This window comes from Pistacia vera, unplaced genomic scaffold, assembly GCF_008641045.1.
Source record: "Pistacia vera cultivar Batoury unplaced genomic scaffold, PisVer_v2 Contig503, whole genome shotgun sequence".
Taxonomy (NCBI): Eukaryota; Viridiplantae; Streptophyta; class Magnoliopsida; order Sapindales; family Anacardiaceae; genus Pistacia; species Pistacia vera.
The window spans coordinates 2443150-2515238 of record NW_022196339.1 but is presented as its reverse complement, the minus strand read 5'-3'; the positions used below and the strand labels follow the sequence as shown (position 1 = coordinate 2515238).

General features: G+C 34.8%; 4 protein-coding genes and 1 long non-coding RNA gene across 6 annotated transcripts; 3 read left to right on the top strand and 2 right to left on the bottom strand.

Moving 5' to 3' along the window:
* The first annotated feature begins 20995 nt into the window (after window positions 1-20995).
* LOC116105665 (eukaryotic translation initiation factor 3 subunit D-like) lies at window positions 20996-25584 on the top strand. 2 transcript variants are annotated; one of them, XM_031392076.1, is made up of 2 exons: window positions 20996-22780; window positions 25063-25584. In XM_031392076.1, the coding sequence occupies exon 1, from the start codon at window positions 21063-21065 to the stop codon at window positions 22776-22778; it is 1716 nt and encodes a 571-aa protein (XP_031247936.1). In that variant the 5' UTR covers window positions 20996-21062; the 3' UTR covers window positions 22779-22780; window positions 25063-25584. The 2 variants fall into 2 exon arrangements, with proteins under 2 accessions (XP_031247936.1, XP_031247935.1); XM_031392075.1 differs by having other exon boundaries at window positions 25034-25584.
* Window positions 25585-45257: 19673 nt separating this feature from the next.
* LOC116105741 (non-classical arabinogalactan protein 31) lies at window positions 45258-46706 on the top strand. Its single transcript, XM_031392154.1, has 2 exons — window positions 45258-45743; window positions 46233-46706. The coding sequence occupies exons 1-2, from the start codon at window positions 45302-45304 to the stop codon at window positions 46526-46528; spliced, it is 738 nt and encodes a 245-aa protein (XP_031248014.1). The 5' UTR covers window positions 45258-45301; the 3' UTR covers window positions 46529-46706.
* A 6104-nt stretch (window positions 46707-52810) lies between these two features.
* LOC116105658 lies at window positions 52811-54713 on the bottom strand. Its single transcript, XR_004124105.1, has 4 exons — window positions 54588-54713; window positions 54130-54221; window positions 53213-53277; window positions 52811-53113 (listed from the first exon to the last, which is right to left on the bottom strand). It is a non-coding gene; the product is annotated as an uncharacterized LOC116105658 (long non-coding RNA).
* Window positions 54714-65425: 10712 nt separating this feature from the next.
* On the top strand, window positions 65426-66515 carry LOC116105761 (VQ motif-containing protein 4). Its single transcript, XM_031392179.1, has one exon. The coding sequence runs from the start codon at window positions 65579-65581 to the stop codon at window positions 66332-66334; it is 756 nt and encodes a 251-aa protein (XP_031248039.1). The 5' UTR covers window positions 65426-65578; the 3' UTR covers window positions 66335-66515.
* A 4809-nt stretch (window positions 66516-71324) lies between these two features.
* On the bottom strand, window positions 71325-71678 carry LOC116105719 (protein RALF-like 1). The gene has a single exon (XM_031392126.1). It carries the CDS (start codon window positions 71676-71678, stop codon window positions 71325-71327), a length of 354 nt encoding a protein of 117 aa, XP_031247986.1.
* Window positions 71679-72089: the final 411 nt, after the last annotated feature.

Sequence of the window (72089 nt, the reverse complement as noted above, 5' to 3'; positions counted from 1 at the left end):
GTGTCAGTAGTTCGCAAACATACCGCGAGCTCTTTCCCACGAACTAATACTAATGACTAGCCCCTGGCCATTTTCCATGTGGAAAATCGATCTCATCGGTCCCATGCCAGTCGGTAAAGGGGGAGTCAAATATGTCGTGGTCGCGGTAGATTACTTCACCAAATGGGTGGAAGCTGAATCGCTAGCCACGATCACGACCAAGAAACTCAAAGACTTCGTTTTCAAGAAAATTGTGTGCCGCTACGGAATTCCTCATACCCTCATCTCGGATAACGGAAAACAGTTCGACAACGAAGAGTTCAAGCAGTTTTGCGATGAGCTGGGCATCCATAAAAAATTCGCCTTAGTCGCAAGACCGCAAGCAAATGGTCAAGTTGAAGCTGTCAACAAAACCATTAAGCACACTTTTAAAGCCAAACTCGGCAAAGCCAAAAGAAATTGAGCCGACGACCTCCCCGAAGTCCTATGGGCGTACAAGACAACTCCGAGAACCTCTATCTTAGAAACGCCTTTTTCGCTAGCATACGGTTGTGAAGCGATGATCCATGTGGAGGTAGGAACTGGTTCACTTCAGAGGGATTTGTACTGTGAAGTCGACAATGAAGCACTTATGAGAGCAAGTCTAGACCTTGTTGAAGAACATCGTAGCAAGGCTTCACTAAGGATAGCAGCCTACCAGCAACGCGCGAAGAGGTTCTTCTATTTAAAGGTCAAACGAAGAGACTTCTAGGTCGGCGACCTTGTGTTAAAGGAAGTTCTTCTCAGTATTAGGGAACCAAGTGCGGAAGTGTTAGGACCAAACTAGGAAGGTCCATACCGCATCGACAAAGTGATAAGACCGGGGACTTATCATCTCAAAAAGCTGAACGGTTCCAAAGTACCCCGAGCTTGGAATGCTGAGCACCTTCGACCATACTATCAGTAATTCCGAACTCAGTTTTCCTTGTAAATTAATTTTTGATTTTTGTAAATCATTTCCTTGTAAAGTGTTATTCTATTCGCTTGTAACAGTCTTCGCATGTAATCTTGTTCGTGTAAATGTGTTATCATGTTCGCATAGGCTTGTTCCAATATTTTAGACAATGTAAACTCATGTATAATAAAGCGAACAGAAATTGTAAAAGCAAAAATGTATTTCATTAATGCGAAGAGTACAACGGCAAAATGGTACGACTATTAGCCCTAATATGACTCCTAGAGGACCGACCTCATTATCCTAGGGTTGGTCGACTGGGGGCTTCTCCGAGGCATGGCCCGAACCCCCTGTCTGATCAGATATTTAGGCGGCCACCACTGCATCATCCTCCTGCGCCATGGACAAGAGAGTTTCCCGCCAATCCTTTGGGAGGTCAGACATATCAAGTAGCGGATTCTTCAGTCGCAAGGCATAGACAGACTCGATCGCCCATTCGGCAGCCTTCTCCTCGACCTCCGCTGCCTGATTCTGCATCTCTTTAGTCAGGGAAGCAACTTTTCCCTGACTTGCTTGAAGTTCAGCCTCGAGAGCTTGCTTTTGCTTCTCGGAGGCATCCCTCTCTTGTTCTATTCGTAGGGCCCACAAAGAGGTTGTTTTGAGCTCCTGATCCTTCTCTTTGACCTCCTTGGAGACTCTGGCTATGGTCCTTTGAAGCTCCTTTATTTCCTCCCCATGCCGCTCGAGCTCCGCTTTTTGGAAGTCCATCGTGCGAAGAGTCACGTCTCTTTCGTTCAGGTACCGGTTCGCCGACTCAGAGGATAGGTTTCTTTCTGTTTCGGTGGCTTCTAGGCTTTGCTTAAGCGTTGCGTTCTCTTCTTTTAGAGCGACCTCCCCCTTTGCGACTCCCAGCCGAACCTTCTCCAGGGACATTCGCATGGAAAGTAGAGCCTGCGAACAAGGAAAGATAAAGTTAGCTTATCAAAAGGAGCTAAGGGAAGTCCTCGCCGAGGACAGTTCATTCACCTTGCTTAAGTGTTAGACCGATGTGGATATTAGGTCCACGTCGCTAGAACCTGCGAACTGCTCAAATGATTCCGAGAGTTTGCACTCCAGTAAAATGTAGACTATCGGCTGCAGGTACTCCGGCAGGTTCCCTAGCAAGTCCAGCACTGGAGTTTCCTTCTTCACGCCTTCAATAGGGGTCGTGTCGCCCATCGGTTCCTTACCCAACCTCCTCCGGTAGTCCGGTCGCGATCTCTCGGGTTGATCGCCCTCAGATTCGGTCTCTGACTCTTCAACCTGAATCTGCTTTCTCTTCTTCTTTGCTCGTTGAGCCGTTGTCTTTAGCCTCTAACGAACAGCCAATGGCTGATGGGCCTTCGTGGATCGGATTGGTGTGTCCTCCAAAGGTTGTTGTTGAGTTCCAGTAGGTCGTACTGAAGGGCCTGATGTGGCACCTTCAGTCGGGGGATCGGCAGGAGCCGCATCTTTCACCTTGGCGGTCTTCGACTACGGGAAATTGAATTGCCTTCATCACGTCGGCTCTGATACCTTCGGAGGCATGGTCACTGCATACGAGCATCGTTAGCAAAAGCATTTCATTTCACGACCAGAAAAGGACCAGTTAGCAAGACTTACTCAATGGGGGCTCTAAAGATGCGTTTGCGTTGAAGAAACTGTATTTTCGCAAGTTCGCGGTCGTCACGAGCTTCTTCACGTCATGATTGTCCTTGGGCAGGAAGCCAAAATTCACTATCCTATTCGGATCGAAGAGCAGCCCTAAGTCAGTCATCTTGTTAACTACCAGAAAGGAATCAGGTCGTTAGAAAGAAAACACATTTCGAATTTAATGAATTCGTCAAAGGAAAAAAGCCTACTTGGGTCCTGAAAGCGGCAATGGCCATCGTAGCGAAAGAAGAAAAACTTTGTTTTGTAGGCCCCCGCGTTGCTAGGGTAACTGTGTATCCCTTCGGTTATAGTAGGTCACCTGGACAAGTAATAAGAATCCTTGTCCTTGCTCTTTTTCAAGAAATACGAGCAACCGACCTTCGTCGCGGTTAGCTCGCCTAGCCTGTTCTCACGACATGCGATGTACATGACAACAGCAATGACATATGCGTTCAGAGTGAGTTGCATCGGCGCTATCCCGAAGTGATCCAAGACCGACCGGACAAAAGGGTGGAAGGGAATCAACCTCCCACCCTTGATGATCTCCTCGGAGATCGCGGCCATCCCGCTTGATGGGTATCGCGATAAGTGGGCCAAGTCGCGAAGAACTTCCACGTCAATACCGTACTATTTTATCACCCTCTCGAGCTCTTCCCCGGTAAGTACCGAGTAGACCTCAGGAGTGATACTCGGAGCACCTTGTGGGGACGAATCGGTTCCTTCCTCGGATCTGGTCGTTGAGGGGTCCATTCCGCTGGTCTGCAAAAGTGACAAGTAGGAACGTCATTTAGCTGCCATACGCTATTCTGTACGATGATGTGGAGGGCAAAAAACTCCCTAAATCCCAAAGAAAACCCTAACAGCATGATTCAAGCCACCATTCATGGCTCGAACTCGACATGAGCATCTCGTCTCCGATGAGTTACTGGAAGACTGACGCCATTTAACCATGGGAAATAATAAAACAAAAACAGAGAAAGGTTCTTACCTCTCAGAGTACGAAAATGGCTTCTGCTTTGAGTATCGGAAAAACACTGGTTTGGAAAGCAAAAGTTCCAAGCTTGTGATAATCTCTTGCTCTCACTGAAAAAGATAAGTGTGGTGACATTGCCTAAGATAAATCTGAGTTTTTATAGCGCTTGAAATGACGTTTGTTTTACTCGGAATCAAAAAGACGTTTGGGCAGCAAAATTTCTCACCGTTGATCACGACCACGTGTCGCAGATCAGTGAGAAAGAGTGAGCATCACAATTAAAGAAAAATCAGATCTTCATCTTTTCCGTTGAAAAACTCAAGCGACGGCATACTCTCTCCCTCAGCATTAATTGCGTCCCAATCTACATTTAATGCTCTGGTAAGGGTTGCCGTTTCAGCGTGTCACACATTTAATGTTCTGATAAAGTGGTACCGTGTCAGCACACAATGCATTCAATGCGCCTAGCTGGCACTTATCACGTGCAGGGCGCGTCTATCAGTGCAGGGACTATTTCATTAAATGCTCCCATACCTAAAGCATAACATGTAGCGCCTGATGAAGTCAAGTCGCTCATCCTTAGCAAGCAATGGCCATGCAAGGTCGTGTTTGCGCAGAGTGCTACCTCGACCTATTTTCAAGCAGGACGGAATCACCAGGATTTCCAGAAATCATCCAATCGCAGCATGACTCATAGTTTTCAAGGTTCGATCCTCAAACCTTAAAAACTAGGAGACTTCTATTATACCTAAAAAATATAAGGGCTGACGTAAAGTCCAGTCAGTATGCAAGAGTCAGATCATGGGTACACCCGCGGCCTGCTTCTGTCAGAATAGTGGGTGCGCGCCAGACCAGCCAGAAGCTGTGATGATCCCACGTGTCCAATCCCTGCTCTAAATCGCGCAAATCAGTCTGGAAGGTGGGCAATGTGACATAAAGAAGGATTTGCACGAATAATCCCACCAACTCACAGATTCAGTGATCATTACCTCAATCCATCCCACTATAAATTGAGAGCTCCTCTCTCATTCTGGGGATTCGCTCATTTTTAGTCTTGATTAGCTATTCTTTCTCAAGAATATATAGCATTCTCTCTCTTGTACTATCACTTTGTGAGTAATTTGTAAATCATTTGTAAGTTAGTCCGCTAACGCGACTTGACCTTTATCATTAATACAAACATCAGTGGACGCAGGACTTGCTACCTTAGCATCCGAACCACTTTAAAAGTTGTCTCCATTGCATTTATTCTTATTTTGTCTTGTATTCACGTGTGTCTTCTGAGCCAGCTCAACATTTCAAACGTACGTTTCGTTGGTGTAAAAATGGCGCATCAACACCATGCAAATACTATTAGTTGAAGATCCGAAACCATATGGTAAGAGTCGAGATCATAAAAGATAATAATACGGGTACAATAAAGTTTTCAATAGTATAACTCATTTTTTAGTTAATTTAAATGGTTTCATACGGTTAAGTATTATTTTTGTCTTTTTAGAATCTTGCTTTTTTTTTTTAAAAAAAAAAGAATTGTTTTCATAAACATATTTCCTCAATTAATTGATTTTGTCCCTTCTTTATAATCAATATTATTTATCTTTTATCACCTTTCCTTTGAAAACTAACGAATAAACCAAAGAATTTTCTTCTACCTTAAACAATAATTTAACAAAAGCTATAAATATAATCCAACATTTTATTTATATTTTATTACAAAAATTCTGTGCTTTAAAAAAATTACACATTGTTTCGACTAGGTTACAACTATACAGCCAAGAAGTAATTTTTTTTATAGTATTTTATTTAAATATTATTATAAGAATTCTATTTCATTATTAAAAAAATATATATATCAGTCGTTTTGAGTTTTTTTTTTCTCAGAATTTTTTTTTTAATCAAATGGTATTTTATGTGTTCTCATGTCATTAAATATTGGTCATTTGTGCAAGAGAAATTAAATATTAAATCTTAATAGTTGAAAGTTATAATTTTCACGTGGTTAAAGATAATTAAAAAGTCAAAGAGAAACAAAGAGTAAAAAGAGACAATGAAAAAAAAAAAAAAAAATTTTAAGCCCCCACAAAATTGATCACTATCCCACTCCTAAATACACCTATATTATATTTTAAAATTTTCTTTTTAAATCTCTTTAATACCGAAAATAGTCCTGCTTAATTAGGTATAATTAGGGTTTCTATTTGCACCCTTTTCCCCCTAATTTCAAACTTCAATTTTTCCCAAATTTCTCAATTAGGTTTTTTTTTTTTTTTTTTTTAATTATTGATACCCATTTTTCCCAATTTCAGTTTTGAAACTTATTTTCTTCTTCTTCATATTTAGATTCATTCTGTTGTGTGATTACTTCTCCATGACTTTAGTAATATATTTTCAACAAACAAAGAATTATTTGAAATAATAGAACTGGTTTAATGATTTAGATTATTTATATTTATGGTTGTAAGAATTAAAGGTTAAAAAGTAAAACAAATAATATAGAAAATAAATGTATTTAGAAATTATTATGTCATTAAGGTTAAACTTGTCAAAACAAAAATTTTTAAAAAGTGGGAGATGTTGATTAATTTGATGGGACTAAAAATCACTTTCAAAAAAGAAAAGGTTGAAAATTGATACAAAATTATTTTAAAAATTTTAATAGGTTCTATAGTTGAAATACTGTGCAGGATTAAGTTTAAAAATTAGAATGCAAATAGCCTGGTGTGTATTAAGAAGGCAATATGGTGGTTATTGCGTTGTAAAAATCCCCAACCCGGGCTCGACAGAGAAGCCTAGGACACGCCTCTGCACGAACCGAACATCAGGCTTGGGAGCAAAGATGTTCGACGAATGGCATGAGCAATCAGCCTACATATGCGAGCACGACGTATGACGAGATAAAAAAAGGGGGTCCATTGTATAGAAATATCTCCTCGCTCAGACAGATCATCTTACCACGTTTAAGCTATGTGCCTCGATGAGTGGCACGCGACAACACAAACTCTACATGCTCGCCATGCAGCTCATCCAATGGGAGACCTGTAAAGACACCTGCTGTTACAAGAAACACCATCATGAGCTACGATGTAGGGGCATGTGAGTTTCCGACCGTCATGTGACATCAGACAATGTGGCTGACACACTTATGATCATAACATTACTGAAGCCCCTTCTCTCTTTAAAAAGACGACAACGACCACAGAAAAAGGGATGAGATTGGGAAAAGAGAGAGAATGGAGAAAAGACAACAAACGAGAGAGAGGACATAAAAAACTCTCTCTAGTCCAAGCATCAGGCCAAAGTAGAGTAACTAAACAGAAACATCTGGGATCGACAGAGAAGCCTGGGACACGCCTCTGCACAGACCAAACATCAGGCTTAGGAGCAAAGATGTTCGACGAAAGGCATGAGCAATCAGCCTACGTATGTGAGCACGACGTATGACGAGATAAAAAAAAAAAGGGGGTCCATTGTATATAAATATCTCCTTGCTCGGACATATCATCTTACCACGTTTAAGCTATGTGCCTCGATCAGTGGCATGCGACAGCACAAACTCTACATGCTCGCCATGCAGCTCATCCAATGGGAGACCTATAAAGACACATGTTGTTAGAGGAAACACCATCATGAGCTACGATGTAGGGGCATGTGAGTTTCCGACCGTCGTGTGACATCAGACAACGTGGCTGACGCACTTATGATCATAACATTACTGAAGCCCCTTCTCTCTTTAAAAAGACGACAACGACCATAGAAAAAGGGACGAGATTAGGAAAAGAGAGAGAATGAAGAAAAGACAACAAACGGGAGAGAGGACATAAAAAACTCTCTCTGGTCCAAACATCAAGCTAAAGTAGAGTAACTAACAGAAATCTTCCCCCCCCCCACCCACCCGACCCCCCCCCCCCCCCCCCCCCCCCATCCCCCCCCCCCCCCCCCCCACCCCCCCCCCCCCCCCCCCCCCCCCCCCACCCCCCCCCCACCCCCCCCCACCCCCCCCCACCCCCCCCCCCCCCCCCCCCCCCCCCCCCCCCCCCCCCCCCCCCCCCCCCCCCCCCCCCCCCCCCCACCCCCCCCCCCCCCCCCCCCCCCCGGAGATTGGGAAAGAGAGAGAATGGAGAAAAGACAACAAACGGGAGAGATGAGACGCACAGAGGGACATAAAAAACTCTCTCTGGTCCAAGCATTAAGCTAAAGTAGAGTAACTAAATAGAAATATCCACACACAACCCCCCCACCCAATCGTCGAGGGAAACCCTTCTCTTGTATCTCGACATCACATAATCAAAACATCAGTGGATGTAGGCCTTATTCCTTTCCTAGCTGAACCATTTTAAAAACTTCTAGTTTTCACACCATTCTCCGAGAGGCATATCACCACCTTGGCTAGCTCCGCATGTGGGTTGAGTCTTCTTTGCTGGTTCCTAGGAATCAAGCACCCATCTTGCTCGGATCTTTCCAAAGTCAATCGAGTATTTCTGGTTGACGCATGTCTTCGTCTCGACATTTTAGTCGGTTTGGAAATTCACCTCAACAGTGGTGACCAAAGCACAAATCCTATCGGAGCGGAGACTAACTTGTGTATGAATTAGGGGTTTTTCAAATGACTGTATACAACACTTGCACGGTTTAAAATTTCCTCCTTTTCTCTTTTGTACCATTGTCTACTTGCAGTCTTATCGAAACTCCAAACTCTGACAACCAAAATTGTTTATGCTCCTTAATGTAGGAGTATTCAACAGCTAGCCTGAGAAATTGCTTGATACTCCTTGAATTTTCTTTCACACATTTTAATATTCACTATGAGTTGGGCATGATGAAATCTTAGCGTCATTCATTATTCTCCCATCCACCACCGTTTCAAAGACAAAGAGAAACCCAATGAACTTCACTAAAAAATCCTAGTTGTTTTCAACTGTTCCCCATAAAATCGAAATACCCAAAACAATAGTTCCATCATTTCCAAAAACTACATACTCAAAATCAACATCTAAACACCATACAAATTCTCTAAAACATACCAACATTACTTCTTACACAAACATCGTGATCTTGATCACCTTTTTAGATTTTTTGTTGTCTTTTTATACCTTTTCGAAGATCTTTTTAGAGTAATGTTACACTTACAAAGAAATCTTACAAAAATTCTCATACAAAGTAATGTGTTAAAAAATGAATGAAAAAGTGATTATAATAAATTTGACTTTTTGTTTCACTCTTCCATTTTTTGCCACCTTACTTTGTATGGAAATTTTTGTAAGATTTCTTTGTAAATATAGTATTATTGATCTTTTTATACTTCTATATTTTCAAGTCCCTTCAGTAAGGTCAATACACATCTTGTAATGCACAAAATTAAAATCAGAAAAGAAACTCCTATAAACCCTGTAGATTTCCCATAATTGCCTGACTATTAAACTTTGGCTTCAGTATCTATATTCTGATCACCTGAAATATTTCTTAAATATACTTGCCCTCGCTAACTAGTTGGATGTTTCACCCCACACCTTTTCTCCAAAAATTTTGTCTTTGGTCTTCTTTGGCTTACTTTAGAGATGACAAGGCTACAGCGGAATGCTCTTTGTAGAGGACTCTTGTAAGAAGGTCACGAGTTGACTCGTCGTTATTAAAAAATGAGTAATATTACAGTTACCGAAAGGAGTACACCGAATTCATGAACCGAATGACGTGACGCAATCCTGACCGTCGATTAATATTAAATAAAATAAAAGGTTTCAATTATTACGAAAATTTGGAGTTAGAGTTTATGTAAGAATTAAATACTAAAACAAAAATATAGGATAGAGTAGTAGTGTACATGGTTATTAGTATACTACGATATGCAATACGTATCCTACAATACGATTCGATATGGGTCGTCAATGATACGTATAAGAAAGTGTATCTTTAACCTTTTGATATGTTTGATGTGTATCCTACGAGATGATACGTATCCTTAAAAATATTGATACAAATTGATACAACTTTATTAATTTGGGCCGAAGGCCCAAAAAAATTTTCGGGTGAGGTTGAAACCGGGTCAGATCTGGGTCACCCAGTCCATTTCACTAAAACCCATCCAAATTTACCCATTTTGCATGGAAAAAGTGAAGAGGAAGATGTGTTATCTATTTTGCATGGTAATAATAACACAAATGGAGATATAAATATTGACATTGATCTTAGAATGATATGAATAGTTGAGAGAAAATGATATAGATTCTTAATTTGTGATTAATTTCTATTATGTAAAACTATAATTTAAAGTCAATAATATCACAAAATTCATTAATTAATCTTGGAGATAATATTAATTTTTAGAAAATCTTTATTTATTTATTTATTTTTTTTTTTTTGAAAAAGGTGTATCATAAGATACGATACGATACACGATACATGATTCGAAAAATTAGGTTTTTGATACACGATACGATATGTGATTTGACAACCATAGTAGTGTAGTTAGCTTATAATGTCATTTTTAGTAATTTTCATTAAAAGTAAAACTGTAAAAAAAAAAAAAAAAAACACAGATAAACTTAAAAGTGAGGATATTGATAAATTAAAGGGAAGTGAATTAAACCTCTAATATTTTTGTGTTTAGCCCCCATCTTCAAGTTTAAGTGGGGATGTAATGTAATAAAAAAAAAAAATCTTCTTCTTCTCCTTCTATATTTTTGCTTCAGAGCTTCAGTTATTAGAATAAAAAGTAAATTTAAATAAATAAGAATTAATAATAAAGTCAAAAAAACTAGGTATCACAAATTTCCTTTATGGGATTTTGTTGTACTGTGTGTTTTGTTTTAATTGGAATGAAATCATATTTTTCTTCTACCAAGATGAGATTTACAATTAATTACTTGATGGTAAAAGTTTTGAGGTCTAGGCATCACAAATTTCTTCATGAGAATTTGGTGATACTGGGTGTTTTGTTTTTAATGAGAACGAAACATGATTTTTTTTTCCTTTCAAGATAGATTTAAAAATGGTTACTTGATTTTAAGAGTTTTCAGGTTTTGATTTCGTAAATAAATTAATCCATAATTGTATGATAACAATATTGATTGATTCTGGCTCATGCTTTATTTTTAATTCTAACTGATTCAAATTTACTTTAAATTTATTAGAAAATACAATTAGTTAGGATTAGTTGTATAGTTAGAATTAGTTGTAACTAATCTTTATTAAGTTATTTTATTGGTTTTAGTTGTTGAACAACTGTACTCCATGTATATAAACACTTGTACTCTAGAGTCTTCAATAAGAAAAGATTCATTTTTCCCAATTAATTTTCATGGTATTAGAGCAGAGTTAACCTAGCCAAAATTCATCAATGGCAACTTCTACTGCAACTCAATTTGATCCTACTCAAAATTCATCCAGTCCTTATTATCTTCATCTTAATGAAAATCCAGCTCTTGTTCTGGTATCTCTAGTACTTACAGCTACCAATTACCATTCTTGGGCGAAGACGAAGATGGCCCTGCTTTCCAAGAACAAATTGAAGTTTCTTGATGGTTCTCTACAAGCACCTTCAAGCATTGGTTCTTTGTATCTTGCTTGGGAGCGATGTAATACTATGGTAATGTCTTGGTTGACTCATTCTCTTTCACCTTCCATTACTCATAGTATTCTACGGATAGACAAAGCTTATGATGTGTGAAATGATCTTCGAGAAAGGTTCTATCAAGGAGACATTTTCTGACTTTCTGATCTTCAAGAAGAAATTTATGCTTTTAAGCAAGGAGATCGAAATGTTACAGATTATTTCATTGAACTGAAGATTCTTTGGGATGAAATGCTAAATTTCAGACCTATTCCTTCATGTTCTTATGCGAATCCTTGCTCTTGCGGTGCTTTTGTTGTTGTCAAAACTTATCAGAACAATGACCATGTCATCCGATTTCTTAAAAGTCTTGGTGATCAGTTTGCTATTGCTAGATCACAGATCATCATGCTCATGGAACCCTTACCTTCCATCAATAAAGTTTTCTCTTTGGCGCTATAGCAAGAAAGACAAATGAGTTCTGGAGTCTCCATGGCACATATAATAAAATTGTTCGAAATGATTCCTTCAACAAGAAACCTACTGGTACACAATCATCTACTAAGCATGTCAATGGTGATAAACGGTTTTGCAAATTCTGCGATAAACCACGCCATACTATTGAAACATGTTATAAGAAGCATGGCTATCCACCTGGATATAAACCCAAAAATTATAATCCATTTGCTCATAATGTGGTTTCTACAGAAGGAAATGAATCCTCTGAAAATTCCTGTCTTAATCTTGATCCACCAAAAGGGAACCCTGAGCACTCTGATGTTTCTTTGACTCAGGAGCAGTATCAGCAAGTATTAGCCTTACTCCAATCCTCTAGCATTGAGAAATTTCCATTGTCACCTCATTATACCAATCAAGTCGCCACTCAACCTCAAAATTCCACCCTTGTTTCCAATTTTTCATCTTTGTCAGGTAATCGTTTTTCACTCTCTTGCTTATCTAAATCCAAACTATGGACTGTTGACACAAGTGCCACATATCACATTACTCACTCCATGTCCTCATTTACCACATACAAGCAAATCAAACCTATTTTAGTAACTCTACCAAATGGACATCGAATAACCACACATTATTCTGGCACCGTATTTTTTGCAAATAATTTAGTTCTTACTAATGTTCTTTACATACCTGAATTCTCTTTTAATTTGATTTTTGTCACAAAACTTAGTTCTTTGCTTCATTGTTGTTTTGTTTTTCAAAACACTTGTTGCTTTATTCAGGATCTGATCTCTTGGAAGACTATTAGTTCAGCTGAAATGCAAGATGGCTTATATACAATGCATAGGTCCTTCGCCAATCCTTCTTTTCCATCTCATGTTTTTTTAACCAACACAAATACTGCCTTTGACGTCTAGCATTATAGGCTTGGCCATCTTTTGGGTTTGAGAATCAAACTGTTGGCTCCATATATACCAACTCTTACGTTTCATAATAATTCAAGGTTGTACTTTTGTCATTTTGCTAAGCAAAAGAAATTTTCGTGTAAGTCACACTAGATCAAATAAGTGTGTGATATTTTACATGTCGATATTTGGGGTCCCTTTTCTTCTCCCTTTGTACATGGCCATAAGTATTTTTGACCATTTTTGATGATTGTACTCGACATACATGGATTTTCTAAATGCAAAATAAGTCTGAAACAAGGCCTTTGCTTCAATGTTTCTTTTCTTTAGTTGAAACTCAATTTCCGCCAAGATTAAAATTCTTTGCAGTGACAATGGTTGTGAATTTAATATGCCAGTTTTTTTTGCTTCTAAAGGAACAATTCATCAAACTTCATGTGTTGAAACTCCCCAGCAAAATGGCATTGTGGAGCGTAAACATCAACACATACTGAATGTGGCTTGGTCATTGTTATTTTAGTCCAATTTGCCCAAAATTTTTTGGAACTACGCTGTTCTCCATGTAGTTTATTTGATTAACAGACTTCCTTCTCCACTTTTACAACATAAATCAGCTTTTGAGCTTTTATACAATGAACCTCCAGATTTTACTGGTCCAAAAGTCTTCAGTTCACTTTGTCTTGCATCTACCTTGTCTGCAAATAGGACGAAGTTTGATTCTCGAGCTCGAAGATGTGTTTTTCTTGGCTATCAATCTGGAACTAAAGGCTTCATTCTTCTAGACATTGCTTCAAAAGAACTCTTTGTCTCTCGCAATGTTCTCTTTCATGAAACAATTTTTCCTTTCACTAATCAAGTCTGCCTCCATCAGCACCTTTACCTCGAGAATCTCCTTTACTTGATTATGTTATCCCACCAGTTCCTCAATCGTCCCAAATTCCTCAATTGTCATGTTTGCCATCTCCTGTTTCCCCATTTACCCCCTCTATTCTTCATCAGTCACATAGAGTTTGTACAGCTACAAATTATCTACAGGATTATCATTGTCATCTTGCAACTTCAGCTAATCTTCCTTGTCTCCACTTAGGTGCATTGTATCCTTTATCTTTTTTTTTTGGCTAAGTATTGTATCCTTTATCTTCCTTTATTTCTTACTCCAATTTATCTCCGTTACATAAGCATTTTACATTAGCCATTTCTGCTGCCTTTGAACCCAAAACTTATGCCCAAGCCATTAAGTATCAATGCTAGAAAGAGGCCATGCAAGCTGAATTGCTGCTTTTGAATAGAATCATACATGGGTTCTCACTGATATCCCTATTGGTAAATCTAGAGTCGGCTGCAAATGGGTTTATAGAATAAAATACAAGGATGATGCATCTATTGAAAGGTATAAGGCGCGACTAGTTGCAAAGGGGTATACACAAACTGAGGGCATTGATTATTTTGACACTTTTTCTCCTGTTGCTAAACTCACTACTTTCATATTACTTTTAGTGTTGGCAATTGCTAATCAATGGCATCTCAAGCAACTTGATGTTAATAATGTTGTTTCGCATGGTGAACTCACTGAAAAAGTATACATGGCTCCGCCTCTAGGTTTTACTTCCTCTAATTCTCATCAAGTTTGTAAGCTTCAAAAGCCCCTTTACGACCTTAAACAAGCTAGCCGCCAATGGTTTCCAAATTAGCTTCTGCCTTGATTTCTTTGGGCTATCTTCAATCTTCTTCTGATCACTCATTATTTGTCAAGCATGCAGTTGATTCTATTACTGTTGTCTTAGTTTATGTTGATGATTTGATTCTTTTCGGAACTAATTTGGTGGAAATTGACTTTGTTAAGGCATATCTTGATAATGCTTTCAAGATTAAAGATTTGGGGATTTAAAGTTCTTCTTGGCTTTGGAAGTGGCCAAAACACACAAGGGCATTGCTTTATGTCAACTTTAGTATGCGCTTGACATATTATCTGATTTTGGTTTCCTTGGTTCAAAGCCTGCCAAGACTCCTATGGACTCCTCCTTAAAGCTTAGTAAAGACCATGGGGATCCTCTTCTTGATAATTCCTCTTATCGACGATTGATTGGTCGATTACTTTACTTAACTACCACTCGTCCAGACTTAGCATTTGCAGTACAACTGTTGAGTCAATTTCTGGATAAACCGATTGATTACGCTCAAACTAACACACGATTATTGTATATAGCTGAGGTGTCGATCCCACGAAGAATGTGAACTACAAGAGAAAATGTAAACTTTGATTCTGAACAGTAAGGTTCTAATGAGAAAAATCTAAGTTTTATCAATGAAATTGTGAAAGTATGTTGAAGAATTCAATAAGAGAAATGACAAGGTTCCAGGAATCCTTCCTAAGTTTGTTGCCTTATTCCCATCTAGACTCAATTATTTAATCTCAATTACTAATTTCACATCCCAAATCAGCAATTGGTAGATATCCAATCAAAGCACGTGAATATCCTAATGTGATTGCCACTAATTACTCTTTAACTCCAACTCAAACATTCAAAGTCTATCTTATGAATTATCAAGAAGTTACAATATATTTAATAATAATACTTTAGTAATTGACAATTCTATAAGATAAATCTACCTTAATCAATTGCATCTAACAACTTTGATATAAGAAAAGTTTGACTTGACTTATATGGAGAAGAAGATTGCAATCACCGGATTAAGAAATTCTAAGAGAAGAAGAAGATAAATAAAGTTGTCAATTAAATTCAAATCCTTCTTATTTAATCAAAGAGTAAATTAATAAGCAATGTTTAACAATCAATCCATACAGCTGAGTCAAAGATAGAAACAAGAACAACTGCACCTAGAAGCTCATCCTTTCACCTTGCTTGGAGTTTAGTTGGACATGGAGTTCATTCTTTTTGGAAGGAAAAAAACGGAAGCTCTCTCTAACCAAACTTCACTGTCATCTCCCCCCTAGTTAACCTAACTCTCCTCAATAAATAACATGTGTTTTCCTTAATTCTCCCCCAGGACTCACGGAAAATCTTTCCTAGACGTTTCCTAAAAGATAGACTTCCAGATTTGTCAAAATCTTATCAGATATGGAAAACCGAATTCGTCTCCAGCTTGCACCAGGATTCTCGCAATGAAAAAGATCTTTTTTGGGCTTGGTCACTTCATAAAAATTGTAGTCCTAGATGTGTATATGAATCTGGGCTTTTTAATCACCCGTTTTTGATATCTGACGCTCCAGTTAGGCCTGTTTGAATATTCAATACTCAGCTAGGAAATCCTTCAGCGACTAGGATTCTAGGTCCGGTTTTGCAACAACTACTGAGAACCCAAACGAACTCGGATTCTCGCCCATAATATCTTCCTGAAAAGCTTGATTCGTCTACTTTAATTTCTCTGAAGAACACTTTTGCAATAGAGAAATCTAACTCCATGAAAAACCAGAAAATTGCCTTCACGTCGCAGTGCAAACCAAAATTTTTCTTCGTTTTATTCTTCCGAAACCATTCCTTAAATCCGATATGTGTAGAATCTTTGTGCTTTCCTCATTATTAGCCTTTCCATCTATTTTAAGTCCAAAATGCCTGAAAATGCATCAAAATAAATCAATGTATTAAGAATGACGCTTAAGAATTATCAAGGCATAAATCCAGCGCTAAATCAATCTTAAATGCTAACAAATAAACACTAAAAAGATGCATTTTCTAACTCTCATCACCGACTTCCTCTCATCTTCAAGCTGCTCATCGAGTTCTTCGCTACATCAAAGGCTCTCCTACATTTGGATTAATTTTTCCAATTGATTCCTCTTTGAGTCTCAAAACCTTTAGTGACTTTGATTAGGCTGGCTATGTTGATACTTAATGCTCGTTATTGGTTTTTGTATTTTTCTTGGTTCTTCCTTGATTAGTTGGCGAGCTAAGAAACAAACCACTGTCTCTCGTTCATCCTCTGAAGTTGAGTATCACACACTTACTTCTACAACCTGTGAACTGCAATGGCTTAGATACTTGCTTCAAGATTTTCATGTCCCTCATATTGCTTTACTTTTTTGTGACAATAACTCAGCTTTGCAGATTGCTGCCAATCCAACTTTTCATGAGCACACAAAACATATCGAAATCGATTGTCATGTTGTCTGTGAAAAAGTCCATATGAATCTCATTCATCTCATGCCATGCTCCTCTTCTACCTAGTTAGCTGACATCTGTACCAAAGCTCATGGTGTTGCACCATTTCAAGATATTGTATCCAAGCTGGGAATGATCAATATCCATTATCTAGCTTGCGGGCGGGTATTAGAAAATACAATCAGTTAGGATTAGTTACATAATTAGTTGTATAGTTAGAATTAGCTGTAACTAATCTTTATTAAGTTAGTCAATTGGTTTGAGTTGTTGAACAGTTGTACTCCATATATATAAACACTTGTACTCCATAGTCTTCAATAAGAAAAGATATTCATTTTTCCCAATTAATTTTCAAATTTTTTTTTATAGATATAAAGATTTGAAGTAAAAATATAGAAGAAGAAGAAGAATAAACTTTTTTAAATTACAATTATATCCCTACTTAAACTTGAAGATGGGGCAAAAAAATCATTTCTCTAAATTAGATGGACCTAAATCGCTTTACCTGTCTAAATTAAGACCGAATTAAATATTTGAAAAGCCCAGTACTCCAACAGATGCCCAATTCAAGCCATCCAACTAATAAGTAATTTGATAAATAACAAAATCTTATAATATTAAAGTAGTGTTTTTCTGTTAATCAATATATCAGGTAAATGTTAATTGGATATAAAAACTAACAGCTGTGCAAATAAGATTATTAAGGGTGTATACTGTATACTCTTTGTATATTTTGAAACCATATCTCGAGATTATAAAAAATAATTAATAAGGGTACAATAGAGTTTTCAGTATTATAACTCATTTTTTAGTTAATTTAAATGGTTTTATATCGTAAAGTATTATATTTTGTCTTTTAAATTTTTTTTTTTTTTAATAAACATATTTCCTCAATTGATTTTCTCCCTTCTTTATAATCAATATCATTTATCTTTCATCACCTTTCCCTTGAAAACTAACGAATACACCAAGAATTTTCTTCTACATTAAGCAACAATTTAATAAAAGCTATAAATATAATCCAACATGTTCTATCATTTTATTTATATTTTTATTATAAAATTCTATGTTTTAGAAAAATTACACATTGTTTTGAGTTCTTACTTTTTTTTTTTATCGAAAATTAGAGTTTCGTATAGGTTACAATTATACAGCCAACAAGTAATTTTTTTTTTTTATAGTCTTTTATTTAAATATTATTATAAGAATTCTATTTCATTAAAAAAAAATCATAGTCGTTTTCAGTTTTTTTTTTTTGTTTTTCTCATAAATTTTGTTTTTTTGTTTTTTGGCCAATTCTTTTGATCAAATGGTATTTTATGTGTTCTCATGTCATTAAATATTGGTCATTTATGTGAGAGAAATTAAATATTAAATCTTAACTGTTGAAAGTTATAATTTTCACATGGTTAAAGATAACTAAAAACTCAAAGAGAAACAAAGACGAAAAATAGAGAATGAAAAGAAAATTATAAGGGTCTTTCTAACAGTAAGAGAACTACATGGGGGTTGAAAATATTTCTAAACCATACGGCATATCATTTCTCGGGCAAAAGAAATGAAATGTCGTCTCCTAACCACCAAAATAAAGTCATTTTCAAGGTAACAGGAACAACGTCGTTTCTGTACTATCGTTTTCCAGATAATAGAAATGATATGTCATTTTTTAGAGAAAAAGAATAGTATCGTTTTGAAGACAACCGAATGACGTTGTTTTGTGGCAACATAAAACGACATGTCTCTTGTACAAAGAAACGACATGAAGTGTCTTTTTAGGACAAAAGAAATGATGTGTTATTTTGGTAACAATAGAAATGACATCATTTTTGTTAACAAAGTCGTTTCCAAGACAAAACAAATGATATACCGTTTGTAGACATGCGAAACAACAACGTTTTTCAAAACATGAAACGTCACTATTTATGTTCAGCAAAAAATGTCGTACTAACAAACGGAAACGACATGTCGTTTCATATACTAAGAAACGACATGTCGATTTTCTTTAACTTAGAAGCAACATGTCAATTTCTAGACACAAAAACGACGGTGTTTCATGAAACGAGAAGCAATGTTGTTCTTAAAATTAAAGAAACGAAGTCATCTAATATAATATTGTCCAACTCCCTTAAGTTTTGGTAAAAATCTATAAAACACCTTTTTATATTTTATATTTTATATTTTATTTTTTTTTTGGGAATATTGATGAATTGAAGTGATATTTTCCATAAAGAAATATTTGTAGAAAATAAAATGACGTGATTTAAAGGGAAAATAAAAGACATCGTTTTAGTTAGACAAAAACGTTGTTGTTTCGTCACTGTTTTAGTTAGACAAAAACATTTTCGTTTCGTCACTGTTTTAGTTAGGGTCTGCTTGAGAGTTTTTTTTTCCACTGGTTTTAGGGGGTTTTTAATTAGACTAATTTTGAGGTGTTTAAAAACCATTACTTACCATATTTTTTATAGACTGGTTTTGACTGATTTAAAAACCCCCTAAAACCAGTATAGTGTATTTTTGAAGGGTTTGTAAAACACCTCAAATCGGGGTGTTTTGGCTGGTTTAAAAATTTTATCCCAAAAAAACCCCTTTCCATTATTATTCATAAATAATAATCCCTTTGCTGGTTTAAAAATTTCTTGAAACCCCATTCAATCTTCAACTTTTAGATGACTATTACAATGCTTTTGAATCTTTTATCTTAGGCTTTCTAATCCTTCATTAGAGATATGAAGGTTTTTCTTTCTTTCTTCTTCATTTTCCCTTTCAACTTTTTGTTCTTTTAATCTGGTAAACTCCTCTACAGGTTGTATACAATTTAATTGCATTTCTTTACCAGTTGTTTTACAAAATTAGGTGATTTTTCCTCTATTTGCGTTTAGGTGATTGATTGAATCCTTATCAGTTTGTTAAATAAAGATTATTTTTGATGGTTTTGTTTCACTGATTGAAGAAAAGAACAAAAAACTGTTTTTTAGAAATGCTGTTGCGGTTGTTATATTGATAATTTGCGAAGTCCAATATTGTGGCAGCATATTTATTCTCTTAAAATGACAGATTTTAAATGATTGTGTGATGAATTAAATAATATACAATGAAGGAACTTAAAAATAAATTAAACTTGGAAGGAACTTTGATATTAAGTATTGGTAATTGAAAAAAAAAAAAAAAACTCTCAAATATTGGTTGAAGTTAGGGTATTTTTATGGGTATATATGTATATTTATCATTTTAAAAAACTGTTAGAACCATTGGAAAATAAACTTCCAAGCACAGGTTGGGTGTTTTAAAAATCGTTACTAAAAACCCCTCAAAATCGCTACGGTGGTTTACTCTCAAAACCGCTATGATAGTTTACCCTTATAACCACTACCATAAAACTTCCAAGTAGACCCTTAGACAAAAATGTTGTCATTTCGTGATTGTTTTAGTTAGACAAAAACGTTGTCGTTTTGAAGAATGATACATGATGTCATTGTATTTTTGGAAACGGCATCATTTAAAGGAATATCAATCAGCCTCTAAATGTTTGGTTAATATCTAAAAAGCCCTTATTTTTGGAATATCGATGGACTTAAGTGATATTTGCTATGAAGAAAAGGAAACGACGTCATTGTGGGTAGGGGCATGTGGAGGATGTCATTCAAAGGTAAGCTGGACGACACAATTTTGCTTCAAATAAGACGCTGTCGCTTATACTTTCTGGAAACTACGTCGTTTATAGGAAAATTAGTTAACCCCCTTATTCTTTGGTAAATATATATAAAGATCCTTTTTTTAGGATTCTTGATAGATTTAAGTGATATTTGCCATGAAGATATAGAAATTTTATATAGCAACTAAACAATGTTGTTGAAAGGTAGAAACCGGACAACACCGTTTTATAGAATGCTTTTGTTTTGTGAAAGAGACATGACATCGTTTAAATTTTATTAGAATATTGTTATAATGAATATTAATTAACTCCCTTAAGTTATGGTTCGGTAAATACTATAAAGCCCATTTTTGGCATTCTTGGTGGATCTGATATTTAGCATGAAGGAATAGAAACAACGTCGTTTATGGGGCAAGTAAACAACATCATTTTGAAGGGAATATAAAATATGCCATTGCATTCTTACTTTTTGAATGACATGCCGTTTTCCGGATATATGAGAGTATGAGACCCGGGCATATAACTTGTTTTGGTGAATATTTGTAAACCCCCTTTGTGTTTGTTAAATATCTAAAAGACCCCTAGTTAAGGACTTCTGTTCTAGTGGACCTAAGTGATATTTAGAAGGGTATAATGTGGCAATAATACCCAAGCCCAAGCCCAAGCCTAAGCCCAAATCCTACCCAAACCCAAATCAGAATCCTAACCAAGCTCAAATCCGAAACTAAAAGCGGAAACTGACTACAATTGTAAGAACTAGGGTTTTTCAAGTCACTATAAAATCAACACTTCACATAGCGAGTTTGCAACTCAGTCACAGTCATGGTATCCGGGGAATTTGAGATAGGTGCCGTGCCTTTTAACGCCGACGGTTGGGGACCGCCAGAATCCAGCACCACCGCCACCTCAACGCTCCCTCTTCACGTGCCGTTCGCTCCATTCTCTCGCTCGGAGAAACTTGGTCGGATCGCAGATTGGACTCGAAACGTTTACGCCAATCAGTCTAACCGCCCGAATACAGCCAACAAGAACCCGGCCGATACTGTTTTCGACTTTTCCGCCGACGACTCGTTTCCCTTGTCTGCGAATCCCGACGATGATTCCTCCTTCCGTCTCGTAGACGGAAAGCCCCCACCCCGGCCCAAGTTCGGCCCGAAGTGGCGGTTCAACCAGCACCACCGACCTCAGCTCCCGCAACGCCGAGATGAGGAGGTGGAGGCTCGTAAACGCGAGGCAGAGAAGGAGCGGGCCCGCCGCGATAGGCACTACAATCTCAATCGCTCGAATGTGAACCAGCCGCGTCGCGAAGCCGCAATTTTCAAGTCGTCGGTTGATATTCAACCCGAATGGAACATGCTTGATCAAATTCCGTTTTCGACTTTCTCCAAATTGTCGTTTAGTGTGTCGGAGCCTGAAGATTTGCTGCTTTGTGGATCTCTTGAGTATTACGACAGGTCGTATGATCGTGTGACGCCAAAGAATGAGCGTAGACTGGAGAGATTCAAGTATAGGAATTTCTTCAAGGTGACTACAACTGATGATCCAGTGATTCGGAGACTGGCTAATGAAGATAAGGCTACTGTTTTTGCCACCGATGCCATTTTAGCTACGCTTATGTGCGCACCCAGGTCAGTTTATTCGTGGGATATTGTAATTCAACGAGTTGGCAATAAATTATTTTTTGATAAAAGAGATGGGTCACAGTTAGATTTGTTATCTGTGCATGAGACTTCTCAAGAACCGTTGCCTGAAGCTAAAGATGATATTAACTCGGCATATTCTTTGGGTGTTGAGGCTGCCTATATTAATCAGAACTTTTCACAGCAAGTTTTGGTGAGAGATGGGAACAAGTTGACCTTTGATGAGCCGAACCCGTTTGCTAATGAAGGAGAGGAGGTGGCTTCAGTGGCTTATAGGTATAGGAGGTGGAAGCTTGATGATGATATGCATCTTGTTGCTAGGTGTGAGGTACAGAGTGTTGTGGATGTGAACAATCAGAGGTCATTTTTGACATTGAATGCGCTTAATGAGTTTGATTCAAAATACTCTGGTGTTGATTGGAGGCAGAAGTTAGAGACTCAGAGGGGTGCTGTTTTAGCCACTGAGTTGAAGAACAATGCAAATAAGTTGGCAAAGTGGACAGCACAAGCTTTGTTGGGAAGTGCTGATCTGATGAAATTGGGATATGTTTCGAGGGTTCACCCACGTGATCATTATAACCATGTAATATTGGCTGTTATGGGGTATAAGCCTCGGGATTTTGCTACCCAGATTAATTTGAGCACTGCAAATATGTGGGGCATTGTGAAGAGTATTGTGGATCTGTGCATGAAGTTGAATGAGGGGAAGTATGTGCTTGTTAAGGACCCGTCTAAGCCACAAGTGAGGATCTATGAGGTTCCACCAGATGCATTTGAGAATGATTATGTGGAAGAGCCCTTGCCTGAGGATGAGCAGGTACAGCCACCTGTGGAAAATGCTGAGGGAGTGGAAGCAACTAATGATGTAGAGGATAAAGTGATTGACGCCCAAGCTTAGTGGTAATTTTTTTGTTCTTATTCCTATTTTTTTTGTTCTTTTTATGTTAATCATTGTTGTTAAATGAGTTATACCTATTTGGCACTGATGAGCTTTCTAAGATCATATGTATGTTCATATATATATATATTAAAAGTTCACGTGTGTAGTGAATGCATGTAGATGTCTCTGGTTAAAATCTCTGTTTGCATATGTTTCATAGTGGTCTAATTTCTATTGGGAAGGTCTTATCTATGAAAATATTTGATTAATGCTTGTGGTTTATGCTTGCTAATTCATTCTGAATTCTAAGTTCAATGTGCCAAATTTTAAGCTCAAATTATTAAAATGATTTGATAGGTTCCTGCTGTGTTGTCAAATTTGGCTTCAGCATTTTACGCCAGGCACTTTTAGAGTTTTGGTTGTGCAATAGATTTATCTGAAGTTAGTGCCTAGATACTGAAGAGAGTTGAATTAATGTTTTTTCCTTCATTCTATGGCTATCTACTTCGTTGAATTTGCATCATTTTCCTGATTAGTCAGCTCAAAAGAATTTCATTCTTTGTTTACTTCTTGAGTTGAAATTGCTCTGCCCGCTTAGATAAATATCCTTCACATGCTAGTTTTAGAAGGTGATCCTACAAATATGATTCTATGTTCTGATTATGATGTAATATAGAAGTAGATAACTTCCTCAGAAATCTTGATCTAGCACCAACAAGGTAATTATTATCTTAGCTGATTATGAGAACTTGCAAATTACGCTGTTGGTTTGTTTTAACATCCAAGTATAATGTCATGTTGTTTCAAAAAATTCATTGATCTCCTTATCTCCGAACAAGTATTTTCTCTAATGGAGACTTACTGGTCCTACAGCCTTCTTTTTGGTCCACCTATGTATATAATATCTCTTGCAATTCTTCATACTACTTGTTCATAGTAATGATATAACTCTCAGTCTAGCACCAACAAGTATTTTCTCTAATGGAGACTTACTGGTCCTATAGCCTCCTTTTTGGTCCACCTATGTATATAATATCTCTTGCAATTCTTCATACTACTTGTTCATAGTAATGATATAACTCTCAATCTAGCACCAACAAGATAATTGTCATCTTAGCTGATTATGATAACTTGCAAATTACGCTGTTAGTTTGTTTCTATCATTCAAGTATATTGTCACTCTGTTTCGAGAAATTCATTTATTTTCTTGTTTCTGAACAAATATTTTCTGTCATGGAGACTTACTAATAGACCCTTTTTGATCCTCCTATGTATTTAATCTCTTGCAATTTCTTCTTATTACTTTTTCGTATTAATGAATGGACAGTGACTTTGTAAAATACTCCATACTCTGTACTTTTATTAACATTTTTTGAATTATCAGAAAAGGAAAACATGTGAACTCTGGTAGTAGGGGCTATTGTACCATTTTGAATTCATTTTATCTCTACTGTACCCTGCAAATTATAACAGGATTAGAGGCTGTGATCTTGTCTGCCCAACCACTTGCCTGAGAGGGTCAAAAAGTCACTGTTCTTTCTCATTGAGTTCCTAATATGTTGTTGCGCTAACCTTTGGTGCCAATTTATTTCAACACTTCTCAGTGACAAGTAGATAATAACATCACAATTTTGGATAGAAAAATTAATAGCATATTTTGAACTTTACTTACAATTTAGAGGAAGGGGGAGAAAGCATATCTTGAAAACGCTTAATTTTAGCATATTAATTTTTGCATCAAATAAATATGCGAGTCTACTGAAAAAATATTGGATGCCCATTCCTCTATGATGTGTCATATGCGGCTAAAGGAAGAACTCCATGTGGTAGATTTCATGGTTCACATTACATATCTGATTCTACTCTGACAAATCATACTTCTGGATGTCAATTATAACAAGTTCACTTGGACTGGAATTGATGCATGAGTTGATACTTAGTGTTGTGTTGTTTAATTATATGTATGGCTCACTCCCTATCTCTCATGTTCTTTTTTATTTTTAATTTTCATGCTTTTTAATTCCAAGAGTTTTAAATGGCTAATTCTTGAATGTTATATTCCTTGAGCTTGTCAGTGTTTTTCATTCATGTGTATGCTTAATTGCTTAATTTGTTCTGCCTATTGAATACAACTTATTGTTTCAGAGTATTTTTTGAATCAGTTACGCACCTTTAATTTTGTAAATGGCAGAACATGTGTATGTTCGATTATATATTGGCTTTTATACTAAAATTGTTTATTTTCATTTGTTGCTCAACTGTATGGTGATTAGAGGTAAAAGTTGATTTTTTTGGAGATCAGAGGCCTGCTGGTGACTGGTGTTTGCAAGGTTGTGATGGGTCAGACCGCTAAGCTCCAAGGATTTTTGGCTTGCTTCCATTTTGATGTTCTCAACTTGCAAATGAGTTTTGGTAGTTGAGCAGAATATTTTGTTTAAGATAGTTTAAGGAGCTCCTTCGAAGACTGTTGATCTTGAGATTTTCTGGTTCTCCCTTTTTTTTCAATTAATTATTATATAAACCTAATCTCATTGTAATGCAGAGTTTATTCAGAGGGATAAATGAACCTATAAGTTGTCTTGGGGTTTTTGTTGAGTGCATGGCTAAGCTAGCCATTAGTATATGGATTCTGCTGAACAGGTTGCTTTTGAAACCGAAATATGAGATGGAACTCTACTGTGTCAAATTAGGGGTGGGCAAAAGTATCCTTTTGTTATGGGTACAATGAAATAACTGAAAGCTGTTAATTCTACACTTTATGAACCATTTCAGTCCGGTCAAACTGAACTGAATGGAAAATTCACGATTTGGTTTGGTTTTGATTTCTAGTTTGTTTCATTATATACAAGGGAAATTGGCTTATTTGATCACTTTTTAGGATTTGAAATAAAACATATATCACTACATTATTTAACCACTGCAATATCTCAAGTGTGTACTGTTTCTTCTGGTCTATTTTACGAGATCCTCAAATGAAATTTATGGTATAGATAATAAAATAGGTATGCCAGTTTCATGAGATAATTTAAAAGTGTAATATTATACTTATAAATCACTCTTATAAACTTTTTGTCATTTGACAGTTTAATCTTATAAATTTTTTCTCACAATTTTGATGTGACAGTTTGTAATGAGTTTCGTTTGTCTAGTAATAGGTCTTGTCTGTTCAATCGCAACCAATTGTGAGTTGTCACGTCGGGGTTGTGAGAGAAATGACAATGAGTCCTGTTTGCCTAATTGTGACTAATTGAGAGTTATCACGTCGGGGTTATGAGAGAAAGTTTGTAAGATTGTGTTTAAATAGAAAGTTCATAAGATTGTGTTCAAATAGCAAGTTTGTAAGATTGTGTTGTGAGTCGATCTTTATTGAACTAATAAATCTCTATGGTAGCGTTTGGTTCAGGGAATATTGCATCACAAGGAAATGTTATATTAATAAAAAGATAGATTACAGAGTATGTTTAGAGAAATGTGTTTGGTTAGTTGGAATAAATTGGTGGGTATGTTATATTAATATGTTTGGTTGAGAGGATAAATGAGTGGTTATGTTATATAGATTACTATATTGCCATCTTTTTTAAATAATAATATAATATTATTTTTATTATTATTTTTTGAATATTTTATTTTAACCTCTTATATTTGAAATATTGTTAAAACACTCTAGCCATATAAAACTTTAATTTGTAGCAAAATCACCCCCACCCAACCCAAGCCACTGTTAGTAGCCAGCCACCATCGCTGGCAATCGTCGTAATGGCATACGACTAGTCTAATCTGATTGGTCGTGCCCCAGTAAGGCCTTTCCCGACCATGGATCTATGATCATCTAACCGTTTCTATGGTTATTTCACGGCCAGTGAAATGACGACCATTTCATGGCCAAAGATGTGGTCGTGAAATGACGGCCATGGATCTATGATCATCTAACTGTTTCTATGGCCGTTGGTCAGAAACGTCCTTACCGGCACACGACCAGCAATATCTTACCAATCTTGTGCCGATATAAGACTTTCGTCGGCGGCCAGTGGTGGTCTTGGGTGGCTGGAGGTATTTTGTTAACTTCTAAACTTTTTTATGACTGGGGTGTTTTAGCTAAATTCTCAAATGTAGGGGGTCTGGTAATGTTTATTTGGTAGACATATGAGGCTAAATGTGTCCAAAATGATAAAAGATTAAGGGCAAAATAGGGTCAAAATTATGATTTCTCTGGTCATCTTATAATAACACCCTCTGGGAAGGTAATTTGATTACCTTTAATATTACTAACAGTAAACACTATTTACTATAAAAGATGATCGTAATATTTTTATTATTGACAAACCCAACGAGGGAATCTTGAAAATTAATAAGATTATAGGATTAATCTTATTTCACCCCACACAAAACACAACTATATGTTTGTGATATACCAGTTAGCACCTTTTTTTGGTGAGAGTTGGAGCTTAACCCCATTTGTTGTTACTAATCAAGATTAATTACTAATCAAACTCTACAAAATCTTAACCCAAAAATGGAAAAATGAAGAGAGAAAAAAAAAAAAAGAATTGAAAACATAGATGGTGGTTAATGTAGAAGATTAAAGAATGTCAAAAATATATTTCTACTCTTGAGTTGGTATCATTGTTGTATATAGATTTTCTCTTTCCGTAACATAGATTTCAGGAGTCAACTAACTTATCCGATGTTTTAAACTTTAAAATCTTCACTGATAAGTTGAAGTTCATTAGTCCAGAGTTAAAAGACATCTTTTCTAATTTTCAATTCTAGAATGTATCCGATTCTTCTCGCCGCAATCACATGCAAGTCAACCTAGAATTGTATAATAATCACAAATATAATTATTTTTATAAAGCCTATAACATGTTTTAAGTCAAGAAATTAAGGAAGACATAACCAAGGTGTATGGCCCCAGGACGCTAACGAGGCAAGACGCTTGAGACAGAGTCGTAAGAGCATCTCTAATGGTGCTCTTTATTTTGAAGAGCATCTTTGATATAAATAAAGAGTATCTTTATCAATTTTAAAATATAAAAAATACAATTTTCATTTAAATCTCTCTTTAAATTTAATGAATATACTCTTTATTTTTAAGAAAATACTTAATAGGAGAGAGAATTATTAAATAAAATGCATAGGAACTTGTAGTTTATTAATTAAAAAGAAGATAGAGAGTGAAATTTGACTCTCTAAATATGGAGAGTCAAACTCACTCTCTAATTTATATTTTAAAGAGAAAGAGTCTATTGGACTCTTATTTTTATGGAGTTTAGGTCATATAAAGAGTCATTTGGAGATGCTTTAAGATATGTAATTATAGATGATGTCTTATAAAAAAGAGGATACTCATTGCTTTATTTAAGGTTTTTGGAGAAATCTGAGACTATCTTATGAAGAGAATACACGAGGGTGTTTGTAGAAATCATGCGGGAACTAAGTCACTAGTCTACAAAGTAATCAAAAAAGGGTAAAATTGGCCTTCGATACATGAGGATGCAAAGAAATATACATGCAAGTACGAGGAGTGTCCAAGAACCGCTAATACTTCGAGGCTGCTTGCCACCGAAGTTATACCAATGACTTCACCTTGGCCCTTAGCCAAGTAGGGTGTAGACCTGATAGGTCCCATGCCTTTGGGAAAGGGAAAGGCCAAATACGTGATCGTTGTAGTTGATTATTACACAAAGTGGATCAAAGCTAAAGTTAAAGCTCAAGCATTATAACGGAGAGGAAAACAACTGACTTTATATGAAGAGTATGGTTTCGCCACTTTGGCATGCCCCCCTACCATAGTGTGTGATAATGGCCGAAAATTTGATAATAAGCAATTTAAATATTTTGTTGGAGAACTTGGCATTCGTGCTGCTTTTACTTCACTTGCTCACCCACAGGTTGCATAATAGCAAGTCTGAACTTACAACAGTTGCATTCTGTCTTTTTCGTATCATTGAGTAGAACCATCTCTATAAAATATGATCAGATTGCAAATGTCTTACCTCTTTTCTTCCTGTGGAATGGATTACCTTCATTTTCATTGTTCAAGCTACTAGCAGTAGCACAAATTTCACTTGCATTCATATTAAGTGTGTGCTCACGCTCAACCAAGTTTTCATCCAATGTGGCTCGGTTGCTAGATGAATTCATACTTATAATTGAAGAATTAAAACAATATTAATATTGCAAAATTCAATATAAAAATTTGTCACATAAACTCTAAATAATTTATCAAACAACATTAAGTAAATATGGACTTAAAGAAAACAAAAAGAGAGTGGGATTCACATTGCTGATTCATACCAAATATAATTCTAACATTTTCAAGATAAGAAGCATTGGTACTTATATATATATATATATAAGTCAACCATAAATTCACATAAATATTTATATGTTATCCGACTAATCGTAAATATTTATATGTGGATTTTAGTTTAAGGATCTCAGAAGTGGTTCTATGGTACAAGGGGATCCATAGTCTGGGATTTTACGATTCGAGTTAATGACATGTTCCCACCCAAAAATGGCCAATTGACAAATTCATACCGCGCACTTTTAAAATACCCTTTCACTACCCAAAGCACAATTTTTCTGGTAATTTTCGATGTTAGGAAGGGTAAAATGGTCGAAAGTCCATTATTAGTGAGAACAGAATGGTCAATAAACATTTGGCCCCTAGAGAAGAAGAAAAGAAAAGAGACGGTGCACGTTAGCAGCATCACAGCTGACAGTTTTTGTCATTTTTCGGTTGATCCTGGCGTTCAAAATCACTTCTGAGACCACCCACAAAATCCCCATCACCTGCTCTATAAGCCCAAGCCTCCATTTACTAACTGCCGTCATCACTCAACATTTCCCACCACCACCTCCATTCACACAGCCGACTCTTCAAGCCAGATTTTTGGTCGATTTTTTTGCCAACAATTCCCCCAGACACCACCATCACACTCCCCACAACCCACTCTACAAAACACTTACCTCCATCACCGTCCCTTGCTCGCCAATCACCGGTTGTGCAAAGCGCGACTTTTCAACTTCCAAGTTGATTTTCAGTCATTTTCGATGTCAAAAATCATCCCTGCCACCACCAATCGAATCCCTAGATCTTCCTCTCCAAAAGCCCCAACATTCTCTATCCCATTTGCTCTCTAATTGCCGACGATTGAAACTTCCCTACCCTAGGGTTTTTCGAGTTTTTATAGATTAATTGGGTTTGATTCATTTGGTTTTTGTGTTTGTTGGGTTGAAAGACGATTAAGGAATGTTTATTTTTAGTATTTGTTTGTTGATTTTCTGGTCACCGCACTCCCCAACGCTAGCAGCAATTGTCGGCAATGGAAGAGGCTAAGAAGGGAAGAAAAAAAAAGGGGGTTTTTTTTTTTTTTTCATAAATTACTTTATTTCCCACCCAACCCAGTGGAAAACATAATATTTGGCTAGTAAAAGGGTATTTTAAAGGTGGACAGGCATGAATTTTTCAATGAGCCATTTTTTGGGTGGGAACATGTTGTTAACTCTTTATTGATTCAATAAAAGAAGATTGCAATCTTAAGAGTAAGTTTTCTATTTTGCCTAAAAAATCAGGGCTGACGTAGGCTTACATCAGGGAGCACCAATCAAAGTTCAAGAAGGCTTTGCATTGTCTAGAGTCTATCACGTCGCCCCAAGGCAAAGAGAATGTAGCTGTCACCAACCCAATCGACTTAAGTTTTGTCTGTGAATGAATTTGGTCTGCACACCTGTCCAAGCCCCATTTAATTTAAGGACATTTCCTTTGTTATCAATTAATGGGACACAACGAAAGATTTGCACGACATCTACCCACTTGCAAACTTGTAATCGTTACCTTGAACTCAATGACTATAAATAAAGGACTCCATATCACAAAATCGGGATCAGACTCTCTGAATTCACAAAAGCAAATAACAAATATAACCTACGAGAAAGAGATTGGATTAATATTCTCTTTGAATACCAAGCTCTTGTAATTTTGTTAGCTGTTCGTGACCCTTTGTAAACTTGGCTAATCACCAAGAACACTCATATAAAAGATAATAGTGATATAGAAATCATCTTAACCATCTGAATCACTATAAAAATCCTCACTATCTCATTTACTATTAAGTCTTTGCATGCTATTGTGACCTTTAACTAAATCCCATAATTAATCACGTGTAACTTCTAAGACCTTCTTAGCACTTTGTACGTGCAAAGTCGTTGGTGTCAAAATCAAGCATCAACAGTTTGGCGCCAGAAGGAGGTCAAATTTCACATCAGTTCTTTATTCGGTATTCTCAACTGATTAATCAGTTTTACCTTCAAAACTCATGGCTCATGGTCTTGAAACCGAGCGTGCTAGCACCAAAAACGAGGACCCCACGGTTAGGAGACTACTGCTCCTAAAGTAGCTTTATTTTAATACTCTCTTTAGCTAGTAATTCTTGAGAGGTATATGATAAAAATCCACTAAATAATTCTTGAAAACATATATAAATATATGTATATGATGTAAAATCCAAAAACACTAACACCTCCCCAAAGTACTGCGGGGGACATCCCCTCGACTTCCTAGGCAGACCTTGCTTTGATCAACTACTTGAAGAAGTTCAACAACACCCTCCAAACGATGAACCAAAGGTTGGATCATTTAGACTAGGTCGTGCCACCAAATTCAAACAAGGTGGTACCACCTTCAAAAACGCCTGTAGGTCTCTCGAAAGCGTGGAAACGAGCAAAAGCTCATACCACATGCACTCTAGCGCAAAAGAATAAGGGAAAGCAAGTGGTTGAGCATGGGCAGAAAGGCTCAAAGGGATAAGCAAATACTGGTCACGAGCTAGGGAAAAAACATGTGCATTAGCGACTTGGCAGTATGTCGCATCAAGAGCAGACCCACGCCACATCACAAAGGTAGCTCCACAAGAGTGCTCAGCAGGGAGATTCCCATTATTGTAGGCATGATGGTACCGACCATCACCGCGAGGGAAGTACCCACCATCAATGGGTCAGTTTTGACCATTGTAGAGGTAGGGAAAACTCCCTAAGCCATTCAATACATTCACAAGGCTCCGACTAGCAAGTGTCAAGGCATGCAGAAGGCTCCAGCCAAGGCAAAGAAAGTACTGACCTGGGGTCTTTCCTCAACTGCAATCGTAAGGAGCATACCTGCATTGCAGATAGTGATCCTCCAAGGGCTCCACTTCCTTAAATGGAGGAGTTATAGTGAGCTCTAGATCAGCTTAAAGCTCAACGAATGAGCAGGGGCAAGTCGTTGAGGCGTCTCCCTTTTCTCCAGCAGTTATAACTGCTTCTCTCCCGTCAAGATTTAGAATGTCCGACATGAGGGCATTCGATGGGAATTTTGATCTGCACGATCACCTCTATGAGTTTAACGACCTCATGGAGCTTCAGTAAGTTTCAAACTTGGCGAAGTGTCGCTACTTAGTAATGACTCTAACCGTCCACACTAAACATTGGTTTAGATCGCTTCCACCAGTGTTTATCAACTCGTGGCAGCAGATGAGGTTGTTGTTCTTGAGACAGTTCCAGGCCAATCGGAAGTTCTCAATACCATTAAGCTACCTCAACAACATACAGAGAAGAATGAGTCTCTCTAGTCCTACATTGACAAGTTCCATAGGAAGCTGAACAAGATGACTAATACACCCGAGGATTTAGTTCTAACTCTGATAATTGCCGAAGTTTGTTGCAAACCGACCTGTGGAAGAAACTACAATCAGAGGATGATATTTCCCTCACTTGCTTATACAATTTAATAGAAAAGTATCTACGGATAGAAAACTCAGTGGCAGCTTTAAATCGCTATGACCCTGGGCCTTTGACCAACGCTCCTAGTCGGAGGGAGGAATACCGGGGGAGAGTAGGAGAAGATCTGATCGTAAATGGGCTAATAAAGATCAGAGAAAGGGAAAAAAACAGTGGTTTGAGCCCAATAAATCTTATGTTCTAGTTCTTCATCACAATCGCTACCATGATAACTTTACTCCACTCAATGCATCGGTTTCAACCATTCTGGATAAATTAGAAGATGTTAATTTGCTCGGAGAGCCTGAGCCCATAAAAAAACCAGCATCTAAAAGGAATGCCAAGAAATATTACCATTACCACTGAGATGATGGGCATCACATCGATAAGTACCAGTCTCTTGAATAAGCAATTGAAGACCTTATTCAGAAAGGCCATTTCAAGGAGTATGTAGAATTCAAGGCTAAGGAGATTAACTATGATGATATTCTTAAGGTTATTGCAAAGTCGAGTACATCTTGGGAAATTTCGAAGAAGGGAAGGAGAAGCATAAAAGGGACTAATTTGATCCCTATAACTAGAATTTGGCAATACTTTGTCTATGCGAGGATGGTTCCAGAAACACACTACAGTTCATTGGCTTTTGACTGAGCACTCTTACTTTATGTCATTGCCACTGGAAAGAAGGCGGATGTAAGGAATATCATAATGGAGAATATAAGGCATGCAGCCAAACCAAGGAAAGCGAGCTTTGCCTTTCCACATCTCATCATTGAGATTTACATTAAAGCTGGAGTCAAGAAGGCAGATGATGAACCACTTCTTCATCTTGCCCTAGTTCTCGACCAAGTCTATTATTTTAAGCTCCTAGAGCGTCCTACCAATAAAGGAACCAGCTCCAGCTCGAAAAGACCAAGAACCACAACCACTGCCACATCACCTGTTTCAACATCCACGACAAGAGAGTTGTTGCAACAAATCTTGGAAAAAGTGAACAGAATGGAACGACGTCAAGATTGGATGGCAGATCAGACCCAAATGCTGTACGAGATGCAATACAACTGTTGCACCAATCTAGGCATTGATGTATCAAATTTCCAATGGCAAGATTGGCAAGAGGAAGGAGAAGATGATGCCATGGAAAAAGATGATGATGTCGAAGAGGAAGAGGAAGATGACGAATGAAGCCTGAAACACTTTTATTTGTAGTTTATGTTTTTCCTTTCTTTTTGTTTTGTAAATTGGAACCGATTTTATTTTGTTAGATCGTTAATTGTTGTTGTTTGGATTTTAGGTTTAGCATGATAAGGTTGAGATCAGGTTGTAATTTTTTTGTATTACTCAGTGAAGATATCTAACACAGTGGGCACCATAGATTTTCATTTGTTTTATAGATGATGATGATGAGGAAGCCAAGGAACGGATGTCAAGATGTTGAACGAAAATCAACTTTCATAGATTAATCAGGGGAGTATCTCATAACCTTTACTTCTGTTTTTCTATTCCTGAGATGTGCATGATGTGACATTGGGGACAATGTCATTTTAAGTTTGGGGTAGGAAAATTTGAAAAATTTTGTGTTTAGTTTGTTTATCTGTTTCTTCTTATTTTAAGTTCTTTTATTGTTATTTGTTTAGTTGTGGTGTGTTTTTTGTTGTTGTTGCCAATGATGAATTGCATAAGTCTATGATGAGAATAGGATTGTTGAGATTTTATTTATGGAAAATGTTAAGCATTGCTTCAAGTTTAGGTTGGTTGATTAACTTTTCCTTTCTAGAGGTTTATTGAGTGGTTCAACCACCATTTTCATTCTTTCGGCATGCTTAGAAACATTTTATGTGGTTAGGTGAAGTCTTGATAATGTTTGTGGACTCTAGAACCTAGTTGAGAAGTGATTGAGGCGAAATTCTAGGAATAGACATTATTGAGGAAATGATTTAGACATTTTTCGGAACGTTTGAGCCTTTCCAGTCGACCATGAATAAATTTTTCCCTAGTCACCCATTTGAGCCGTATGAGATTATCACTGCCTTATTCTTCTTGTGCAACCAAAAATGCCGAAACCTTTCACCTTAAACACGTTTCATACCCGTTAGGAGAATTCCGGACTTCGTGTTAACATAAAAGAGTTAAGAGGCGTGTGAAGAAGTGTTGAATTAAAAAGTGAAAAAAAACAAAAAATTCTGTTTATAATTGTCATTAAAATTGCTGATTTCCTTATGCATTTCTAGCACAAAAATAAGAAATGCATAAGTTTGGGGGTTGTGAAAAAAAAAAAAAAAAAAGATTGTTGAAGTTTGTTTGGATAATGAAATGAATGTGGTGTGGATTTTGCTCTTTGTGTTTACATGAGAAAACAGAGCTCTCTTACTTTGTTTTTCCTATCCTTTCTTTCGAGCCACTCACCCAAGCCTAACATTACAAGCCAACAAAGACCTTTTGATCCTTAGTGACGTCTAGTCCTCATTAGTGGAGAGTAGTTCGATACTTAGGCTTATGGAGTCTACCAACATTTGATAAAATTCACACTTTTGCATAAAATAATCTGGGAAGTCGAAAAATGGATTGAAGTGGGGATTACCTACTTAGGGGGCCGATAGAGAAAGATAGTCAATCAACTTATAACTTCTTGGAGTGTTAAGCATTTTCTCGTAATAATGTTTCAACAATTTTTGAGACCTGCATCAATTCTAGGCATATCTTTTTGTTTGATTTTGATTCTAAATTTTCCTTTATCATTTTCAATTTGTTGTCTTTTTTTGTTTGTTATTTGTTCTTCTTTAGTCGAATCTTGTGCCTAATGCTCGAGGACAAGCATACCTTAAGTTTGGGGGTATTTGATAATCCTAGGATTATACTGTTTTATCTATGTTTTTTGGCTGGATTTTGGATACTTCTTCTTAAGTTTGTGTCTGAATTGCAACTTAATTTCATATATTTTACGTTTCAGGCCAAAACATTCAGTTAGAGCAAAACCGAGCGGAATTGAGTTTATGGACCCAGAATCAAGTGAATTTCAGGAATCAGAAAAATTATGATGCGGATTGGACACATTATGACGCTTGTTCCTAACGGGGATCACGAAGATTGAAGATTCAAGCAAAGAAGCAAGCGGAGGGCAGTTTCATAATTTCAGAAAAGTTCACCGCGATGAGAAAATCTCAAGTCAGATAGTTCAATAAGATCCAACTCGATGTTGCGGCAAAATTTATTCTTCGCCACGGCGAAAACTACAATATTTTAGTTTGTTAAAACTGTTCGTTTTAATTGTATTGGATTAGTCTTAGGGTTTTGGAGTTGACTATTTAAGAGGGACTTGTTCATTTTAAAAGGGGTTCGACGCTGTTTGGAGGGGAGAAAAGAAAAATTGGAGATTGGAAGCCTTTGGGTTCATCAAATAAGGAAGATTTTATTCTTCTTTTGTTTTCCCAGCATGTTGAACTCTGTTTTTACAATTTTTCTTATGATTTGCTTTATTTTGAGTATGAACTAACTCACTTTTGGGTTAGGGTTAGGTTTTGATGTAATTGGGATTTTAATGTCTAATCTATAAATTGATGATGCTTTCACATTTTATTCCTTGGATTATGTATTTATTCTTGTTCTAATTGCAATTTATTGTTGAGCATGATGAGACTGAGAAGTGATTCATGTATTAACCTCTTAGAGTAAATACCATTGATTGATTAAACACTAGTGACAAGTTCGAAGATCCATGAAATTAATTTAGGATTCCACTTAGCTTAATGGACTTGAAACTATTAACCTTCAATTTGTAGAGTGCGGAAGCTTAATAGGGATAAGTAGCAGAATATAGCCTGAGAAGGTATAGTCTGCAGATTAGGCTATCCAATTTATAATCCTTGCATGTGAACTTAGAAGCAATAGAAATTGTAGACTAAACCAGAAAATCCTAGTGAAGTCAAAACCCTAACTGCTTTGTCTTGAATTTATATTTTCTTGAATTGATATTGTCTTCATTAGTTAGATTTTAAATTACGTTGTTGATTTTGTTTTAACTTCTACTTAATTGTCTCCCGCAAATCCAACCATTTTTCGTTTACTCCAACTTGATACAAATTAGAAAATTAGTACTTGACACGCAATCCTCGTGAGAACGATACTCTACTCATCAGTTTATTACTTTTTACGACTAGTGCACTTGCTATACATTGCATGTTGTAAAATCAACGCATCAAAAGGTCTGGTGGCTATATACCTTTCAAAGGTCGACTCCAATTTTCACTCAAGGAGAGTGAAAATCACTGGCCTTAGGTGATCTGGAAGTTGCCCAAGGAGGCCTAGGACGGATTGATCCCGACCTCCTGTGTTGGGAATTTCCTTGGTCTATTCTTGATCGGTTCCTCATTCTTTCCCTTGAGTGGCCGCACCTTCCTTCCCTTGGGATTCCTCTAGCACATCTTTCAAAAGGGCTTTCGAAGTAAGAAGTAGGGTAGGTTGCAGCCCGGTTGGTAGTATTCCAAAGTTGTTTGATTCAGACTCAGACACTTCTACTGTTATCGTCTTCCTTCTCTTCGTGCCCACTTTCTTTTTCTTCATTGGATGTGCCGCAACAGGCTTGGGAGCTTCTTCACGTCTCTTCATAGTTGGTTGCCTTTCGGCACTAGTTTGGTTCCCCATTACAAGGACATCGATTGGGGTTGGTCCAGCTTGCGAATCTGGATTCAACCTTGGGAATGTGATTCCCGCATATCACTTTGATTTCTTCGACTGCATGGCTACTGGATAGCATCAAGAGACGATCAGCAAATAGAGTCTAAATATGTAAAAGACTTTTCAGTTTAAGAAAAACTTACAAGTTGAACCATCTAAATATGCTTCTGGGAGGAAGAATCCGTAATTCTGAAGATTTTCAATCGTCACGAGCAGCTTCGCGTTACGACCTCTATTAGGAAGTTGACCAATCACTTGAATGCATCTGCGATCAGTCAATAACTACAATTTGGTCGTTTTGTCTTCTACGAACAAAAGAGTTCGTTAACTTATGTTGAAAAAAGAACAAGTAAAAAAAAAAGGACAAACGACTTGAAATTGAAGGAAAAAACATACTTGGTTCCTGAAATTTACAGTCCCCATTATACTTAAAAGAAAAAAATATTTGGATTCGTAACCTCCTATGTTACTAGGGTAACCCAATATTCCTCCCTCGATTGTTAGTCCCTTGGAGAGGTAGTACGAATCCTTATCTTTACTCTTCTTCAAGATATAGGCACAAGCGAGCTCCAGTGTCGTTGGCTCCCCGAGGTTGTGCTCACAGAACAATATATACATAGCGACAGTTATCATATATGCGTTCGGCATCAGCTGGAATGGTGTAACCTAGAAGTAGTCGAGGATCGACCTAATGTAAGGGTGGAAGGGTATTCTCACTCCACATTTGAAAATAGTTTCCGAGATCATGGCCATTCCCTCATGAGGATCCTGGGCAGTGTACGACCTCTTTTGATACACGTCCTCGTCGATCGCATATTGGTCTAACGCCTTTTTGATTTCTTCCATCATGGCAGTGTACCTTATCACCTTCTCGGGACCTATAGAAGTACCTGGTGGGTGTGAGCTTTCTTCGCTGGCTGTTCTCATTTCAGGGACCTCCATTGGCTCCAGAGTATGTAAAGGTACGACATTTGGGGGAGACTCAAACCTTGAAAAATCTACCTCATATGATGACTCAGACAAAGTAGAGGATATCTCTGTGGTTTCTACCATGGCCGTTAGGCTTCTAACCCTAAAAACAGTCATCCAGGACTCTTTACCCTAAGTTTTAAGCCTTCAAGTGTTTCTTTCGATCACTACTCAGAATTGCTCCTTTCCTAAACCTACCAGATACCCATAACCACCATGACTATTAAAAAAAAAAAATAGATTTTTTTTTGCAAGAATGTGAAAAGGAGAAAAAGGAAGAAATTTCTTTACCTCTTGGTTGCTTAAAATGGGTGCTCTATTGTAGCGTTGGGTTCGCATGAACTGGTGAAGGATGAACAAATATTTTGGAGTAAGAAAATGTTATTTTCTTTTTGCAAACTTTGAGTTTTCTGAAAAGCTAGGGCAAAGTTAGGGTTTTATAGTGAAGAAGACGACGCTATAGCTTGTTTATAAGCGACGTTTGGGCAGGAATTCATTCTTGGTTGTAGATCACGACCACGTGTCATTGATCCATTGAAAGAGTAACTCCCATGCCTTGCAGAAACCAACCGATGTTACCTTTTATCGAGAACGTAAATAGCCAACGTGATTATCTCTTCTGCATTTAATGCGTCTTCAACCGCATTTAATGCCCCAAAAAGGAATGTTGTTTTAGCGTGACTTGCATTTAATGCTCATGGCTGACACTTATTATGCACAGAGACACGTCTATCAGATAAAGATTACTTTATTGATTGAGCCAACTGTCAAATGCAACAGATAACATCTGAAGAGGTCGTTCAAAACAGACATTTATTCAACATGTCAAGCACGAACACTAAACAAGATGATCCAGAGTTTTCAGTCGTGAAAAAGTCTAAGTCTTTCAGGTCACGGTTGACAATCAGAAGTTCAAAGCACACCTCGATGTCTCAAGACAAGATCAAGCTCAGGTTGTTAGATCTCAGTAAACGATCAAGTCTAGTCGCGACATAATCATAAAGTTCTCAAGATCTAATTCCTTGAATCTCAAAAACTGGGGAACTTTTGTTATGCCTAAAAAATCAGGGCTAATGTAAGCTTACATCAGCTGCACCAATCAAAGTTCATGAAGGCTTTGCACCATCTAGAGTTTACCACGTCGCCCCAAGACAGAGAGAATATAGTTGTCACCAACCCAGCCGACTCAAGTTTTTTCTGTGAATGAATTTGGCTCTCACACTTGTCCAAGCCCCATTTAATTTAAAGATATTTCCTAAGTTATCAACCAATGGGACGTAAGGAATGATTTGCATGGCATCTACCCACTTGCAGACTTGTAATCATTAGCTTGAATTCAGCAGCTACAAATAGAGGACTCTCCCTCACAAAATCAGGATTAGAATCTCTGAATTCACAAAAGCAAATAGCAAAGATAACCTACGAAAAAGAGAGTGACTTAATTTTCTCTCTCAATACTAAGCTCTTGTAATTTTGTTCGCTATTCGTGACCCTTTGTAAACTTGGCTAATCACCAAGAACACTCATATAAAAAATAACAGTAGATGTAGGAATCACTTTAAGCATCCGAACTGCTATAAAAATATTCACTGTCTCATTTACTATTAAATCTTTGCATGCTATTTTGGCCTTTAACCAAATCTCATAATTAATCACATGTAACTTTTAAGACTTTCTTAGCTTTTTGCACATGCAAGATCGTTGGTGTTAAAATCAAGCATCAACATTTTCAAATAAATAAATAGAATAATATTTAAAAAATTTCTAAAACTTTTGGAGCCATAGGGAAGATCAAGATTTCATATATGCTATATAAAAAATCTCGATAACACCAACTTGATGAGTTGCAACTTTTCATCTCTTTAACAAGAGCAAACCCAAGGCACTAAAAGAAATAATTAATAACAGTGGATTTTAAATTGATCTTTATCTAAGAAAAGGTAAAAAGAATCATATATCTAAAATATCTCATCTGATTTATAAAAATACATAAATAAAAGATAAATCATAATATTGTACACTTTCCCAGTTCATGTGTTCTTTTTCTTTTCTTTTTTTCCGAAGTTTCTCTTGGATAAGTAATTGGATGCTTCCTCATCATCAATGTCGTAGATCTTAAATGAAGATCGAATTAAATTATGCAGTGGAAGCAAATAGAATAAAGACATACTGCAACACGCAACATAATCTTAAAAATAATCATTTTGCATTTCCTCAGGAAATACTCAAAAAATACCCAGCAAAATTGCACTATCTTATAAACCCCCCAACACAATATAAAATCCCCGTATAACAGGCATTTTTGATGATTTATGAAAGAGTTAGAAACTTTTTCTCACCTAAATAATGGCTTGATGACACTTTTCATCCATAAACTTTTAAAATATTATTTTACGACCCAAATTTATATTCCGACGGCAAACAGCGAGTAAACACGGTCCAGACTGTTGAAGATTTTGAAGAGATGAGGCCAATGAGTTTTTTTAGAGTGGAAGGTTGAATTTTTATGGTTGGGATTGATCGGAACTTTATTTGCAAGAGGCGATTGCGCAAACTCTAATCGTTCAATTGTCGACAATTGACAGGATCAATGGGAGTAAGGTTTGAGGGGTTTTGATGAGTGATGGTCGAGGAAGGGAATGGTGGTAGTGGGTTCGTAACGATGCCAGAATCGAAAATAGAATATAAATTTAGATAATAAAGTGATATTTTAAAAGTTTTTGAGTAAAAAAGTGTCATTAAACTAGAAAATGTCATTTATCCTTCTTACCAAATACACTCTTGCATGATCCGAGTTTACTCTTCTTACCAATGCACTCTTGCATGATCCGAAGTTCATGAACAACATTATTTTGCGTAGATTATAAGATTTATTTTTATCCACCCGATGTTTCATGGATCTTACAAGCTTGCCTAATGCCTACAAGGCTACAACATATCTCATAATTTCGTAACGTGTGCGAAAACAAATCCTATTTAATTTCAGCTCACATGTAGCATTTTTTCTTCACGAACAAGCATTGAATATGAAATCCTGATGTTTATATACTGTTTTTGTAATCACACTTACATTAAAAGCTTGCCTTAATTATAAAATATAATCTCGATTAAATACAAGAACAGCTGGTTGATTAAATGGCCCTTGTTGGGGGTTACCGCACTGGCCGCAGCTCATAAATTTTACTTGCGTAATCAATGAAGCAAGAAAACCCTAAACAAGTGTAATTAATTAGTAGCCAGTTTTTCAATTACTTTATTCTAATTAATGCTTCAAAGAATTTGACTTTCTCTCTTCTATCACATGGGATCACTGAATCCCATGAGTTTATTCTTTTAGAAAATTCATGAATGTTGAAATTTTAAGGATTTCATTAAATTGAGGGTGAAATGGGAAACGGTAGCATGTGCTCTTTCATTAAAGTTTGAATACAACTAGAATTAGAAATATTGTTTTAAAATTCAACCCGTTGTAAGACAGGACAAGGTGATCGGGTCACGGATCGATCAGTTGGACCAATGATGTCAGCAACAAAATTAGTTTTAAAAAATTATAGATTAGAAATATTGTTTTAAAATTCAACCCGTTGTAAGACAGGACAAGGTGATCGGGTCACGGATCGATCAGTTGGACCAATGATGTCAGCAACAAAATTAGTTTTAAAAAATTATAGATTAGTCTCTTAAATTTTAGTATATTATAAAAATACCTTTAAAATTTTAAAGTACTTCGTGAATTTTAATTTATTTTAAAATACCCAAAAAAATTACGCTTTAATCCCTAAAGTTTTGAAATACTATTAATAACCCTATAAAATTCAATTAGTCCCTATAATTTTGAAATATATCACAAAAAAAAAAAAAAAAAACCTTGAACCGGTCAGATCGATCCAACCAGTCGGTCCAATTCGGGTTTTAAAACAGAGATTAGAACAAGAGTTAGAATTTAGAAACTACAATTAGTTAACCTTAAACTACCAATGGGATTTGTGAAGAATTAATTAATGTATTTTGATTTTTGATAAGAAAATAAATAGAAGATTTACTTCATCATTCATTCTCATTATTCCATGCCACCCATGTTGTGCTTTTATAACTTTCCTTTTTGATTTCATGATTATCACAATTTTATTATATTATCTTTAATTGCTTTTAAACGAGAAAAATGTTATATATATGTGTGTGTGTGTGGAAGTGCTTTAGTTTATTTTAACTTATATAATATAACCGTGTTTATATACTCAACTAGGGATTAGGAAGACGTTAACCTATAAACCAAGCCCACAACGGTAATGTTTTAGTTTCAAAGATATTCATGATTGGTGCAAAGGTCCTAATTCAAGTTTATTTTTTATTTTTCAGTAACAAAGATAAATCTTTTAATTAATCTGATTTGCATGAATTTAAAATCCTATCTTATGTTATTCATTAAATGTCATTTATTATTATGTATCGGATTAATAAAATGTTCAAAAGTTATTTAAAATCGTGCGTCTTAAGTTTATAATTTATATACAAATAATCAAAGAACCTCCCCCAGTACCCTAAACAAATAAAACAAATTATAGATGAAACGAATCTCCCCTAGTACCTTTAATCACTGGAACATCACGGGGCCACATACAATACAAATACAATATATAATACCACACTACTTTAAATAGAATTTCATCCTAACTTTAATCAAATCAGTAAATGAAGGTCCCAAAGTGGTTACCTTATGCAATTGCAATAGTAAAAATTTTAAAGTGAAAATCAACTTAGTTTCATTCTTTTGAGAATTGAGATCTTATAAAAGGGAATATTATCTTAAACTACTCATAAGGTTTGCGTTTTTTAAATTACAAAAGAAAATTAAAAAGATAAAAAAAATGGAGTTATGACAAAGATAAGTATGATAAAACTGAGTTCAAGTCCTCTAAGCACTAATAGAGGTGGGTGGCTACTAGGGCTTTTATTCGGTCAATAATTTTAGAACCTTAAGAGATTAGTTGATGTGCACGCAAGCTGATTCAAATATCCCGATGATTAAAAAAAAAAAAAAAAAAAAAAGTATGGTAAAAGTCATAAAACTTGACAAAATTACCATGAGAATGATATGTTTTATAAACTATAAAGGGCATCTTTGATAAAAATTGGCAAAGTTGTTCTCCAAATGATAAAGACGTAAACTTTAGAGGTGGTTGATGACATTATCCCCTAATAAAAGTCAGACCCTTTATTATTATTCGGATTTCCGAAACTTTTGCAGGCCCGTACATAACTATAATCTGATAGTCTTTATATTTGCTTGAAAATAATATTAACGTAAACAAAAGACAACGGCCATAAATTCAGCCAGCTCTCTTTTTCACATCAAACACAAATAAGGAATTGTTACGTTGGGTTAAAGACAAAAATGTAGGCTAATTTCAAGAGATTAAACTAGAATTAGCATGTTTCTTAATAAAATTTTTGTAGCCCGTAATATAAAGTCTTCTTTCTGACATCACTGAGAGATAAGAACTTATGATTGAGTCAAAAAGTAAACAATGTGGGTTTTGTTTTTTTTTTTTTTTTTAATTTTCTTATGAGACAACTTCAACGGTAAAGTTCTTGTTAGGTATAAATATTCTCATCCACAAAGACCTTTTTTCTTGGCTTCATGCTAATCATGCACTTAAATTACTTGGAACAAAATTATTCTTTTAATTAATTGTATTCGTTTTTTTGAATTAAAGTAGGGAGGGTTCCTTGGAAACTTCTACATTGCCTTGTGAAATGTGCAGAATTCCAGAGCTTACTCCAACCTCTGCATGTGAACCTCTGAGACACTTGTTCACTCCATTCACTTCAAAATACTCTATTCCATTCATTCCCCTTAGTTTTGGAAATACTTCATATTACCCCTACTTTTTTTTTTTTTTTAATTCGAACCTTAGACGTAATTGTAAAAGGGCAATTTTATCAAATTATTCATTAAAAAAAAAAATGGATGGTAGAGATGGAGAGATCGGCCAATTGTGGCATGACATGGGATTGCCCAAGCGTGATTTGGCCAATCAAAACCTAGAGTTATGTGTTCCGACCGCAATCTAGTCTATGATATTATTTGATTATCGGATTGTTGGTTTGTGATTCTTGATTTTTTTGGACTATTGTGTTTTTTAGGTTAGGTTTTTTTTGTCAACTTAATCTTATATACATGAGGCAAATTGACAAAATTGTCCTTTTACAGTTAAGTTTAATGTCTGAATTCATAAAATGGGGTTAACATGGGTATTCCTGAAAATAAGGGGGGACTCTCTTTTGTGATAGATTAGGGGTTGGTATAGTATTCGGCATTATTAGCTATTAATTAATTAAAATAACAAAAACCTAATTGGCCTTTTAATATCTGACCAATAAGAAGCTTCCTTAAGGCTTGGATCTCTACAAAAACTCTTGTATTGTTTAAAATGTTTCAAAGATTTATTAATAGAAATATATTTTTTTTTAATTCATCTTAATACGAATAAAAATAGGATGACAAACAGTTCTCACAACTTTCTTTCACAAACGTTGACGTGACAGTTCACAATTAGTTAGTTTGTGTTTGATCAGGCGAGACCCATTATAAGTTAATCAATTACGAACTAACACGTTGCGTTTATGAGAAAAAGTTAGAAAAAATAGTGTGTGAGTGTAATACTACTATCTTAATATTTGTCTTAAAATAAGTAAAAATAAGGAAATAAGATTGCCATTTATATAAGAACAATACTATAGTTGCCGAAAAAAATACATCGAATTCACGCACTTACATATCTGGCACCATCTGTTTTTCTTAAAATAAGATTTTATAATTAATGGACATTAAAATGTTGCCACACCTCCCGATACATGAATTCGACGTATTATTTTGGGCGCCTGTATCATTTTTCTTTATATAATAAAACCTAATCAAAAGAAGACATTTTATTGCCTCATTTTGCATGCAATTTCTCTCTCATATTTTAAAACCATACCCAACCCATTTTGAAACCCCATATTTTATCATAAAAAACCGCAGAGAATCACGGTTTAAACCGGGTTAAATCCCTATAAATCTCCTCATTTCAGCTCCATTTCACCATCTCTCTCTCTCTCTCTCTCTCTCTCTCTCCATCTTTCTAGAAAATATGGCCAAAGCTTTTCTTCTTCTTCATCTCTCCCTGCTCTTACTAAGCTCCTTCACTGTTTTCGGTGATGAGGAAAACATTGTCAGTTTCGTTGCTCAGCCACCTTACCATCATGGAGGCTACGCAAGCGCACCAAGCCCCCACCACCACCACCACCACCGCCACCTAGCTCACCCACCTGCCAACGCACCCGCTCACCCTCCCTCGCATCACCACCATCATGCTCACCCACCTGCAACCGCACCCGCTCACCCTCCCTCTCACCACCATCACCATGCTCATCCCCCTAGCCATGCGCCCGTTCACCCTCCAACCCCTGCTCCTGCTTACCCACCAAAAGGTCCTATGCCAAGGACTTTTGTAGCTGTTCAAGGTGTTGTTTATTGCAAATCTTGCAAGTATAATGGATCTGATACTCTCGCTGGAGCTTCACCAGTTCTTGGTCAGTTCAAAGTTCAAAACTTTTCTTACTTTATAGCTTAATAACACTCTTGAAATCCGTATTTCTTTTAGTACTTTAACTTAGTTTGAAGTTTGAGCACAATGCTCGGTGTCATTACATGATGTATGTTTTGTTTAACATGCATACATAAGTTTGCATGTGAATTTCATGGATGCATGATGTGTTTAAATTTTGAATTCAGAGAAGGAGAGAGACAGATGGGTTTTCTCTTTCTTTCTCTTTGTTCTAGGTGCATGGAACATCATTGTTATGCTACCCTAAGTTGAAGCAAGTTTTCCTTTTTCATGCTCTTTCTTTTGGCTGCATATGCGTTGTCTGTACCGTTATTTCAAAAGAAAAAGGAAAGAAACAGCAAAAGAGACTGACACATCAATTAAAACAATTTGCTTTACCCATTTTCAAGCTTCATGACTGTTGAGTTACTGTATACGACTGACCACTGACTGAGTGAGGTATTGTTTTTGGCAGGTGCTACTGTAAAGCTACAATGCAACAACACCAAGTACCCACAAGAGGTCCAAACCAAAACCGACAAGAACGGTTACTTCTTCCTCCAAGCACCAAAGACAGTCACCAATTACGGAGCCCATAAATGCAAGGTCTCGCTCGTCTCATCGCCAATGCCTTCATGCCAGAAGCCATCTCTTCTCCATGCTGGAGCTATTGGCGCCATTTTGAAGCCGGAGAAGCCATTTACAGTTAACAAGCTTCCGTTTTTCCTTTATTCAGTTGGGCCATTTGCTTTCGAACCCAAATGCTATTAAATTTGTTTTTTAATTAAAAGTGTGTTCTCCATTAGCCGTTGTCATGTAAACCTCTATTTCGACTTTTGCTTCTTCTTTAGCCATATTGAAAGATTTTAGTGAATGGTGTAATGGAGCTTGTTGCTATAATTAGTGTTTTCTTGCTTGCTTGACAATAAAATGATAAATTATAGTGTCAGATCGGCGTATTTTTTTATTTCTTTTTGTTTTAACATGAATCTCACCTCAAAAGATAACATTGTGAATATAAATATAGCAACTTGAACATCAAAATGAAGCAAAAAGGATAAATCTTTTGTTATGCAGAGCAGAGCGGTCTCCCTTATGGCAGACATATTAAACTTTTATTTAATTTTTTTTTATGGAGATAGTGTTAAAAAAGAAAAAATTAAAACAAGTCATTTGAAATCGTCTCAACTTTTTTTTGCTAATTATTTGTTTTATATCATAATGTTTGTGGCGCGGATACTGGTCAAGGAAGATCCAAAATGTCAATGGAGTGGGGCTTAATAGATTTTACAATAATAATATATATACATCTGGAGGATATTCCTCATTATGCCTTGTTGCTGTAAAAAATTAAAAATAATATCATCCGATTAAGTAGGACATTTGAGTTACACTTGGGTTGGGTCATTTATCTTTTATATATCAAATGGATAAGTTCATGTTAAATTACAAAGGCTATCAAAGTTTAATGAGTGTAATAATTGTACTTAATACCAAAATTTATATTTATCTATCATAATGTTGGTGGATCATGTTATGTCATTGAGTATATTCTTAAAAAAAGAATTGAATGTTCTTACAAAAATTTTAAGTGAAATAAAGTATATTAAGAAATGGTTATAATGGCATTATTATTATTATTATTATTATTATTATTATTATTATTATTATTTTTTATGATGGGATGTGTCTGAATCAACTTATAGGCACTTCAACTAATCTTTTGGGATTTTAGAATTACCGATCGGATAAAAGTTTTAGAGACTATCCCTATTAACAACTAGGAGGGTCTCGAAGCATGTTTCAAATGCACAACCATATGAATTTCTTACAACTATTTCAAGAATCTAAAAATCCAAATGCTTATTATCTAAACGACAATCACCACATACACGATACAACCAGTGGCTTCAGGTGAATATCAAAACCTCGTACGCAAAAATAGCATCTTTTGGTGGATTTTCAAAATCCTATTGTGCAAAAATGGGATAGAGTTGCAGTATTTTTTTTGCGAACTGTTAATGATAAGCAATTCTTTTTACTGATGAAAGTGAGTATCCGATGACAATGGTGCTGAATTCAAACGATAAATGATGGTTATGAGTATGACGAAGACATAAATGAATCTATTGAGCATGTCAATATTGTACAAACATCGCACTCAATATGACAAAAAGTACAGTTATTGTGTTGGAATTTTGTTTCAGAATTTTCAACTCTCATATAAATGAAATGAGAAATTAATCAAGTTCACATAAGTTAAAACGTAAAATCATTTGATGCCATCTTCACACTGTTACGCAGTTGAATGAGTAAGAAAAGGTAGGTAATGAATTGGGTTGGGTCCATATATGATCTATCTTATTATCATAGGGCATAATTAAGGTGTTTAATAATGGAGGTGAGAGAAGAGATTTTGATTGATATTGAGTGAACGAAGTTGATGCATGATGATGGAGTTGCACGCGGCTGCTTGTAGAAGAATAACGTGTTGGTTTTCTTTAACTAAAGTTAGTGTAATGAACAGAGTATTGTATTTGTGTTGGGACACACAACATCATTGGATCTCTTTTAACTCGAATATCCACAAGATTACTCATCATCCGTGTAGCTTTATCAAACATCCACAAGAAATTCAATTTCAATCTACATTATTCAATTCCCTTAGGAAATTGCATGGCATCCATCTACATTTACTAACCTCACCGACAAAATAATAGCATTCAATTAATATTAGGATTCTAACTATATGTTGTTGCGATATTTTGCACTACCGAGAGGTATGTGAGCCTTCTAGGAGAGCTTGTGTAAAGAGTCGGTGCGAGTCTGTAAATATTATGTTCAACCTATGGGTAATAATAATAATGTGAGTGAGTAAATAAGAAAAATAGAAAATAGCCGTTTTTAAAGTGGTTTGGAAGCAAAATGCAATTGTTACGTCCACTGTTATCTTATTGATATGTTTACAACAAAAGATATTTGCTCTGAAGAGAGATAACTGCTCTATAGCTATTGAGAAGAGAATGAGAAGATGTGGAATGAATCCTTTTTTGGGCGGGCTGAGGGTATTGGGTGCTCAACATCAATTCCTATTGTTGTACAATAGTCATCAAATGTTTTTGAGGTAAACTCATTAGCATTGTCTAAACAGATTGCTTTAATTGGATAATCTAGAAAGTGTGCCCATAATTTATCCGTTTACAAGTCCTAAAACACTTGTGAACTTGAGTGGAAAAGGAATTGTAAGTCATAACACACTTGCAAACTTGATTGGAAAAGGAATTGTAAGTCATAACACACTTGCAAACTTGATTGAATAAAAAATAGTCGTTCCAAGTCCTAAAACACTTGGTACATGACATGTGGATCATATGAATTGTAACTCGGCCCAAGCCCAAGAGAGGAAGCTAGCCCAAGTTGTGCAAAAAGACAAGTCAGATTTGGCCCAAGCTCAAGGAGAACTAGCATAAATTATGCAAGGAAACAATTTAGTTCATGTGCACAAATGAGACATCTCGACCCAAGCCCATTCAAGCACAAATTCACCAAGTGAAGTCCAACAAAGAAAAGGCATAAGCATTCAAGAAGTCCAAAACAACCTATTATCCAAGCCTAAAGAGCATTTCCATGCTACTCCATTTTGGGTCCATTTCACTGAACTTCAAGGCCCAAACTTACGTACTCTTATTAGTAAGATTTAATCAGGTATTGTTGTGTTTAGTTAATCATCCTAGGTGGCAAGTTTACTTTTGTTATATTTTAGTTAGTTATTTTTGTAATGCCACTATATAAGCAAACTCTCTCTCATTTGTAAAGGTTGAACAATGATATTTAAAATTAAACACTTAAGAGGAATGACTTTCTTTTTGCTTTGAAATCTTTATACAAGTCTTGACAAGGGATTTGATGGTGATTCAACTTCAAGTTGGTGGAGAAATCTTTTATGCTTGAAGGCTTTTCTTGTCTCTATCCTTTGTGTTCAAGTAAGTTATTTTGTGCTCTTTTCTATCTTGGCCGAAATTTCTTAGTGGTTGTTTTAGCCTTGTTTGAATCTGGTTGTGTGCTTTGTGTTGTGTTTGTGCATGTTTGGAGGTTGAGATCTCTTGTTTAGTGAAATCGGGTTTGAAAGTTGTGAAGGTTTTGTTTGGCATGTGAGTTTATGATGTTGTGTTGAGATGTTCATGGCGGTTTTGGATCAATAATATGATAATTTGTGCCAACAATCTAACAAAGGTAACATTACGGGTAGATAGTAGACAAACATGTGACTACCGTGCCGATGCGTCAATCAATACCATAAATAGCGGAAAGGTCCACTTGGTGGATGAATAAGTCCACATATGTCCCCTTGAATTCTTTGTAAAAATGATGGAGATTCTAGATCAACTTTAGTAATGGATGACTTAAGTTTCAATTTGTCTTGTGATCAAGCAATACAAGTACTCTCATTAGCTGACAGAATCTTTAGGTTCTTTAATGGGTGTCTATGTGAATTCTCTATGATCTTACGTATCATAGTAGATCTGGGTGACCAAGACGGTAGTGTCAAATTTTAAAAAGTTTAGGATCAGTGAACTTCTGATTCATAACTGCATAGATTTAGATCTAAATGAGATATAAAATTCACTTTTCAAGAAAGTTTAGACCTGACTTCAGGAGGCTTTACCTTTCCCCCTAAAGGAGAAAATACTGTCTCATCAAAATGGCAATCTGCAAAACGTGTTGTAAACAGATCACTCGTCAGGAGCTTAAGATAACTGATGACAGATGGTGAGTCATAGCTAACATATATTCCCAAACAACATTGGGGTCCCATTTTGGTGCATTGAGAGGGTGCAATTGGAACTTTCACAACACAAGCAAAAGTTCTTAAATGGAATATATTAGGCTGATGTCCAATACAAGCTAGATTAGAAAGTGTTGATGACATGTAATGGGTCTTACACGAATTAACGCTACAACATGTAAAACAGCATGAGCCCAGGCAAAAGTCGGTAATTGCATACGTAATAGCAAAGTTCTTGTAATTAATTGGATACGCTTTATAAATGACTCTGTCATACCATTCTGGGTATGTACATGTGGTACTGGGTGCTTAACATTAATTCTCATTGTTGTACAATAGTCATCAAATATCTTTGAGGTAAACTCATATGCATTATTCAAACGGATTGCTTTAATTTGGCAATTTGGAAGGTGTGTCTGTAATCTGATAATTTGTTGTGTCAGTAATCTAGCAAAAGGAACATTATCGGTAGATAATAGACAAACATGTGATCATCGTGCCGATGCGTCAATCAATATCATAAAATAGCGGTAAGGTTCATTTGGTGGATGAATAGGTCTACATATGTCCCTTTGGATCCTTTGCAAAAGTGATGGGGATTCTAGACCAACTTAAGTGACGGACGGCTTAAGTGCCTATTTGCCAATTCCTCCCATGTTGCCAGCGTTGTTGGGTTTGGGTGGTATTCCCCCGGAATTGTTGGCTGGTGGCACTCCTTTGTGGTTTTTTGGTGGCGACATTCCACGTAGTTGCTTGGTGGCCCTCCCATGTTGCTTGGTGGCCCACAACCTGTATAAGAAGTGACCCTGCACTGTTTGACTCATTCAGTATTGATTTGTTCAGAAAATCATTCAGTTATTATTTGTATGTGTAGGAAGGAGCACAAGTCGTCATTTTGTTCTTTTATTTTTCCATGTCTCCTTTTGAAACAAAAACGTTACGAAGAACTCACAGTTAGCATTTTTATCATGGATAACATGAACGTAGTAGAAGCAAAGAAATTTATTTCATCCATCATCACCACGGTAACATTTTAATTCACTCTTTATTTAATTTAATTTAATTTATTTTTCCATACTAACACTATATATTTCTGTAACTTTGGGCTCTAAATTTGTAGGGTTTGAGGTTACTTATAACCAAATATAAGAAACAAACACTGGTTTCGTTTTTTCTTTTGTTGGAGATGGTATCATTTGTACTCGATCTCTTTACGAAAAACAGACACTACAACATTATGCATTTCTAGCCATAATGTTCATTGTAGCTAAAAGTATGAATTTACGTAATTAAATGGTTTAACTACGAATACAATGTTTTGTAGCTTATCGTAGCTAGAAGTGACGCAGCTAAAAGTTAACCATGTGGCTTTTTGCTTATATAACTAACAATTTATATTTTTTTGCTATGGATGAGATTAATATGTAACTAAAAACTAAAAATGTTTTTGCCATAATAATAATAAGGTTGTAACAAAAACTTTGCCTTTGTAGCCATGAAGAATAGTCTTTATAGCTATGTTTGCATTTTAGTTACACAAATATAAATTTATAACTAAAACTTGAAAATTTTTGCTACAAAAATAATGTCATGACAAATATATTAATATTTTAGCTTTATAACCACTAAATTCGTAACTGAATAAAAAAATTATTTGCTACATATAAAATGAGTTTATTAAATATTAAATTATTTGGTACGAGCATATAGAAATCATATCTATATATGAAGAAATATTACTATGAGCATAGTGTGTGAATAGCTAAATATTAAAATTACTTGCTATGAATATTTTTAATTTCTAAATAAATATTATAATTATTTGCAATGGAACAAATAATTTATATCAAGAACTTATAGTTTACTGCTTTGATCAAAATTAATTGTAACAAATATTGATATAATTAACAAATTTAATAATAATTACAAATTTATAGCAATATTTTTATATTAAACAGATAATATGATGTCATAAGAAAAATTCTAATATAAAAAATAAAACATTAATAAAGTCATTTTCAACTAAAACATTGTCTACTCATAAAATCCTTCATCCTAGTAATTAAAATGTTATCAACTGATTTTTTTTTTTTTTTACAAAATATGAATGCTTTAATGTCATAGCAACCTTTTCTGACCATTTAAGAATTTCTACCAACCTGCAATATCAAATTTCAAAAAACAAAAAAAAAAAAAAGATTATTCATATAGACTAATGTAATAATTGCATATAACTTTATGATTAATGTAAAAGAAAAATGGTTTTCATAGTATATATGCAGTTCTCAAAATAACTTACAATTTCATCTAAAGGGATTTGATTATTTGTTGAAGATTGTTAACCTTGAGTTGTAAGCATCATCATAAACTTCTCTTCCCATCGTCTACTCCCATCTTTAGTTAGTGTATCACCACCAAAGAAGTCATGCCCTACAGGTAGCTTGAGTGACTTATCTCTATCCTCCAACGGAGGAAATCCACATGTAATTACTAATTACCTTTATCACAAAATCACTATTAGAATGTCTACTGCATTTGACTTATCTCTGTCCTCCAACGGAGGAAATCCACTGCAAAAAAACTAAAAGCAATTACAAATTTTAAGAAATATGTTTTTGATGTAAGTCAAATTCCTGCAGAGCAGCTCTTAAAGGAAACACTTTCCTAACCTGAAAAGTTCCCTCAATGAGCATCTTGCCTTCTGCTAAAACAATGGTGTTTTCCGAACAAAAACCTGTGGTGATTTTGTATTACTTGTCAATAAAAACGATGGTTTTCTATCTTATTTCTGATTGCATCACAGAATTTTGCGCATTCAGGTAAAATAAATCATCAATCTGTGCAGATCATCCATCTGTGTAGTCTATAATGAGGTCTAATTTCAATAAATGCAACTAATTTACAATGCTGAACACACTTCCTGGAAAAAGGATATGCATTTAAAGCCCATTATTATATCATCAGGCAAATAATAGCAAAGAACCTTAAAAAAGAATCCTAATCTCAAAGAGATCTACTTAACATTATAACTTTCTTGAAAATTATTGACCACATAATCAAGATATAAACTTCTTACTTTTAAATAAAGAGCTTAAGGGCTGTTTTGTGAGTGTGTGACATCACAGATAACTCCATTTTAACACTAACACTAACATCCAAAAACAAAAAAGGAAGAACTGTTGGCAATGGCTTAATATAATAATATGATATTGATATTAAATAATGAATTAATATAATAATATGATATTGATATACAACCAATTCATTATTTAATATCAACAATTAATTCATTATTTAATATCAACATTAACTTAGAATAAGAAAATAAAATAAAGTGGTTGAATATTATAATCTTCATGTTGGCCAAATAACAAATACAATTACAGCATAAATTGGCTATAGTTGGTTATGAATGTCTTAAAGTATTAATTAAAGTTGCAAAGAACCCACATGAAAGTGATAAAACCAGGAGCAAACTAATGAACATATTTGCTATCAATATTTAAATGTTTAAAACCAAATCAAATTGATAACAAAAAATAACTAAATAATCTAAATAAAGTAAAACAAATCAAATTAAACTTACTAGTACTTTAAGGAGACCTAAGGAAGTTAGCAGCACTGGGTCTTCTTCAAACAATTGAGAGTACGTTATGATATCCTTAAACCCACTCCTAACTGAAACAAAAACAAAATTAGAAGTAAGACTCCAAAAACAAATAATTTGGAGTATTGTTATGTTAGGGTTCAAGGAATTAGAGATAAAGTTTTGTGATAAAAAGGGAAACAAGAAAAACTTAATTTCACTTGCTTGATTAACCAAAGCCGTGTGATTTGCTTGGAATGAAGTCATGTTTAGGAATTTCATTTTGAAGAAGCAAGTGTCATGACTAGAGAAGACAAATACCATAAAAAATAAATAAATAAATAAATCATATTTTAGAAAGGCTAATAGATAACACTTTATAGTTCATATTAAGTCATTCATCTTTTACGGCAAGTGATAATAAAAATGTAGAGAGAAGTAGCTTTCAGAAGTATCACCTAATATCAAAGAAGCAATTTAACCCAAAATCAGAAGTCTAACCACTCGAATGAGAAACAACGGGCGTAAGAAGTTGAAAACTGATAGGTAGGAAGTGAGTCGGCGACCTTTGGCATCTGGGAGACTTAGAGATTGGCACCAGAGATTTGATTTCGACGAGCGACAACTTCACTTTTTTTTTCCCTTCTTCCCCAATTGGTGAAATTACAAACCTCGGATTCAGATTTTTGATTTATGTATTTTGACTTTTGATTTGTAAAATTAAAAATTAGAGAAAACCCCCCATTTTTTAAGAATACTTTTTTTACCCCGGTTCTTAGTAGGGTACCCATAACTAGGTTCCGATTCCGGTTCTTGCTTCCAACACTGTAGGAACTAGAATTGGAACTGGAACCAACCGGTTCCACAAAATGGGAACCGAAACTTACCCCATGCAGGCTGGTTTTGGGTAGGAACCGAATCGGTTTCCTGTGTACCTGTCGGCTCCGATTCTACCCTGATTTTATGCTCACCCCTAACAATAATGGACTTGACCTAATTAAATAATAATAAGGTCCATATGCTTAAGCTATTTAAATAATAATAAGGTCCACCATAACTAAGGTTAAACAAATTATCTTATTAATTAATCTTATAATTTATGATGTATATAAATTATTTATTAAATTATTCACATTTAAAAGATAAATTACATAAATTATGATGAAGAAAATTAAATTATACATATTTAAGATAAATAATTTGAATTATAAATGATGAATAAGATAAATAATCTTTACATAGTGGTACATAGTGGGATTGTTACACAAGCTAACCATAGTCTCATGTGATTCACCAATTAAGTTCAATTTTTATAAGCAAACTTATATTCTTATTATAAACAATACGAAAAGATATTGTGAATTAAATCACAAGTGGTTTGAATCAATTGCATTTGATACCTTGAGAACAATTTATTAAATTACAAGGAGCAGAGAGCCACTGAAATCCTACCATTGCTAAGCTCTGTAATGAATTCTTTATTTCTTGTTCATAAAATGAACTTGCAAATAAATCTTCAACTTAAACAATGAAAAAGTCTTTTAAAAGGTAATTTTGTTGTATTTCATATGATTTAATTTGTATCATATCTCCTATAATTTTAACCGTATTTCATATGATTTAATTTGTTTTTTCTATTTTCTTACATTTTTTTATATATGATTAACAATAAACAAATGTTGTCATTCTCAAATATTAATAGTATTATTAACGTTATCATCATCATCATCTAAAACATACATATAAGTCCATGTATACAAATATGTAACATTACTAATTTTTATAATATCTCATATCGCATACCTGAAATCATATATATTTCATGAAGTGTTAGTTTTAAATCATCATAAAAAAAACAAAAAACTCAAAGATCCTTTAAAATAAAATTTTATTTTAAAAAAGCCCACACTCTTACCTTAAGTTAGCTATTGGTTGAACTTTCTAATTTACTATTGACCTTAGGTGCGATTAACACTATGATTATAACTATTTAATTCATAAGTAACAAAAATATAATTACTTATGGGATGAATTAGAATATCTATAGCTACATACTATAAGAATTGTAGTCAATTAATTTTCACATTCTTTATTTGCTACAAGTTCAAATAATTTATAGATAATGCACACATACTAGCTAATAATGATACTATAATATTATTACTACAATGAAAATAAAATTTGTATAGCTAGATACCTTAATTAGCTACAAATTTTATAACTAATGCACAAGTAATAGTTATATAGTTAAACTCGTAGCTAATACTAATACTATATGTCATGTATATAAAATGTTTATAGCTAAATACAGTAATTAGCTACAAATTTCAATATTTTATAGCTAATGCACAAATAATAGCTATATAGTTAAACTCATAGCTAATAATGATACTATATGCCATGTACATGAAATGTCTACAACTAAATACATTAATTAGCTACAATGTTTTACCATAGCTAATACATTGTAGCTAAATGAATAGTTATTGCCACGGTTTTAATAAGTTAAAGCAAGAGATAAATATTAGCTTCAAGGGAGAAAATCTTATCACTAAAAATATTTCAATTAGCTATAAATATTGACTTTTATAGCTGTGAATATGTATTTGTTACAGTTTTCCTTTCTATATGTGTATATTGTTGTAGTGAGGTGTATTTTTCTTCTTTTTCCTTTCGATCGGCTTCTAGCTTTGTTATGATTGTTTACAATCGAATTATGGGAAGAACAAAAAATTTGAAAAAAAAATTACAAGCTGCGAGAGGCAACTTGAGATGGTGGAGATTGTGTTCTCAATAGTTCAGCTGGTTGCTACATTTGTTCATCTTATATATATTGGCGGCCATTGGCATCGAGAACAATAACAATGGATGTGTTTTTCCTCCAGCTTTTTCCATAGTTGCCGTTGCCTTTGTTTTTGAAAAGGAGGAAAATGAACTAGTCCAAGAGGATGGATCTCTAAACTATTTTAGCATAATCTAGTTTTTGTTTCTGTTTGCTGCTGTTTTTATGATGGTTTAGGGTTTCAATGGGTTTATTTATGTTTTATTTGTAGTGGTTGAAAGATATTACGTGATTTTTGTAGTTCATCTATATTATTTCTGGGTTTATTTATGTTTAATATGGTTAGTTTTTATTAGTATTATTATTATTTTGGTGTTTATGAAGCTGTGATGATAATTGCTTTTCTAAATTTTGAATTTTGAAGTCAAAAAAAGGATTAAAATTCTTCCAATGTATAATATGTTTTGCACTTTTTTGCTTTACCTTATTGATTATACGAACATTTTGTCACCCCTTTGAGTACCCCAATGGTCACTACAATAAAAAGGGCTTTTAGCTACAAATTTTTTCGTTGCTAAAAACCTAGAAATTGTTGCAGTATATGTTTAGCGACAGAAGAAAATCTTCGCCATGATCGTTGCAGTAGGAGTGTCGCGCTTTATTTTAGGTGACGATTTGTTAAAATTCATTGCTAAATTTGCAGGCGACAAACCAAAAAATTGTCACCTATACCATTTTCGTCGCTAAAACTATTTACCGATGAAATATTAGTTGTCATCGCCTAAAGTTAATAGTGACGTATTCTCTATTGTGTTGCCTACAGTATACCGTGACAAGATGTGTGTTTGTGTCGCCTAACGTATACAACGACGAAATATGATGCTCGCCTATGGTATACCGTGACGAAATGTGCATTTTTGTTGCATAAAGTTAAGAGCGACATCATAATTGTGTGCATCGCTTAAAGTATACAGCGATGAAATGTGACGTTTTATCGCCTAACATGTAATGCGATAAAATATGAGTTGTTGTCGCCTAAAGTTAATAGTAACGTAATCTCTGTATGTGTCATTTAAAGTATAGCACGATGGTACTTTATATTTCATCACTTGAAACTATTAGAAATAAAACGTAAAAGTCATCAACAAAACTTTTCAATGATGAATGTATTCTATAGCTAAAAGTCTACAACATCGAAATATAATTGTCGTCCCCCATTTTATAATATATAATTAAATAATATTTAATTTATCTTAGACATTAATTCTAAAATGTAAATATTAATTTGTAAATGTAATTAATTGAAATCACACAAATATATCAAACCAAATATATTATAGAACTATATATGTTTGTTTTCAAATAAAAAGTTAAAAATATATAAAGTTGACTAAATTGTTAATATTCAACAAAAAGTAACAATAAAAACTCAGATTGTTGCTGGTGGAGGATCTGGTGAAAATTGGTCTGAAAATGTCTGTGACCCATTAGAACAAAAACCCATATTAACTGAGGTGAACTGTTGCATCTTCTCCATCATTTGGTTATATTGGCGAAATTCTTCCTTTATGCCTTGTAGTTCTTGCACCTCCTCACGCAAGTGTATGAGTTCCTCTAAAACTTCTTGATTGGCTTGCCTTGAAGTCTTAGAAGACGTAGATGGTTTTGGACCATAATCTAATCCCCAATTTGTTCCTACAAAAATAATATATATGTTCATACACACAAATATATAAATAAAAATAATATAATTTTATAAATTAAAAAATTAAAAGGTATTAGGTTATAATATAAACATAATAAACTTTTATACAAAAAATGAAATACACTACATAATACTTACTTATTGAACCTTGGCTTCATCATTTATCCAAGTATTTCTTTTAATAGTAAAATGAGTGTCATGGAATAAATGCACCTCCCCTCGGAGTTGGCTTCCAAGAAGATCCTAATATTAAAAAAATAAACAAATAGAAGACAATTAATATTAAAAAAAAACAAATAAATAACAATTACAATATACACATTAAATAAAAATTTATTCAAAAATAAATATTTCAAACCTCTGAATTATTTGTTCGGCAAAAAACAAAGGGTTTTGACCCACCATAATGATTATACGACAACTTAGCACGATTGGCCTTGTTTACTTTTGAAAGTTTCTGCATATTGAAAATGATGCATAATGAAAGATATAATAATATTTTAGTTAGGCCAAAATAAATATTAGATAACTTTTTCAATAATAAGTATTAAATAATAAGTAACTGAGTATTAATAAATCATCCACGAAACTTTATCAATAAAAATCATAAATATTAAAAATTATTACATGATAATTTTCACTAGTAAAATGTGTGCATAACCAATCCCAATCTTCTAGCGGCACAAGTATCAAAGTAGATATTTACTCAGTTCATATCAAGAAGCACTATTATAAATACTTATTAGTGAACAAAAGAAACTATATCCAACCGAATGATAGTTTTTTTTCACCAAGACACTTACAAGGACTACAAGCCATGAGAAAATGGAGACTTTCATTCACTAAGTACACAAGAACTAAGAGACACATTCATATAGGCGGTTCAAACCAAATTAGAAGGGGACAGACTTACCAACCAAATGTTCTTGCAAAATCAGATCCAATGCCTAAGGGGATGAGCTGTAGAAAGGTACAACATCATTATAGATACCCTCGAGAAATCCATAGCAAGGAGCCAATGAATCCACATGTATCACTTGGCAAAATAGAAAGCATAAGAAGCAGTAACTAAACCTATTGAATGTCATGGAAATAACTTACACCGAGAGCAGTTGAATGAGCAGACTCTTTATTGTGACTGCTTACAGTTTTTCCAGCATAAAAGAATCCATTAACAACGCGCCGATCGTAAAACAAGATGCAAGTTACATTCTATCTACCCTACATACATACATTAGTAAAAAGAAATGTGGAAGTCTTGACACCATTTTATCGGTAGTTCAATCTCTTGATCTTAAAAATGATCCATTTCATCCTAAAGAAGACACCGAAAAGGTACTTAGTCCTGAAATATCGTATTTAAATGCAATAGGTGCATTATTATATTTGACACAATGTATGAAACCAAACATAGCATTTGTAGTGAATTTGTTGGCAAGGTTTAGCTCTGCACTAACTCCTTGACATTGGAATGGGATCAAACATGCCTTTTGTTACCTCAATGGAACAAAAGACTTGGAATTATTTTATCCAAGAAAATATGTTAATAATCCTAAATTAGTTGGTTATACAGATGCTAGATACATTTCTGATCCTTACAAAGCCCACTCGTAGATGAGATATGTTTGCACTTACAATGATACTGCAATATCATGATGCTCTACAAAGCAAACATTGGTTGCCACTTCCTCCAATCACTCCAAGATTCTTGCGCTTCATAAAGCCAACCGAGAATGCTTATGGTTAAGATCTATCATCCATCATATTGAAAGTACATGCAAATTGTCACGTACCTCAGATGTTCCCACAATTATAAATGAAGACAATGCAGCATGTATTGCTGAAATGAGGTGAGGATGTATCAAAGGAGACAAAACCAAGCATATTTCACTGAAGTTCTTTTACACTCACGAACTCTAGCAAAATCGAGAGATTGATGTCAAACAAATACGCTTCAGTGATAATCTTGCAGATTTATTCAGTAAGGTCTTACCGACATCAACATTTGAAAAGTTAGTTTACAACATCGGTAAATCGATCGTTGCCCACATGGATTGTTTATTGTTAACATCAATCCTTGCTGGTGTGTGGATAGCAAGAATGTATGATCTCATTATTTTTGCTGCATCTGTAAATGCATCAGGCATATAGTTGGCAATATTTTGCAAATGTGTTATTCTTTACACTTCAATTTCAGATTGAGATGTCCGAGGATCTAAATGAGACATAGAATTTACTTTCCAAAAAAGTTTAGGCTTGACTTCAAGAAGCTTTACCTTTCCCCCTAGAAAGACCTCTATTTATAGTTTTTCATCAGTGGTCTGGTCTAAGAAGTAGCCCTCTAGTCATATGATAGGTGTCTTGACAAATCGCCCTGATTCAGCAATATGAGTGATAAGTGCTAACTGGGCGAATACGTGGAATTCAGCTTCATATGGTAGGGGTGGAAAAAACTGGTTAACCATAATTTGAACCGAACCGGATTCCGGTTTAGCTGAAAAACCAAACCGAAACCGGACGAATTTTTCACTCAAACCGGTTTGTAACCAAACCAAAAATTATGTTCGGTTAACCGATTAACCGGTTTTAAACCGATTTTTTCAAATCTCGATTCTATCTTTAAAACAAAGACTTGTTCAACGTTTTCCAACTTTCCATCTTTTGAACTTTCTTGTTTGATGTGATGCAACTCACAGTCTCACTCTGGTATACAGTCTTAACACAATGAACACAATTTGGCTCACTACCCGTTTTCCCCAGGTTCTTCATATATATTATACCATATTAAATCTCTGTTAGCTTTCTAACAATTAATTGAGTGAATATATTACTTTATTTGGATTCATAACTTAACAAGTTAAAATTCAACTGTATATGTTACAAATCTTAAAATTTAAATAAAAAATCTCATTGCCAAATTTCTTACAAACATATTTACAAACACTTGGCGTAGATACAAAGAAGTCAACAAAACCCAAATAAAACTGAAAACTATGAAAAACCCACAAAAGAAAACACAAGTCAAGAGCGAAAGGAGCTCACTGGAAGTATTCTCGTTAGAAAGACAGCAAGCGACGAAACGAGGATTCCTTTCAGTAGAATGAGAAATAACGGGAAAGTGAAGTGAATTTCGAACTGGTGCATGGCATTGAAGCAAAGGGCTATGAAATCGAAGGAGTTTTGGACAATCATTAATCAATTTCATAGCATAGTAGTAGTTGTTAACTTGTTATCTCCATGGATGTACGTGTTTACTTATCAGTTTGCAATCTACTTCACTATGTTGAAAGCTCATGAATAAAGTCACCTTGCTCAGTCATCGGCCTGCTTTGTGGTGCCTGGTGGTGTTGTCGATGACTCAGCAGCTTTAGTTTGGCTCTCATATCTGATCTCTCGATGTAAACAACTAATGGGTGATAAGGATATCAAACAGATCAAAGGCCTGGTGTGGAGGCGTTGTCGAAATCAGATGGGTGATGAGGATTTACTAAGGAGTTTAGTAAGGATTGAGATTTGAGAGGTGACAGTTAGTAATAATGTAATAGTCTAAATCTAATACAGATGGAAGATTTAGACATTTAGGGATTTTAGGTTTTAGGGCATTTTAAAGAAACCGGATCTGGGTAATCGAATTATTTGAGTAAGTAAACCGTAACTGATCCGAATAATCGGTTCACCATTTTTTCTGAACCGAAACCGAATCGGTTTTCTCAAAAAACCTAATTTTCGAATTTTTTTTGTCCACCACTATCATATGGTGAAGAAAGAATGCAGGTAAACTGTGCGCTATGCAGGGCACTAACTTTGTGAATACATTGATTAGCCCAATTTAGAATAAGTTTAAGAAGTTTTAATGACCTTGGACTGAGGTCCATGGTACATAGCTAAAACGGAGTAACTAATCCAATCCCTAAATGGGCCTTAGGATGAAGAAAAGCCCAGATTTGATTTAATTGGGCCAGAGCAGAAACCTTAAAATAATATGCATTGTTGGGTAGATTTAACACTATCCAATTCATAAAATATGGAGTGAGCAAGTGCAAAGTGTTGAATGACTTGAGACTTGTGCTTTTCTACATGTGGTCCCTTCAGCTTTACATTTGCCGGTTCAGTTTCAGGTCAGGGTTTTCATTAATGAAGAATTGGATTCTCTCATTCTCATTTTCAACTTTTTTTTTATGCCCGACAGGACTGATTATCTTAGGATACTCCCAATAAAACTACCTATCATCAATTCAATATGTGTGTCAATGTCATTAAGCGTCACCACAATTATTGGAACAATTTTCCCCTTTAAACCTTCATTACTCTAATTAATTAAGATTTTTAGTGTGCACATTTAATTTTGGTTTTATTTAGTTGTAAGTTCTCTCCTTCTTCAATGCTTTTATAGGATTCTACCTTTTATAGATATTGAGTCAAAGGCTACCCACATCAAACACCGTTTAATTTTAAGACATAATTGATTAATTAATTCAGAATATATATATATATATATTATGACTTTTTACAAAGTCTTATCATTTAATGATAAATCTACCGTTATCACTTATCATAATATATTACGATCAACAAATATTGTTGTTCCAATTTATTAATGTTTAAGCAGGAATTTTGAGAAGGTAATTCTTCAGATCCTTGATATTTGGGGTCATTCACTTAGGTCCCTTACAATAGAAAAGTAATATTGCGGTCCTTGTTAGTAACACAGTGAGAGGAATTTTTATGTAATGAGTAAGCTATTGGATCCACCCCTTCGATATTGAGGTCAATTCTTTCACCCCTTTCAACATTTTTATAGCAAAAGAAAAGATTGTATATAATTAATGTCTCTAATTTGTATTGCATTTTGAAATCTATAACTATTAGTCTCATTTGAAAACTTAAAAGTTTAAGAATGCTTGTAACGTGAGTGTGGATGTGTAAATGTTTTATAAGTTAAAAGTTTTGTTTAAAACAAAAAGACAACCTTACACAGTGTATTTTTGACTTGGCAAGGGTAAGTAAACTAATGAGGATTCTAATGTTAGTTTCCTATTTTACTGGATCTAAGTGATATAATAAAAAAAACTTACGGATCCAAAAAATATGAGTATTGAGAGGCGGTGTGGGACATAAAAACAGAGGAAGGATCTGACTGAGATGTACTTAAAATGGTTAGAAGACAAAAGACACTGGAAATAATCAAACGAGGTCATGGTATGGACCTACAGCAGGGGCCTAATTAGAAATATTTTATATTATAAAAGAGAGAAAAATAAAATAATATTATGAACGTAGGAAGAGCGTTCGGAAAGACTTTTAATTTATTCAAAATTTTTATTATAAAGAATTTATTTATAAAAATAAAAATTTCATAAATTTTTTATTTTTTAAACATAAATTAAAGAGTAAGTTTAATTTTTACATATAAAAAATCAAATTTTACTTTTTATTCTAATTTTATTTAATAAATTATAAATTTGTATGTATTTTATTATTAATTTTTTCTCATATTAAATATCTCTCATATATATTAAGTGTCAGTTATATTTAAATATAAATTTTATTTTTTATTTACGTTAAATATATTCATTAAAATAAAGAGATCTAAAGTACTTTAAAATAATAGGAGTAACAATTTTAATTAAAAATATAAAATATAGTTGAGATTAAATGCATCAGATGGTGTAACATTAATAAGAGAAAAAGAGAGGCATATAATATAATATTAATAAGTAGCTTACCGTAGTCAGACTCAATGCCTCTGCAAGTCAATGGCAAAATTTGAAACCTTTATCGACGATTTCTTTTTATTTCTCTCTCTCATAGTCAGGCCTATGGCCCCACCTTTTTTTGTCTGAAATTCCACAGACCGCCAATAGCATGTTACCAGTTGGTCTTTCACTCAACTCTTGACCATTTTCATTCCCCGCGCGTCTCATCACTTCCTCTTTAACTCCCTCTATCTATTTCTCTACGAAAAGAAAATGGAGTTATCTTTTTGTAAATATTTAAAAAGAAAATTTCTTGAATTACATTTTAAAAATACATTTCTATTTTAATATATAAATACATTTTTAAAATAAAAATTTATTAATTTACATATGCATTTAAATCTTTCTTGGACAAAAAATAATTAATTTATAAAATTAAAATGTTTCTAGAAATCTTTGGTAAAAAAATATAGAAATATAAGTCATATTATTTTATTAAGCCAATACTTGATATTATTTGTTCATTTATAATAATTTGATTAAGGAATACATGTTTTTTTAATGATTGGGGTGTTCAGATCAGCTTATATGTATTTCAACTAATTCTCCTGAACCCTAGAATTATCGATCGGATAAAAGTTTTAACGGTTATCCGTATTAGCAATCGAAAAGAGATTTGAACTTATGAATTCTTGAGTAATACACCTAATAGTCTTTATTGAACCACTCGATCACCCAGAAATAGTTGATTAAATAATACATTGTAACCATAAAAATGGTTTAAAGGAATTATGAAAATACATAATTTAAAATAATTTAATTTATGAAGTTTTAATTGTTTTGTAGAAATGCTTGGTAATACATTTAGAAATATAAGCCATATAAATATGAATCTTGTGTTTCACTTCAAACATTTCCCTTCAATGTAAGTTATATTTAAAAAAAGGAATTTGAAATGTTGATTAAATATTTTATAAAAAAAAAAAAAAAAAAAACTGTTTAAGGGGTAATATTGTTAGAAAAGAAAGTGAAGTGAGAGGAGGTTGACTGTGAATGTTGTGTTGAACACCCGGAAGTGAGTGCGTGGGGACAACACGACGAAAGCAACCCAAAGTCCCTTCCCCCCACCAAAACATTTGTTACCAAACCAAAAAGAAACTTAAACAAAAGTCTTAAACTTTCATCTTAATCTCATCATATCAAAGTCGTCTTCTTCTTCCTCACCACTTCTATCTGTATCTCTTTCTCACAAACTAACCACTTCCCATGGAAACCTCACCAAACCACCACCACCACTACCACCACCACCACCAAGACAACAACCTTAACCCATCTCTCCTTCCTTCACCCAAAAGCTACAGCCCTAACAGCAGCACCAGCAGCTCCACCACCAGCAGTAGCCCGCCCACCCCCAAACCCATCACCAGATCCGACTCCGCCAACCCTTACCCCACCACTTTTGTTCAAGCTGACACTACTTCCTTCAAACAAGTCGTTCAAATGCTTACCGGATCCTCCGATACCGCTAAGCTTGCTTCTAAACCCGCATCTCAACCCGACCCTAATTCCAACAAAACCCATAACATCCCTCCCATCAAGTCTATACCCAAAAAACAACAGCAATCTGGCTTCAAGCTTTACGAACGTAGAAATTCTCTCAAGAACCTTAAGATCAACCCTCTTAACCCAAACCCATTTATCACTTCCGGGTTTTCGCCCCGAAAACCCGAGATTCTCTCTCCTAGTATTCTTGATTTTCCTTCTCTAGTTCTTAGTCCGGTTACTCCGTTGATACCCGACCCCTTTGACCGATCCGGACCCGTTAATTATATTAACAAGAGTGGTTTGCATGCAGATAGTAGTAAGATGGACACAGAAGCCGAAGAGAAAGCTATTAAAGAAAAGGGGTTTTATTTGCACCCGTCACCGAGTACCACGCCAAGAGATGCGGAGCCGAGGTTGTTGCCGCTTTTCCCAGTGACTTCACCTAGGGTTTCAGGTTCTGCAGCTTCTAATTCTTGAATTATTATGAGGTTTTTTAATTTTTTCTTTTTGGTGTAAGATTTTTATGTATTGTTGGTAATGAGGGGAGAAGAAAAATAAATTTGTAATGTTGAATATTTGCAGAGAATGAGAAAAATCTTGCTCTAATTGTAAACTTTTATGTTTTGTTGCTCTCTATTGGTTTTTATCTTTGTTCATACATACGTATTTTTTCCTTGTTGAATATCCAATGCTCGTAAGATGATGATAATTTTTGTTTTGGGGGTTCGAAGAAAAGAAAATTGAATTAGCCTCTTGAAATACAGGGGCTCAAAGTAATAAATTAGTGATAGTTAAAATCAAGTGGAACTTATGGAAGGTTGATAAATCATAAATCTATAGTTAGAAAAAATTCTTCCATTTTGGGTTGAATTGAAAAGGGTATCCAATGGTTCTTATTTATTTATTTGTTGGAGAAGCAGTAACTTTAATGAATATATTTACTGTATATTGCAATGAATGGAAAGATGAATGATTGTGATCCAACTAAATTCAGTTTCATTACTTCAAGACATTAATAAACATTGTAAGAAGTGCAGGTACAGATGGAGAGAGAGAGATAGTAATGGGAAATGGGATAAGTTTTGTTTGTACCAAATGGCCAAAAGAAAATAAAAATAAAAGCAGCTAGCTTTGGGCAAGCTGTCAAAGATAGTGTAGATAAATGGGCAAGGAATCTTGACTCTTTTGTTTTGTTTTTTGCCTTTGTGAGTGAAAAAAGATGCCAAATTGAAGGAGTCATTCTATGAATGTATCTGCAACTTTCTCTCATCATGGACTCGGTGCCCACCAACCTTGCTCATCTGGGACGCTTGATCTACATTCATCAATCAATGCTGACGATAGAATTGAAATTCAACAGTGGAGATTTGATGGGTTGGGTCCCAGTCAATCTTGGGTTTAGCTTAATCAAGATTACTATCTTGATGATTGAAATGGTGTAGAGTTGCAGGGAAGGCGAGAAGAGGAGATTTTCTTTCTCTTTTATTTGGTTGAATTTGAGGTTTGAACACAATTAAATGCAGGACCCACTTGGATAATAAAGAACCGTGAAAAGAAAGAGAAAGAAATGGTCCCATCGCCCATGGTAGCCAGTTGAGTTTTATCTTTTCCAGATTGGGTGGATACTTATATAAATTTTTTTAAAAAAAAAAAAAAAAACAATCTTTCAGTTGGTGTAAAAGGTAATGAACCAAACGGGAGTTCTTTCTTTCTTTGAATCTAACACTTGAGACACTTCAAAGTTCAAACTTTTTGACTGAAAAGGAGACCCAACTGCAGTGAATGGAGACATGAGAGGAAGTGCAGGTGGGGGGACGGAGTGAGTGGGTCTTGTGATGATGAAATAAAAGAAAGTGAAATTAATTCAATTGGGAAAAGCCATAAAACATGGTGGCTACGCTACTGACCTCTTTATGTTTTGTCTTCTTTGTTTTTTGTTTTCTGTCGTGTGTATTTTACACTTTTTTTTCCCCTTTCATTCTTCCATGTGCACTGTTTCTATTTCCCAATCATCATCCTTTTACTCTTCTTCTTCTTCTTCCTTGTCAAAATATTTAATTCCGGAAATCCGTCTTTTTCACGTGCTGCTGTCCATCTAATGAAAACTACTTATCAACACTGTGTACGCCTAATGGCTGCTAAATTTTAGTCAAAGTTTGACAGTTGAATGTGGCTATGAAAATGAAGGTGCCTCGAAATTTCGAGGAAGTTGTTAATATGAGAAAACTGGAGACCAGAAATATCAAATATGTCGATAAGCATTACACGGTGGAGAATCCTCGGTTAAAAAAAAATTATTCCAACACTCAATAAAATGTTCCCACTACATAAAAGATAACAGGGATAGATACCTTTTTCGGATCGAATTGTAATTTAAAGAATCATAATAAAATAATATAATCTTTTATAATATTGTAGGAACTTGGAGACTGTTTTCTTTCAACAAAATAGTAATATGAAAGTGTTACGGTTATAATATCTTTTTATAAACTTTCTTTCACAATATCAACGTATCAGTTTATAAATAAGTCGAGACTTATAATAAGTAGACAAAATCTATTTGCGAACTAATCAATCACGAAAAAAGATTGTGAACTTAGCATTACTAGTAGCAATATAAATTTTGAGATTGATTAATGATAACTACACTCTACCCATTGCTTGCTTGACAATGGCTTTAATTTATGAAATCTAAGGGAAAGAAAAACCCAAAAAATTAAGATTGGGTAGAAGGCGGAAACCAGAGATTATTTAATTGAGCAAATCCTGTCCATTTAATTAATTTAATATCTAATTAGTCATTGTGGTTTGTTTTGAAATTATTTTATAATATACTGATGTTATGTTATACATTCATAATTATAGCTTCCTTGAGAAAAGTTTTCACACTGAAGCCAGCCGCAGAACAAGAAAAATACTTTTCGCCAATTTTTAATTAAATTAATCATCCCCTCGATACTCAGAATTCAGAAACCAATGAATGATGGTGGTGGGAAACAAGAAAGGGTTGGGTCAAGATGTAGACTAGTTATTCAATTTAATGTGATTCAAATACCTATCACTCATGTCTTGAAGTAGTTGAAGGTAGGATAAACTTTGAAACTTTGCAACACCTTGTTGAACATCATCATCCAATATGGTGGTTGACTGCTGACAGTAGCTTCAGATAGGTGGTGGTGGTTTTGTTACAAATTAAAATTTTAAATGGTCCAAGTGTTTTAACAAAATTTGAAATATAAAGGTTTAAAAAAAATAATTCAAATAATAATAATAATAATGTATTAATATTTTAAAAATAGGGCAATTTAGTAATCTATATAAAATACCCACCTATTTAACTCCCAACCAAACATATCAATATAACATACTCATCAATTTATTCCAACCTAATCAAACACATTTCCCTAAACATTCTCAGTAATCTTCAAGGTAATCCATCTTTCTATTAATATAACATTTTCAATAATATAACATTCCATGAATCAAACACACCTTATATTATATTAGAATATATTGATATAATAATAAGTGGTGTTATATAAGCTCCAATAATATAATTTTTTTTAAAAAATATTTTTCAAAATGTTAATTACCATAAGAGAATATATGCTTAAAAAACAATCAATTAAGTTTTAAATTATAACAATAAAAGTATTTGGTAAACAACTTTTAAAACTAATTAAGTTTGAAACTGATTATTAAATAAAGAATTTAAATAAAAATTTAATTTTTAAATATATAATTTAATTTTTTTATATAAATTATTTTTTTATGAAATAAATAAAATTGAACTAATAGCAGAGGAAATAGTGGATTGACAACAGATGATGGTTTCTACTCACCTCTGACAACGAGTGTGGCTCTTCATCGTCAATCCTAGCAAGACCTGCGGCAAAACGACATGTTGAAATCTAGGCTCCATTTGGTTCATTATTGGGTAATTTTTAGAATAATTTTTGAAAAAACTTAAATTTGGTAGATATTACGATGTAGAATTTTGAAAATTAACATAAATACCCCCTATATTTATTTATTTACTAAACACCCCTATAATAAAATATTCAAAATTAACAAAAACACCCCCAATCCACTCATAAATATAGACAGCTGGCCACCGCCGTCGGAGGGTGGCCAGAGTTGCCGTATCTGCGTATGACCGGCTCGATCTTGCTGGTCGTGCGCCGATATGGCCTTTTCCGGCCAGATCTACCGTGGATCTAGCCATTGACAGCCAGCTCTGGCCGCATTTGGTCGTCAACAATGGCCAAAGATACGGCCGTCGTTGATGGTCAATGACGACCATATCTTTGCCGTCATTGACGATTGTCTATTGCCAAAGATCTGGCCGTTGACAGCCAGATCTTTAGCCGTAGATCTGGCCGAAAAAGGCTAGATCAGCGCACTACCGGCCAGATTTAGCCGTAGTGGGCCATTACACCAGCTTCCGACAGTGGTGGCTGGAATCTGGTAAATTTGGGTTGCTGGGGTTTTTTTGTCAATTTTTAAAATTTGTTTTGGGGATTGTTTAATTAATTTAACAAATTTAGGGGGTTTAAAGGAAATTAAATAATTTAGAATTATATTTTGAAAATAGGTGAACCAAAGTTAACTTTTTTGGGAAAACTAGAATAGTTTTTCCAATATATGAACCAAACGAAGCCCTAGTTATTTCTTCGGACCGTAGCACTGTTGTCTATATCCAATTTTTTTTTCTTGAATATTAATTAATAATCTATTTAACATAAAATTTTATTACACTAATACAAAATTATTATACAATACTTAACAAAATATAAATTTAGAATTATAAAAATATTTCAAGAAATAAAATCTTTGCTTTGGTCATTATATACACCAACAAATTTAAAATTTAATTTACCAAGCACACAATCATAGATTTTAAAAATTGGTGACACTTACATTCTAAAAATTGAGGAGAAATGATTAAACTTAAAACTACATCAATCTCAAACTAACCTTTAGTGGTGGGATTTAAATAAGAATACTGTATGAAATTAGCAAACATTAACCATTGTTGCAATGCTTTGGCTTTACTACGGTTTTGAAAGGTTTGATAGAAATTGTCAATCAATTGAGAGTGAGGGTTCTTTCGAATTGGACAAAACATTCTTACATGTGCAAGAAGAAAGCAATAAAACTAAATAAGAAAAGATTATCAAATTAATTCAATATAGTAATCTGATTAAAGCAGAAAAAAGCTTCAAAATCTAATCTATATTTAAACTTACATATAATAATATATATTTCATCCACAAGGTATACACACAACACAGGAACGAGAACCAAATAATTAAAGTAAAACTGCAATTACAAAACTAGAAGACACAGTGAATTTTTCACCAATAGCGTAATATAAAATTAACACAACATACACCATACAAATGGAACCATCTTCATTCTAGTTCTCTTTTTTAAAGCTTCAATGGTGTTAAAGGCTTAGATTAGCTTAACTAGTTCTCCTGTAACACTGAGATATGACGTCGCAACTACGGGTGTAAGGATTAACGTAAGCTCCCTTCCGACAATTGTAATAAGAATGGCCACGATAGCCGCATGGAACCGCGTCGGGCCTAAGGCATGCATAACTGACGGACTCACTGTATTCAAACTGTCGACGCCGACTACTGGACTCCCTCAAATTCACGTCAAGACCGTACAAACAGCGACCGCCATTGCAGTCTTCCTCTTTGTCGCCGAGGTTGGTGAAACGATCCCAGCCGATTCCTTCCAAGTCGGTCGTCTGGACCGCCTTCAGCAGCACCGCTGAGAGGAGGAAGATTAAGAAGAGCTTTGAACACATGACTTTCGTTTAACTTTAAAATAATAAAACTGAAAGTATTAATGCAAGAGGGAGACAGTACGTTCTTGTCTCAGCTTTGCTTTTAAATTATACTATAGTATTGAGTAGTGAATAAAGGATGGTGGATGTAAAATTCTTCGGATAAATAAGAAAATGGATTATGCAGTTATTAATTATGTGATTAAACGTAATTAAAGGGTGCCCGTTTCTTGTTTCTTGTTCCTTGTTTTAGTGTATTAGTTTTCGTTTTTTTGATGCTATTAAGAATTTCTAAGAGGCCAAACCTTTGTAACTGCCATTGTAATTGGTATGCAAAACGGAAACTTACATTATGTCATTAACGGGAAAAGATTTTCTCCTTTATTTTTTTTCCATCTTTGTTTCTCGTCTTTTAATTATCTTTTTATCATG

Bases quoted from the DNA above. Each gene is read 5' to 3' on its own strand.
- LOC116105665 (XM_031392076.1), top strand. From the start codon at position 21,063: ATGGTATCCGGGGAATTTGAGATAGGTGCCGTGCCTTTTAACGCCGAC.
- LOC116105741 (XM_031392154.1), top strand. From the start codon at position 45,302: ATGGCCAAAGCTTTTCTTCTTCTTCATCTCTCCCTGCTCTTACTAAGC. The intron at 45,744-46,232 runs GTCAGTTCAAAG...TGTTTTTGGCAG, and splicing joins TGGAGCTTCACCAGTTCTTG to GTGCTACTGTAAAGCTACAA.
- LOC116105761 (XM_031392179.1), top strand. From the start codon at position 65,579: ATGGAAACCTCACCAAACCACCACCACCACTACCACCACCACCACCAA.
- LOC116105719 (XM_031392126.1), bottom strand. From the start codon at position 71,678: ATGTGTTCAAAGCTCTTCTTAATCTTCCTCCTCTCAGCGGTGCTGCTG.